This window comes from Meriones unguiculatus, chromosome 6, assembly GCF_030254825.1.
Source record: "Meriones unguiculatus strain TT.TT164.6M chromosome 6, Bangor_MerUng_6.1, whole genome shotgun sequence".
In the NCBI taxonomy this organism is placed as follows: Eukaryota; Metazoa; Chordata; class Mammalia; order Rodentia; family Muridae; genus Meriones; species Meriones unguiculatus.
The window spans coordinates 50916868-50988956 of record NC_083354.1 but is presented as its reverse complement, the minus strand read 5'-3'; the positions used below and the strand labels follow the sequence as shown (position 1 = coordinate 50988956).

Below are 72089 nucleotides of genomic sequence, written 5' to 3'. Positions count from 1 at the left end.
TTTCGTGTGGCTTTTGGGGATTTGAACTCAGGTCCTCATACTTACATGGCAAGAGCTTTTACTGTCAGAGCCATCTCCCACCCCGCCACCCTCCAAACAAGTTCAGAATATATCAAGATCAATTGCATTTGCCTACGATTGGATGAAAAGTCTTTACCAATTGAGGAAAACAACACAGAGCCTAGGGAAGACAAAACCATAGGGTGTTTTTGTTTCAAAGAGCAAGTGATGTAACCAGATTTGCCTTGGCTCTGTTTTTACATATTCATTGGATTTCATTGTTTAAAGTGATCATGTAAGATTTCTGGCCAAGCCTTGCAAAACGATGTCACGCTGGCCTCATTCCAAGGAAATTAATAATCTTACTTCTGCTGCTTTCTTTCCTCTTAAGCCGGGGCCTTCTAGGCAAGGCCACTGGTATTGCCCTCTCCATGAATGACAAGGTGTTTAGGGCCTCCGATATTTCTATGGTAGAGCATTCTGTCTTTCATTTAAAAATTGCCTCTTATGAGTATTATTCTCTGTTCTAAAAAGATTTTATTGTTTCACTTCTATTCTACACCCCTTCTGTGTTCAAGGTCGCTAGTTACTCTATTATTCCTGCAGACAATCTTTTCATGCTTTCCTTCCAGTCTGCCTCAGTTCAAGGACTGCCATTCTCAACATTCTCCCTAAGTCTCGCCATTTCTCCTCATGAAAACATCCTCCCTAGCGTCCCTTTCTTTACGGCTTCCACGTATTCAATTCCTCCTAATGCATGATTGTGTGGCGTGCAGGCAGCCCTTGTTTTATGGTGGGTTTTGTTTTGGGGGAAAAAGGTTTTTGCTTAGTATTTCCTTAGGATCAGCAACAATGAAAGTTTATTAACTGAATATTGGAGGACTTGCTGCTCTTGTCTCTTATCTAGCTCATAGGACTGGAATCCTAAGTTTCCAAGAGGTGAGAAGTAGGAGGAGATTTAACAAAAACAAGAAATGCTCAAACAACAGGGTTAGATGGAACTGGAGTTATGTGTGTGTGTGTGTTGGGGAGGAGTTCATAAAGCATAAGGATTTCTCCCTCCTATGCAAAATTCAAGATGGCCTGAGATCACACCTAAACCAAAGGCACCTGTGTTATTTTATTGAGAGACCCTCCCACGGCTGTTCACAGTAAGAAACAGTTAAGGACACTCTATCTTGCATTGCCCCTAACCAGAAGAAGTATTAATTAAAATCCCCATTTTACAAAACCCATGATCAGACAGCTAGTAAGGAATGGATCTATTTAATCCCAAGCCACTCATCCCTCTCCTCTGCCCCCTCATAGCACAGCCTGCGATGCTGATATATGTGCCAGGCTGGCCCTTCCTGTTGAAGTAATCACCAAAAGAGGAACTATTTTAATGAAATATGCTGAATCATGCTCTATAAAAGGAGTGCGGGGAGCTTGCGAGAGCCAGGCTGAAAATGCAGCAAGGCCCTCCGCAGACAGTCTCAAACTTACAATGGCTTTGCTTATAATTTCTTTTATTTAATTAACTTGCTATTTTAATCATACATACTTAAGGAGTATAGTGTAATCATTTGAAACATGTATATAATATGCAATGTTTAACTCATCAGATGCTTATGATTATTTTGACTTTAGGACAGTATTAAAAAAGATACACATTCAGCAGAAACTATACTTTGAATTTTTTGAATTTTTTGTTTGTTTTTGTTTTGAGACAGTATCTCATTATATAGTTCTGGCTGTCCTGGAACTCACTATGTAAACCAGGCTGGCCTCGAGCTCACAGAGATGAGCCTGCCTCTGCCTCCCGTGTGCTGGGATTAAGGGTGTGTGCCATTATTCTTGGCTGTACTTTGACTTTGACTGTTGTGGATGTAAACATGGTTTTGTTTTGATCCCAGGTGTAGGCTATGAGGCTGAGTCAGATTGCAAACTATTTGCTTCATGTGGGTTCTGAGAGGGACTCTTTGCCAGCTGCAGATAGTTTAAATCTGAGGGACTGTGGGGAGGGAATAAATGCCAGAGCCGAGAGAGAGATGAGAGAGAGAGAGAGAGAGAGAGAGAGAGAGAGAGAAAATGAAAGAGAGAATGAAAGAGAAAGAGAGAGAGAAAGAGAGAGAGAGAATGAAAGAGAGAATGAAAGAGAAAGAGAGAGAGAAAGAGAGAGAGAGAGAGAGAGAAAGAGAGGAGAGAGAGAAAGAGAGAGAGAAAGAGAGAGAGAAAGAGGAGAGAAAGAGAGAGAAAGAGAGAGAGAAAGAGAGAGAGAAAGAGAGAGAGAGAGAAAGAGAGAGAGAAAGAGAGAGAGAAAGAGAGAGAGAGAAAGAGAGAGAGAGAGAAAGAGAGAGAGAGAGAAAGAGAGAGAGAGAGAGAGAGAGAGAGAGAGAAAGAAGAGAGAGAGAAAGAGAGAGAGAGAGAAAGAGAGAGAGAGAGAAAGAGAGAGAGAGAGAAAGAGAGAGAGAGAGAAAGAGAGAGAGAGAGAAAGAGAGAGAGAGAGAAAGAGAGAGAGAGAAGAGAAAGAGAAAGAGGGCTCTGAAAAAGAAGAATGCTGCTGCTCCTTCCCCGCTGCTGCTCCTGGTTGCTGTTGATACAGTTTGACGAGAAGTTGGAGATATCCTGAAACAAAGATTGGACTTGTCCTAAGGAACCCAACAACCCTAACCAGTAGGCCCTAACCCAGTAGGAAGTAGCTGAAGAGAACCTGGCTCCCTCTCCCTGCTAACTTCCCTCCTCTCCTACCTGATATTGGGGTGTTGGAAAGGATTGAGGTGAAGAAGGGAAGAAATGTAAGTAAAATGGTTTTTAAAAAGTTACATTTGACGGTTTTTTTTTCTCTGATTACAGGCAGGAGCAATGAGCCACCATCCAGTCAGGCTACCATAGGGGCAGACAACCCCCAAAGCTATACATAGCATGTTTGGTGGTTAAATGCTGATGTAGTTTAAGTTGGGTGTGTCCAGTCCAGTTTTGACACGTGACCTCTTCAGCTTCTGATAAGTTTGCAGGATGTACCCATGGTAATCTGAGACGATATTGGTTGAAGATGGGGAGGCATCAGATGAACATGTAAAATGAGACATTAACCTCTTTTTGTGCTACATCCGTCATCATGATCATTATCATCACCCATCATCATCGTTAATTCTAGGGAATGCCTTGTCACCATGATACATATCTGTGCTACAAACACTTTCAGCTGTGGAAACCTGCAAAGCCACTTAGCTGCTCTGAGCCCAATTTTCTGTAGTTGTAAAATGAAGGAAAAATGGGCATGTATGGCATTCTAAACCTTGCAGCCTTCTTTCCTTATTTTAAAACTTAAAAAAAATGAGAGAAAAATATCTTGAAATCACAAAAACAAGAGGGCAGTGTCGACCTATTAGAAACTAGACAGCTCCATCTAAGTCAGAATCCAGATGAAAGTTGATGGAGAATTCAAAGCTCAAAGAACATTCTGGAAAGAGTTGAAAGCTAGAGGGGGGTGAGGGCCTATGGCAGATAAGAAGAGCAGTAAGGAGCTCTCTGAGAAGCCTGATACCTCAAGGATAAGGATGGACCGGCAATGGAAGAGCACCAGAGATTTTTCAGGCAGGGATCAGCAAGTGTGAAGACAGATCAGAAAGGCGTGTGCTGGTGGGTGGTTGGGTAAGCATCTCAAGCAGAGTAGGATCAGCACACTGAGGCTGGAGATGGTTAGAAGCGTCTGTGTCCCTGGAGGGCGTGTCCTGTCGTGAGGACATCAGGGGTGTAAGAACCACACCCTTTGGTGCAGGTGCCTTACCCTTTCTTATGTTCTGTTGCTCAGTGGATCTTCAACCTTCAGCCACACCTTTTGTCGCAGAAAAACTCAGTAGACATTGGGGACACTTTGAGAGATTTGTCAAATTCCTCACTCAGAGTTGAATTTGGGTATGCTTGGACTCTGAAAGAGAGGAGCCGGGCCATCACCTGCTTGGCAAGTGGGCAGTCATGAGTCGAATGGCTGTTGGACTGCTGTCAGGCCTTTGCTTGAGCACAATTGCCTTTCTTGTCACATCCACGCTGTGGCAGAAGGATGGTGGGTGGCTGTGGGCAGAATACTGTACTAGCAAAACTGCATAGAGAACCTGCGTTCTCTCTGACAGTGAAGTCTGATAACTCACTTATATCTGTAGTTTTGAGAGCTGAAGTGGGCTATTGAGAATCCATTTAAGGAGTAAGTATGGAGTAGCATTTTGAGTATGGACTGATAACAGTGCCTCACTTATCGGCAGTAAATTGCCTGCCGCAGGGCAGAACCGGATGGGAGGTCTAGTGGACAGTGATTTCCACGTTCTTCCTCGGGAAGTAAGGGCTTAGCTGCAGAGAGGTAGGGGCATTTGGAACACTCAAGAGTCTGAAGATTGGCTAGGAAATGGGGCTGGTCAATCTACTTCATTACTTTCAGGGATGCTCCCATGGTGTCCATAAAAGAGTAACTGGTCTCAACTCCAAGATGCTTGTGGGAAAACTCATTGGTGGACCAAGCCTGATTACCTGAGTGATGATCCCTGGGTTCTACACGGTGGAAGGAAAGAACCAGCTCCTGAGAGTTGTCCCCTGACCTCACACACTCACGTGCATGCATGCATGGATGCATACATGACAAATGCAGGAACTTTTTTAAAAGAAGAAAACAAACCCGTTAAATAGTGAATCACCTCTCTCACAAGGCTGAGAGCCATGGAAGAAGAAAAAAAAAATCAGGAGCATTCTTCTACAAAACCAGTGTTCTTCGGTATCTGGTGGGACTGCTATAATAAAAACACACCAAACCATGTAAATTAAACGACCAAAAGTTGTTCCTCCTAGAAGCCGAGAAGATCCAGTATCAGGAGCACACACGTCCATCGCAGTCAGACAGCTTCTCATTGTGAACTCTGTAGGACAGAGGGGAAGCAGTTTGGCAATCCGATCACTATCCAATACTGCTACATGGGACAGTCAGTTCTGACATATGAATTTGAGATTGAGAGAGACACAAACAGATCGTGGCAGACAGTGTTGCCACAAAAAAAAAAAAAAAAAAAAAAAAAAAAAAAAAAAAAGAAAGCACCAGAGAGGACGATAGAGAGTCCACTGTGAACAAGTAGACAAAAAAGATATCCTGACTTCATGTCATAGAATTACAGGGGCTCCTATTTGTAGAAGAGGCAATTGCCCAGATAAAGTACCCTGCCCCCAGTCCCACTGAGTAGGGCAATTATGGAGGGAGCAGGAATGGCTCTGAAGGAACACGGCTTCTTTCCTGTGCCCCACGGAATGTAGAATACATGAGCAGTAAAAGACTACAAGAGGAGGAAGAGGAGAGAGAGGAAGAAAGAGGGTGGAGACTGGCGAAGGACAGCAATTAATGATGTCAAGACCTTAGGTTTTATGGTGGAAAAGCATCAGACATGAATCCTATTAGGAGTGAGAAATTCTCTGTTGTTACATAGATATTAGGAGAAAAATTACTCCAATCAGATAGATCTGTCCCAGTGAAAGGAGAGACTTGGAGACTTAAGTATAATAGAAAAAAATTGTTATTTTTTAATTTTTGCTTAAGGTCAATCTATACTTTCTAAGTCTTGATGAACCACAGTTAAGGGAGGTAACCTAGGGCCTTGGCTGGGATTTCCTACACTCTAATTTGCTTTTCAGCCCTCTTTGGGTCTTTGTTTTTCGGTTTGACTGAGGACAAGGGGACTGAAAGCACAATTAAATCTCACAGGCTGCTAAACTGAGGCACCTTCTCCATGCAGAGTACAGATGGGCCTCTGGGCCATTATGTAATTTGAGTCCAAGGGATCACATGAAGCCCCTGTCCATGCCCCATGGAAGAAAACAATGAAATCTCTTGACTGTAGAAAACAGTAGTATGGCAGAACATGGTAAAAACAAAACAAAACAAAAACAACAACAACTGTGCAGAACACTACAGAAAGTGTGAGTTCGTTCTACTCCAAGCACCAGGGACCAAGGCACGATGATCAGACCTGTGACACAAAGGAGGCTCAATGGGACCTGGCACCCTGCTGGACTGGTAGAAAGTCTTAGCTCTGCTATCTGATTCCTCCAGCCTACATGGCCTCAGCCGCTGGGAAAGCAGGCTGCCTTTGCTTCCAGCTGCTCCCCTGTCCCACACTGCTTTCTCCTTCTCCCCCTCATTATTCTTATTGGCCAGCCTTGTTTGTGGCACAAGGACATGAAGAAGACATTCTTCCCATTCTCCAGTCATTGTCACTAATTGAAATGGGAAACAAGACAACGCTCCAGAAGAAAAGCTTATTATGGGCTGCCTTGTTGGAAGAAAATGAATCACCTAAGCAGATAGGTTTCCATGATCTCAGGCAAACCTCACTCTTTATTCTATACAAGCCCGTGTAATTGTTCAAGAAATGTTCATCTGCTTCATAATGGAACAGCTACAATGGAAGTGTTGTGAAATCACTGAAAAGTTTATTCAAGGCTTGTTCCTGAAAGCCTAGTCATAATGCGTGGGCTTCGGGGAGTTAATAGAATTGGCTCTCATTGAAATTTCGTGGATAACAAATTTCCCTAACAGGCATCCTTTTAAATATGCTTGTTGATGGAAGTCTGAATTGGCATTTGGCAGATGCAGAGCACTAACAAAAGAGGTGAATTCCCAGCTCTGCTGTTCGTGGCTCCCTTGTTGCTGTGTCCTTAGAGTATAGAACACTAGAAACACCCAGGGTCCCCAGGACACCAGCTCCTTTGTAAACAGGGGATGTTGAACTCTGCACTCAAAGTACAAAATGCACAGAGAGAACACCATCCCACGAAGCCCAAAGAAAAACACCGAGAAAAAAAAATGGGTGGGCAAAACATTCCAATAAAGGACAAGCCATCCTGGGATGAAATTCCTTCCAATAAACTATTTGGGGATGAGAAATCAAAACCAACCAAGGAAGGCTGGGGATGTAGCTCCACGACAGAGTACTTGTTTAGCACGGACATAGCTTGTACCCAGCACTGAAAAAAAAATAACCAAAAACAAAAAACAAAAAACAATATGACCAATGTCTGGATTCCGTATGTACACACACACACACACACACACACACACACGGAGAAGTTTCTGCCCTTGAGAAGTCTTCTTAGCTATCATTCATTTATCTGTTCACTGAAGAAATACATGTGTTCAGCCTACAGCCATTGAAAAGTGCTGATGATCTCAAGATATAAAAATAGAGGAAATACATGTGAGTTTAGGGCATGTGCAGAAGATGGAGGAAAGTTCCCGAGTTTGGGGAACTGATTTGGCATTGGTGCTCGCCTCTGTGCACCTTCTGTGTCTCCTTTGAGTCTTACTTAGACCTCCTTTTCTAGATGGTTCTTGCTTTTTTTTTTTTAACATTCTCAGGTACCAAAGTACAAGGAGCCATTGTAACCTGATTATCCCTTCCTCTTCCCATTATGAAGAAATGTGTGGTGAATTCCACACTACGTTTTCTTAGCCGTCTGCCCACTGGCTGGAGAGGTCTGTGTCTCCTGGAAGCTTCCATGACTGCTTTTATTAATACAGTAGATGTGATGCCCCTGCCACCACATTCTATCTACCTGAATGTTCCTTCCTTGGAGGCTGTGCTGCCATGCTGATGAAGCTACATGCAGGTAATCAGGTTGGCATCCCTGGTTGAGCCCAGTTTTCCAGCCATCCCTTCCTAGGAACAAGGTAAATAGACAAACCAGTCTTGAGTTTTCCATAACATCCCATGGCAGACGAGTATTAAAAAATGACTTTGGTTTAGCATACAAAGCCAGTAGGTCACCCAGCTGAGCCCTGCAGGAAATTTGAATCCAAAAATCCATGAACTATGATCATCTGATTTCATTCACAGCACAGGGCCATTTTGTGGACCCTGATGTAGCAAAAGGGTCATATAGTCATGACTCTTCTACCTAATACAAAAGGAAATAATTTCCCCCTTTCAGAGGCACACCCTTGGGTCAAAAGGGAGTTGTCTACACAATTCTCTCTCTCTCTTTTTCTCTCTCTGTGTGTGTTTGTCCGTGCGTGCACGCTTATTGTGAGAGATACAAGTTTCACTAGCAAACTTCATTTTCTGTCCTCAATGGGGTTTTTTTCCTTTTTCTTTCAGTGGCGACTATAGAAACGATTTCAAGGCAAGGCCTCGTCTATTGCCTTTGTTTTTATCTCCTTGTTTCACTGGTGCCTTCACCCCACATTCTATGCCAGCATTTTTTGAGGGGGTCGACATTGTTCCTCCTTCCTGGGCCTGGCAGAACGCTTGGAGGGTCAGTTGGAAATGAAGCTTCTATTATCTGCGATCTGCCTCACCCCCTAAGCTGGTCTGTCCTTACACTAAGGCTCAGCCAAGCATGAAGGAAACTAATTGTCCCCACTCTCTGCTCTGTTGCACACCAACCCCACTGCTGGTGCTTCCCTGAGCTCCCCACCCATCATAGAAAAACCTCCTCTAAGCTGCTGAACAGAGGGGCATGTTCCCAGGGACTGCCCTGTCCAGCGTGTGCGGTGGGGGCAGCCTGTGACTAGAATCTGTCCCAGAGCTTCTCAGGGAGCTGCCAATGCCAGGGAAGGGGAGGAGGGAGGGAAGGAGAGAGGGAGAGGAAGCCGCTGGCTGCGTGTTCCCCATAATTGCAATGGGCATAGGAAAGGAGACTAGATTAATTTGCCTGATGAATTATGCATCACTTCCGCATGCCGCCCTCCCAGCTCTATAGCTTTATCATTTGCATTGCTTGAATCCAGCCACCTCGCCTTGAAAGCTCTTGTCCAACGAGGACCAGGGAAGCCTTTGGCTCAATGGTTAAGACCATTTAACAGAGTGCTCCAGGGAAGTGTATAGGATTACAGGAATGTGAGCTGTATTAAATAAAAACAAACAGGCACCAAGCAAGAGTGATTCATCAGAAACAAGCCCAAGAGCTATACTATGAAGGGAAACTCAGATGTCCTTTGTAGTTTAGGTCCAAATCAAGGTAAATACAGTAGCAGCAATTACTTTGTGAGCTGTGTTTTAACTGACACCACAAGAAGGAACTCTATCATTAAATGTACAAGCAACAGGAAGGCCATTGTAGCAAGAATGGCTGGTGGTTTTCATGGCCTGTGGGCTGGTGGGCAGGTTTGATTCTCCCAAATATTTTTTCTGGCCCCTTCAAGTATATGTTTATCCAGAGGCCTTTTGCAAAGTGGCTCTGGAAATCTGGTCTTTCAGTGGGGCCTCATGTGTCCTAAATGACCTTGTAGCCTTACTTTCCAGATTAGTATGTTAAAAAACAACAACAACAACAACAAAACCCACCTCTTTCTGAGTATCTGAAAGGCAGTATTTCTTGCAGAAGGTTGACCTTGAAGAACTGAGGGGGATTAGGGGAAATAGATCCTGTCTCAAAAACAAAACACAAGGACCTGAGTGGAGCCCAATTTTTTGCTTTTATTGGCAGAGCTTGGGGTGAGGAGTAAAATTAATAAGAGAAACAAATACAGTTAATGAAATAAGAGTAGTCTTTAACTTAAAACTTTTTTTTTTTTTGGAAACAGCTGTATTTCCATTTGTGTCATGCCATTCATCCATTTATAAGCATATAATTCAGTGTTTTAGTACAGTCATAAAGTTTTAACAATTTACACTAAAGTTTTAGAATCCTGTCATCATCTCAGTAAAAGAAACCTTGTAGTCTTTAGCTACGATCCCAGAGCTCTCCTTTCGCCGAACGCCAGGCAATCGCCAATTTGTTTCCTGTCTCTCTATATTTGCTAATTCTGATGCTGTGGATAAATAAAACCGCAGAAGACTGGCTTTTGTGCCTGACTCCTGTCATTTAGCACAATGTTTTCAAGCTGCGCCATAATTCAGCCTGAAGCCATACGTCATTCTTTTTCACAGAGAAGTAAATATGTTCCCATTGTCCAAATATACCCAGTCAATGGCTGATGGCATGACTTGATGATTTTGCCATCATTTTTATTCTGGGTTTCCACATTGTCTGTCTCTGTAGGAAGGAATCTCACATCAAGTTGGCAAGAAAAGTTTCTGGGAATGTCCTGGGCTATCCGTAGGCTAGCATAAAACTCTAAAAAAGTGTGTGTGTGTGTGTGTGGGGGGGGGGGGGTGTTCATAGCAAATAGTGAAGCCTTAAGATATTTCTTACAGTGTTCAGGGGGAGCTTTACAACATCAGTCCTCTTTCAAAGCACAAAATTTAATAAGCGTTTTGTATTTGGACCAGTCTTTTCAAAACAAAAAGGATTCTATTCAACAGAGCCAAGCTAAGCGTCTATTCTGTTAGAGCAACTGACCTCAAGGAGTTTAAAGTCTAAGGAAAAACAAAACAAAACAAAACAAAACAAAAACAAAAGCCCAGCAATCATAGATGAACCATGAAACAAGTGACAAGGGCTGGAAGAGATAATCCACAAGAATACAAAAAATGGCCCATCACGTGAACAGTCAGAAAACTGGGAGCATAAATTATCTGGGTACCAGAAGCTTCGGGTGGGTATTAGCTTGTTTCTGTCTCACCAAAACCTATAAACTGGGGTTCAAACCACTATTTCAACCACACCTCTTTTCTTGCAGGAGACAGCCATAGGTACTCATCGGGGGATGTCTGTGCCCCTAGTGGGCCTTTTCTTGTATGCATGTAAAGTGAGCTCTTGGGATTGGCACTGTAACTTCTCATAAAAAGAAGAAGAGAATGGGAAGTCGCCAGAGTTTCACTTTGCACTCTGATCTTGAAAGGTCATCTAATCCCTCTCAAAAAAGATTTTTTAAAAATGGGAAAAATACAACCTATCTAAAACATTGTGTAAGAAAAAAACAAAACAAAACAAAACAAGCAGACAAGACAATATCTACAAAATGCCTTGCAATTAGCAGGCAATGGGTGAGTGAGAGTTACTGGCCCCACTAATGTCAGCAACTTCTAGGAAACGAGAATAGGAATGGCCTGGCTAACTAGAGAGTGGCTTATTTACTGAGCACTTACTATGTGCTGAAGGACATGAGTGAATGAAAGACGAAAAGAGCCCTGTTGGTTCTTACAACGTGATGAGGAGTCCAGCCTGGCCTATATGAAGTGAACAGTGGCCAGGATACGACATCATCCCCCTAGCTGAAAGTGGCTACCTTCACTTGCTACTCCCAGTAGCTGGTGGTTTGTCCTTCTTTCAAGGTTCTTCACACACTCTCCTTTGGATAGCAAGTATTAGGTTGGGTTTTATCTTCTCCACCAGATTGTGATGTCCTTGAGTATGGGGACTGTGTTCTTTCATATTTAAAATCTAGCCTTATCAGAGAGTTCCCTGTGAAACCGCACTGCTTCTCTGGTTATCTTTTCTTTTCCTTTCTCTTTGGGGTTATTTGTGATTTGACAGAGTTTCATTTCTGAAAGCCTCTTGAGCCATATTCCTTTCAGGGCACAGCACAGTAGCCACCACTAGATTTCCTCAGAACATTCAGATTTTTCAACTTCCTAAGGTTCGGGGTGTTGCTCTGTTCCTGTGGTTGGCGTGATGGGCCACCTGCTCATCTCTGTTGACCCTGTCTCTCACGCTGATTAGCAAACTCGAAAAACTGGTTATACTCACAGTTTTCTTTACTTTTGGGACAAAATAATTCTAAGAGAGGTAGGTCACCCGCCCTCTCTTCAGTAGGATAGGCCTCCCACAGCAGATGGCTGACGTCCCCCACTGTTTCCATTCCTCTCAGGCATGGGACTCTTGGTGTGAGAGAGAGCCCTGCTTAGTCCTGCATAGCCAACCCCAGACTGTAGGTCAAGCTGAGACTCCACTCCCTCCAGAGAGCGAGAGGTTGTTTAACAAGGAGTCACCTTAGCCTGGAATAAGCGGATGAACTGGGAGAGATGTGTATACGAGTGTATCTGAGAAGATACTGTATTGAAAGTGCCCTGGAGGGAGGTGGCTTATAGGAGTGACAGAGAACAGCTCAGTGCTCACGAAGGGCAGAATCCAGTGCAAGTGCTTCAGAGACCTCAGCCGTGGGATGGAGTAGGGAAGAGCCTTCCTCAGGGCCATCAGACTGTTAACCCCCCTCAGCGACTCCAGCTTCTGAGAATATAGGATTGTTTAAGGTTCAGATTTTAGGAGAGGGGTCAAGATTCTACCTTTCAACCTACCATCCTTACATAGCACAGAATTGCACCCAGCCGCCCTCCCCTTTGCCTGGGGGCATTTGTAGAGATGGGAGATTAGTTGTGATATGGGCAGATATCCTCGTTGGTGACCACCAAGTTTCAAACTGACCAGCAGCCATCGAGCGAGGCAGGAAAAATTTAACTCAGGTTCCTTAGAGTGTACCAGTCTTTTATGTAGGGAAAGTTGCAAGATCAAAGGGGGAAAAATCACCAACCTGTAATTCTCTGGTATCTATGAAGCTGTCTTCTTTTACATGCTTACCTAGCATTTTAAGTCCTGTTATTTAACAGGCTGGAAATTCATGGGACCAAGTATTTATTGCAATATGCAAATTTTATGTACTTAACCTGTGCAGCTGGGAATAGGTATTTTCTTAAAGTGTTGTGCAATCCTCAAGGAAAAGACTCTAAATCATCTCCCTCTCAAGGATTCTACTTCAACAAAGGGATTCGGGAAGGACTCCAGCAAAAGGTACAGAGGACCAGGAATATAGAGCAGGGCAAGATACGCTTTCGTTTACATTTCTCAGTGTTTGCTAGCTGAGTCTTTCCTCTACACAAAGCCTATGGCATGGGTGCAGGACGCCGAGGTGATCCAGATGGATAGGTTGTGCAGTTAAACTAGCAGAATCACTCGCTGGGCTAGAGTGGCAAATGAGTGAGCACATAGGATCACCTAGTGATGTGACTTCGTAGAGCAGAGAGAGCCTTGTTCAAGGCTAAGAAGAGATGCACAAGGAAAGGCATCTTGTGAAAAGAGTCAGGGAAATGTGTTCAAGGAATTGTGTGCACGAAGGCTCGGAGTCAGAAGAGAGCACACACTCAGGGAACTTTATGAGTCTCAGGTTACTGACGCAGAGACAGCCAGAAGGGAAGATGAGCTATGAGCAAACGCAAGAACTGCTCTGGCCCTTTACCCCCAGTGTATCAGCAATCACTGAGGGCTTTATGTGGAGATGGCATGAGGAGGTGTCAGCCTAACAGCTCTGAAGAGCAGGTATGTACCATCTCAACAGAACAAGACTCCTAAAGACCAAGTTGACCCTTTTCAGATATTCTTGGGGCTTAGTGCTTGCCTCTTTGAAATCTAGGAGAGGCTTTCTGGAGGCTGCTGGAGATCCTGGGACAGGAGAACTTTCCCTGTGGAAAGGGACTGTAGTTAAACCCAGGGCAGTGCTACCAGAAGGGCTTAAGAAACACCTCACAGCTACCATAAGTGTTCTGGATGCAAACAACTGTGCCGAAATGCAGTTGAGGGCTACCCCTTTAAGTGCCTCTGTAAGGTGCATTACTGGCCTTGGTCCCACTTGGGGACAGAGGTGCACACCAGCACTGTGCCAGGCCAGGAGCATTGTGTTTGAAGCCAAGGACAGGCTTGGGCTTCTGGCACCATCTAAAAGCCCAGCATGGGCTCTCAGAGCCACCTCATTCTTGAAATATTGTTATTTGCTTGGTTGCCTCAGAGACCCATCAGATGGTTTTCCCAGTTCGGTTCCGACCGATTTCTCCAAAGCGAGTGGTTCTTTCTCCAAAGCGGCCAGGTTGAATTGTTTCATTACTCATTCAATGCTCACTTAGCACACATGGTAAAGACCCATGGGGGAACTCTGAGGGCACAGAAAGTGAATCAGGTGTAAGTCTAGACTCCATGTAGTCCACAGTCATGGAGGAGATATCAGACATGTTAATTCAGCATGTATGCATATATGTATGTGTAAGATCTGGTGTATGTCTGGGGCCATGTGGGTTTCCCAAGGCACAGTGATCAGTGCTTATCTTCAGGGAGCTCGTGTGAAAAAGAAGGGGTGTATCAACTGCTGAGTGTGCTATTTTTTTAGTTAACTTCATATTGATTCTTTGGGAATTTTACATCACACACCCTAATCCCGCTCATCTCTCTGTCCCTTAGTACCTGCCTGTCACCCTTGCAACCTCCCCCTCCCAAAAAGAAAAAAAATCTTGTGGAAGCTGTAGTGTGTCATGGTGCGTCTCACAGTGTAGTCTTGCAAATGTTCATTGTAATGAGCCGTTGGTGTGGTTCAAGGCCTCTGGCTTCTGCTGCACTATCAATACTGTATCCTCACTGGGACTCTCTCAGATATCCTGTTGTTGCCCTGTGTCATGGAGATCCTGCAGCTTTGGATCTGTAGGACTAGCTTCTTGACATGCTCTGGCAGTTCTTAGATGGGGTAGATGTTAGGGTGGGGCAACTCAAAGCCCTGGATTCGGGCCTGGATAGTAACTGGGCTGGTCAGCCCACCAACTCTCCCATACCCAAAGACAGAGAGACACACACAGAGACACACAGAAAGAGACAGAAAGACACACATAGAGAAGGACAGAGATTCAGAGTTGGAGCTGATCCTCCAGGGCCTTGTGCACTGGATGTGAGAGGGTTGAGGAAGGAGCCATTTCTTGCTGTGACAGTGAATAAGACTAGAACGCAAATCTTCAAGGTAGTGTAATGAAAGGGTGATGATAGAAAAATGAGAGATGGGGTCAGAAAAGGCTTCTGCGTAGAAGAAACAGTCATGCGTTGGCTGAAGCTAGCTGGCAGAAACGCCTTCCAGGTAGAGGAGACGGACCACAAGTAAAGAACAACTCATGTTAAATGTCCTGTCGTATGATGAGGTCACACACACAACACCAGAAAGCAAGTCTCTGAATCTGTGTGTATGAATGTGGTTCAATCTCAAAAAGTAACCCTCGTTTAAAAGGCAAGTGGCAGCCAGCGAGATGGCTGAGCAGGGGAAGGAGCTAAGGAACTCACAGACCTACAACACCGGGACCCACATGGTGGGAACTAAAAACTGATTCCTGAAGATTGTCTTCTGAATACAAGCGTCTTCTGAACATGCATCTGTACACAAGCACACACACAGACACACATATACACACACACACTGAATAAATGCAAGAGAAAATGTAAAGGTAAGTGATAGAATTACATGTCTTCATGTACAATTATGTGTTACATATTTCATATATATGTATGCATGTTGATATGAATGTATATATATATGTGGAGATAAACCAAAAGGGAAACACACGAAATTCATCACAGTGGCTACCTCTGGGGAGGAGGGATTGAAAGAATGTGGAGCCTCAAGCTTTACCTGCAGTGTTTCAGATTCTCCAAAGAAGACTAGGTACCTGTCTCAGTTCCGGGAGAAACTGATCTATGCTGTGGACAGACATATATCTATGGGATACACTGTTTGGGGGAGAGGGAGAGGTCAGCTGTGAGGAGTGTAGGAATGTTTCTGAAGGCAGCAGCCTCTGGATAAGGCTAGGCCAGATCTAGCCTGGCAGGGCTGGAATGGGGAGAGGACAGGGACTGGAAGAAGAAAGTACAAAATGGATAAAGAAAAAAAAAAAACAAGATTTTTCCTGGAGTTGGTGTATGAAAGGGGACACTGGGAGTTAAGGAAAAAGGATGGGTTAGGTTTTGGGCACTGGGGTAGAATTTGTTTTGGTGTGGTTCTGTGGCAGGCAAGTGCTCTACTATGGGGCTATTTCCATACCCTAGTTTAGAGGCTCTGGGAGCTTTGAAGCAATTGAGGGGCTCACCATGGCTGAGGGCAAAAGGAAAAACAGACGTTCAGAGCTGAGCCAAAAGGCCACCAAAGTGGCCTAGAGACTGCACATAGCATATACCAGTGTAGACCCTGTGGACCGGATAAAGAAGGCTGGGGTAGAATGCCATGCTGAGTAGGTTTTACAGTTCAAACTTCAAACACCTATCCGGCTTCACAAAAAGGCTCTTATCTATGACTCCAAACCTCACACAAGCAAGAAGAATAGAACGCTGTTTCAATGACACTCTCCAGAAAAGCCCCACTTTCCTTGGGAGAAAAAAAAAAAACTTTATTAATTTAAATAGCACAGCTTTCTGCTAACACTAAGAGATTATGGTATTCCAGTGGGACTTCCTTTGCTTAACATGAAAATAAACCTGACAGAAGGATTACAAAACCGAACATGGACCTGTACAAGAAACGCTAATTACCTCCCATTCTTTCTTCTCACGCACTAAAACAACTATTTAGACAAACAAAGCAGTGAGGTGGAAGAGGGGCCCGAGTGGAAGGGTATATGGCTCAGCTAGTCCCTGAGGCTTTGAGAGGTCTGACATACAGCTCATTTGACACCTGAGAGGTGGGAGGGGCCCTTCAAGCAGCCATACTGGCTTGGGTTACCTCAGGTGTCACTTTGTGTCAGACAGCTTTGGACTGAACCTGTAATCCTGCAGAGCTGTCTTGGAACCTCATCCTGTCTGTGGTAGACAAAGAGGCTAATTGCCTCTTTGGGGGCCTGGGTTCCTTCCCTCCTTGATGAACATCCAGGTAAATGTGACCACAGGTGAGGCCTAACATACCCAGGACCCAGGCAGAATCCATGCCTGGTGCCAAACACCTGTGGGTGTGAGACTTCCCGAATGAGAAGCAGATCTGGGCAAGAAGTGGGTGGGGGAGGGAGAGAAGGAGAGAAAGAAGGGTAGGAGGATGGTCTGAGAGGTGATTTGGGGACTGGAACTCATATGCTGGGTTCTGAATAAAGCTGTGTACCCAAATAGAAACTAGCTCAAACCGGGCCGTTCCCGTAGAATGGCTTCATATCCAATACCGTATACGGATTCATGTTTGGATTTTAGTGTCACAGTTAATGGCTATTCACCACACACTTTCCACCAGATAATTATTCTCTTTATCAAGTCTTGGGATAGCTCTAAGGAGGCAGAAATTTTAAAGAAAAAGTCAAGAAGACAGGGCATGGTGTCACAGTCCTGGATCCTACACATAAGAAGCAGAGGCAGGATGATTGCTCATGAGTTCAGGGCTAGCCTGGTCTACATGGTAAGTTCTAAGCACCGCTAGGGCTACATAATGAAACTCTGTTTTAAAACACCCAAACCCAAACCAAACCAAACACAAACCATGGCAACCGAAATAAAAAGCCTTAAGAGAGGACTAGTGAGGCCCACCTGCTTCCCAAAGCAGTCGGTCTGGTACGTGAATAGTCACCTCAGATGCCTGTACCCATACAGACACACCCTGCCTATTCTGGCATGACTCATGCATCCTGAACACTTTCTACTCTCTCCCCTCTAGTCAGCAAATGGCTATAATCGCCCCAGCCTATTGGTTAGGGTCCCAAGTATATGAAGATGAGCCCTGAGTCTCGTAGTTCCCTGAGTCCAGAAAACAGCAAAGGGTTCAGAGACCTGGAGGTTGAAAAACAAGCAGCAGTGCAGAATGAATAACGGAGAGCTGACCAGAACCCCATAGACCTGTCAAAAAAACCACAGGGCCCTGGAAAGAGCTACTGAAGAGCAGGCAGAGCACGCTTGGCTTGCATAGGCCTCAGGGTAGCTGTAGTCCCCCTCACAAGGAACAGCAAGCCCTCCCTCCTAATACAGTGGGCATTCACAGAGTCCTTTGAGCTGGGCAACCAAGCCAAATGCTCCCTCGGACAGAGGGGGGCCTCCGAACAAAGATTAAAAACAAGTCAGCTGAACTTATGTAATGCAGCTGCAGCCTAGGGTAAGAACCAAAACCTTTTTTTTTTTTTTAAATCCTGTGTTTAACACCACAAACACAAATGTCTGAAACATATTACAACAGCATTAGACATGGGAAAAAGCATAAAACTACAACCCACCACAGTAGAAGAAAGGTCTGTCGAGGGTTACAGTACAGAAATGGCACAGGTCAACAGAATTAGGTGAAAGACAAGAAGGTTGTCATGATTCAGCACTATGTCCAAGAAGACAGAAGCAGACACGAGCATGATAAAGAACCGACTGAATTCTAGAGATGAAACTAGAGACGTGAGATTCGAAGCAGAAAAGACAGTACAGGGGGAATAAAAGTTAATGAACTTGAAGACAGCAGTAGGAAGCGTCCAAAATCAAACACACAGGGTGAAAACATTAGACCCACAGAAAAAACTCAGACACAGAATATTGAACAGTTAAAATCTACCATGTGCACACACTGATGTAGTATACATATCTGCAAATTTTCAGGGGGAAAAGGTGCATAGAGAGGGTCAAAAAATAGTTGGATGGGGAGGCTGAGCAAGCCTGACAATGAGTTTTTTTTTTAATCCCCAGGACCCCCATAAAATCCAGACGCAGCCGCATGCATTTGGATAGAGGCAGAGACAAGAGAATCATAAAACAAAAACAAACACACACACACAAAAACAACCTCGGGTCAGCTGGCCTGGTGTACACAACAATGAATAAACAAAATCCTGTCTCAAACAAGATGGCTGGTGAGGACTGACACCTGAGGCTATCCTTTGAGCTCCATAAACATGCCCTGCTAACAGTGCGGACACACAAGTTGCTAATACTAATATACACACAGGTGCCCACAGTAGTACACACACATTAGTATGCACACACACACACACACACACACACACACACACACACATACACTCAGAAATAACACCTGGACTCTTTTGACTATGGAAGAATCTAAAAGAACCCAGCTCAAGGCGTTTCTAAACGTTGCTGAAGTGCCACCACGAGGGAGGTCCTGAGCTCTCAAAAACTTAGGCTTAAATTCCGGCCTTCAGTTAGCAGCCAGCCCACGTGACTTACGTGGCTCCCTTAAGCTCTCTAAGCTTCGTGTTTCCTCACCTGCAAGGTGAAGATAAAAATTGCACAGAACTGTTTTCTGTGTTTTGGCTCTTGATATGCAGATGCGGGCAACACGTTAAATATTCACCTGTGAGGCTGGGCGAACTTAATGACGGGACATCTGTAGTACGAGCACTGTAAGGCTGACAGAAGACAGCAACGCCTCTGAGAATTGGTATGAAAACACTCCAGAGGTACCGCTATGTGAAGAAGCAGGTCAAAGCACATTTATGTATGTATGTATGTATGTATGTATGTATATACATACACACACACACACACACACACACACATATATATATATATATACACACACACACACATATATATCTTGTTTGGATTGGCACATTTCTATGCAGATACACACAGAGGATTCTTACTCAAAGCCTCTGGAGAGGAATGAAGTCGTGAGAGGCAGCAAGAGGACACTTTATCTTGTAAACCACCATACTTTTATTTTTTGCAAGATTGTGACATCAAGTTAAAAAAGAAGAAAACAGAAGCAATATTGTTGTGGGAGAGAGCCCCAGCCCCCTGTGCTGGTGGTGGAGAAATGAGAAGCGTAAAGATTGTGTCAGCCGGTTACAGTGTAAATCTGAACACATCGCTCCTTGCTTAAAGTCCCTTTGTGGCTTTCTATGATCTGGGAACGAAAAACATTCCGATGTGAAGCGAGCAGATGATCCAGCCTGACCTGGTTTTCTTCAGTCTGCTTCCCATCACACACATCTGAGGTGCCCCTCTGTCCCATGCTCGCTGGGAAGCTTTAATTCATAATTCTGAACTTGAGTTATCAAGTGCATTTATTTCCTGTTCTCTCCAGCCCTGAAGAGTTAACCCCTCAGTCCCAGATGTTTCCAACCCACATAGTCTTCTAACATAGAATTTGTTAAGCATATAGTGCCACTGTATGTTCATGATGAATCCTAGAGAAAGAAGTATGCGATGGCCACTTATTGGGGTCTCAGGGCCTCGGGAAGGTCCTTCTCTATGGCAAATGCAGAAACGTGTTTGTTGGCTACATGAATGAATGCGTACAGCTATCAGAAAAAGCATTCATACGGAGAAAGTTGTTGAGCTGGAAATCTGGTTGATTCTTCTATGAGAATAAAGACGATTATGGAGAATAAAGAATAAAGAGAAGAAAAACGATTTCTTCTACGAGAATAAAGAAAGCTGCGGAGCCTTTGGTCAGGATTTTTGACGTGGGAGTTGTAATTGTTTGCTGGGCTACATGAAAAGGCTCAGCAGAGGATCTCCTCCGTCACAGTTCTGGGACCCGGGCACTGCCTGCCATGGCACTGGTTGCATCCTTTTGAATCCTCTCCTCGACTTACTCTTGGTCACTTTCTTGCCATGCCCTCACTTGGCTTTTCCTTGAGTATCTCTTTTTTTTTTTTTTCTTCATTTATCTTTTTTTCGTGTTCATATTCCCTCCTAGATAAGAGACTGGTTAGATTCTATTAGTGCCCACCAGAAAGGGTACATTTTAACTTGGTCACCCCTTTCAAGGGCTTGATCACCACCTCATGGACAGTCACGTTCTGAGGCACTGGAGAGTAAGATTTCAGTCTTTAAATTGTGAACCATTATCCATGCTAAGAAGTACCAAGAACATTTTCTCAAGAAAATAGTCGTGTCATCTGGAGTCCTAATATTGATGGAAAGTGTTCCAAGTGATAAAGGGAGGAAACATATGGGGAACTCTCTCTCTCTCTCTCTCTCTCTCTCTCTCTCTCTCTCTCTCTCTCTCTCTCTTTGTCCCCTCCCCCAACACAAACACACGAAGTAAACCCACACAGGTAGAAACTCGACGAGGGAAGACACTGTTTAACAATCTTCTATGCTGAGATATAAGTTAGTGAGGATATCATCTTACATGTATTTAAGAAGCAGGTTTGTGTTTGATTGTTGGATGACAACGTCCATTGACCACTCAGTACCTCTCTCTCCCCCTTTCTTTTTTGAATTTATTTTATGTGTCCCTAAATGTATGTATGTGCACTGCCTGATGCCATAGAGGCCAGTAGAGGGCATTCTGTTCCATGAAACTGAAGTTATAGGCAGTTATAAACCATCATATGGATGCTGGGAACCCGACCATGGCTCTGTGAGAGCTGCGACTGCTCTTAACCACTGAGCCATCTCTCCAGCACTCTCCAGCTCTTTTTAGTTCTCAAGTTTCTTCCCTCTGTATTGCTCTGTCTCCAGATATCAAGGCAGGGAGATAAAAAATACTATTCAAGTCTAGTTTTCTCCCCAGTGAAATGGAAGTGATGGAGAAGCCCTCTGAATACGAGGAAGGAAAATGCCAGACTTCAATGACATTGACAGTGAGTAGCCAGGCCAACTTCTTGTGACCCTTGGTGCATCGATGGGGAAAGCTCTAGCTCCTACAGCCGTACCTAGGAAAGGGGGTGGCTTGCAGACTTTGTATGTCTTTGTTCTTGTGGCACATAGGCCAGCCCTGCCAGGGCTCCTTTTTCTATCAGTTCTTCTGGCTTGGTTACTGTGGTCTTTGGAGGCATGCACCTCTGCCTATCGGAAGAGGTACACCCTTGCTTGTTCCTATTCAGAGCCATAACGTGGACTGGGGCGGGCTCTCAGGTGCCCATCACACTTAATCTATCTGTGTTCAGAATCTGCTCTTTGAAAGGAATATTGGAAGAGCTGGGCTAGTGTGTGCAGTGCCCTGGGCTGCTTTATTATACAGTCCACACTGTTTTCCCATCCTGCCTTTTTTTTTCTTTTTTTCATTGAACTGGTTACTCAGTCATACTAAACATGGAATAAAGTAAAATAAATAAATATATAAAACTTAGAGTGCACTGGGTCTTTTCTCTGTCAAGCTGGCTCAAATGTTCTCCAAGTTTATCGGAGAGCTTGGTTGCCCTGGTGAAAATAGCCTTGTGCAGTGAAACAGAAAATAAGATGTCATGGCAAACTAAACATCTTCACTTTCTGGACTAATATCTAAGCTGACTGGAGCATAGAGAAGGACCTGGGGCACAGCCAAGGGGAGGAAGCCTGGCTACCCTGTCCCGTGTTTTAGACCTTCCTGGGCATCAGGTGAGCAGATGGGTGAGGATCACTGACACCCAGCTTCTGCCGAAGGTTCTGGCTACTTCTAGCTAGCTTAACCCTGCACTCCAGCATCTTTTTCCTGCGTTGTGAAAGTGAAGATGTTTAGTTTGCCGTGACACCTTATTTTCTGTTCTACTGCACAGTGTTATTGTAACCAAGGTCGCTCTCTCCCTGCCCGATAAACTCACTTGGACTTGATAGCTCTGCAAGTGACTCCTATTAAAACGAATGGATATTGAAATCTGTGTGCAGCATTTGTGTATGTGTGTGTGTGTAAAAGAGGGTGAGAATTAGAGGGAGTGGGGAGGAGAGGCAACTATTAGCCCTATAGTCATGTACTAGCTTATTTAATCTTTACAATTCCTAGTTATAATGGGGGAAACAACGGTGTTAATCTCTGAGGGGGTTGTTGTGGTTTGAATACAAACCTGGATCACATCTAGCATCTCATAAACTAAATGAAATGAGTGCCAGGCAAAAAAATGCCCACTATCATCTATAGAAAAGGAAAGGAGGAGAAGAATAGCAGAGAAGACAAAGATTTCAAAACTAAAGGACACATTGCAGAAAAATGAGATTGGTGTTTCTTTTCAGAGACTGTCTCTATGAAGCCATATTTGCAATCCCTTTAATAAATCACAGCAAACAGCTGCAGAAAGTGTTCGCAAGGAAGCTTGAGGAGTGTGGGATTGCAGTGTGCATTGTGGTGTTTTCTTGCACACTGGTTTCTTAGTTGTTTTCCTTCCCAGCAACTAGAACTCACACCTCCTGACAGAGACCTCTCCCCAGACTATCTGGAACCCACTTTGTCTGTGGCCATAGGCAGCCATAGGGAGGGGGAATTCTATCCCAGAGGGCATAGTACTTACCCCATGGCTAGTGGGAGACATCCTGGCTTCTCCTTTTCTTCCTGGCCCTCCATCCATACACCTTTATTGGTTTTTCATTGATCACACATTGAAATTAATCATGTTAGCATAAATTCATATTAGAGTCTGCTTCTTAAGACTTTGGTCTGAGACAAGGCTATCCCTATTATGTAATTAGTTTTTCTTTTTTCTTTTTTTGTCTAAAGTTTTTAAAATTAGTTATTTTGTAGAAACTACTGTAGAAATGTTGAAATCCATACATTTTATTTAATACATAGTGTAATTAAATTACTAAGAATTTGCAAACACACACGCACAAAAAAACCCTAAGCCCAAAACATTGTAAGAATATCACTGTTGACAAAAAAAAAAAAGTTACAAAGAGAAAATAAAACAGCAAAACAATGGAGTCATAATAGGACTTAGCTTGTGAGGGAATTTACAGGAATTTCTAGGGATATGAGAAGTTGGGCAGAAAGCACCTTTTGGTCTAGTCTTTTCCTTTGGGCAAAAGTACCATGGGTAAGTACCACTCTTTGCTTTCAAGGCAACAAGGAGGTTATTTGAGCAAGGAATTAAAAATCCCTATAGGCAGCATAAAAAATTTAGAACCCTGGGGCTGAGGAAAGAGGACAGATTCCCTAATGGCCATCATAACTAGAGAGAGAGAGAGAGAGAGAGAGAGAGAGAGAGAGAGAGAGGGACAGAGAGAGGCAGAGAGAGAAAGAGAGAAAGAGAATGAATGTGTGAGAATAATAAGAGAACACCTGAAAGCAAGTGGCTTACAAAAGACAACAGGCATGTCTCCCCAAGTGGCCACCGCAGGAGGCTGTTAGGTGGCGAACTCAGAAATAGTTGAGTAATGAAAGAAAAGCCATAGAGAAAGGCTAGAGAAGGGTCAAGGAAGAATTTCCTGGGATCTCGTTTCTCTTGTCATCTTCCTCGGTGGGTTGAGGGTGGTACTGGACATCTTATCCATTCCGTCTGGAAGTTGACAGTGATGTAAAGGAGCTGAGTCTCTCTCCTTTGGGGATGTTTGAATTCTTTTTGAACCATTTCATATGACTTCAGTCTGGGGTGTGGGGATGGGGTAGTAATTATTGTTGAAACAATCATGGCTTGGATATGATTACTGTCTGTGGGGTTGAGGAACTAATTTTTACTAAAACAATCATGGGTTGTTGGAGAGTAGGAGAGCTCCTTTTGAGGAAGTCAAATTTTCTTTCAGAATCACCAATAATTTCTTTTGGGTGCTGAGTGTCAGGTTTCAGAAATGAAACCCCCAAAGCCTCCACTCCTTCCTTTCTCCCAGCAACAAAATTCTAGACACTAGAAACTCACCACCCTTCCAACCTACTCCCCAGTGTTCCTGCATTACAAAAAGGAAGACCTAAAGGAAGCAGACGACTTTGTGCATTCAAGTGATTGAAGCCTGGAATTGGGAAGGGGGTTAACAGTGCAGTGGGGACAGAGAAAAGGAAATGCCAAAAAGAGAGGGGAGAAAGGACATCTTAGCCAATCACATGGGCTCAGAAACTCCTCAATGTGGAGAACGTTTGGGAGATCACCACGAAGAGTGACCTTGAGAGACTGTCTGGGGAAGCACAATGTATGTCCTCTGGTTGTGTCAAAAGCAGTCTGGTATTCGGGTATTGTGTCCTGCCAATTAGGCTGTGACACACCCACAGGAATCAACAGGGAGAATTTTAAAAGAGGCCTGAGGAGGCAAAACAAAGCATGATTAAGGACAGGATCCAGTTAAACAGTGGGTGAACTTGACAGATGCTCTGAGCTGGGAACACCCAGGAGCAAATACCCATCTTACATTGTTTGCGGAATACAAAATTGGTCTTCTCTCTCCCGTGAGTGTGGCCATAAATGCCACAGGGAGACATATTGCTGTCATTAATATGTGACAACAGCTTCATCTTTCCATTAAACAGTTTCCAGAGTTTTGGATGTGAGTTTGCCTCCGTTCTTGCTGAAGGAGCCTTGGCAACCTTTTCAAACATATTCTTGGACCACTGCAGCTGTAGAACTGGAGACTTTCTCGAGCTGAGAGCCACAGCATCTGTTTTCTTAGGAGAACATCTTCTGCTTTCTCTGTCCTGATTTGACCTAGCACCAGGGTCTTTGGAATTCTGGGAGCAAAAGGATATTCTAAGAAGCAGCTTTAACGGAAGCCATAGTGCTGGTCTCCAGGCCACATGACACTTGAATACACAAGAAAATGCTATTTAAAACAAAGCCTTCCAAGATACGGAAAGCTAGAAGTAGGTGACTATGTGCAATAAATTATGCTAAGCATGGGAAACTCACATTAATTAATCTGAAGTACATTTGGTTAAATAATTACTTATGGTAGCCTGCAAAAACCGTCTACAGTCCTACATTCCTACCGTAGATGCATCCTTGCAGTGAGGTGCTGCCGTTCCTCCCAGTAAGAGGCATTGACCCCACACTCTCTGGGCCTGAGTTCGCCTGTGACTTAAGCTGAACTGAGAGAAGGCTGCAGAGAAGCCCGTAGACAGGCCCAGGAGCCAAGTAACACCATAGCTTCTCCTTTACCTTCTGTAGCTCTGCTAGGCTGTTGGGCAAACAAGACTGACCTAGTCTGCAGAGAATGGAGACATGTCCCAGTTTCTCCAGCCAAGAAGCAAGCCTAAAGTGGAGCCGCCTTGCTAAGTGGAGCCAGCTGCAGATACATGCATAAATACAGCCAGAACCAGAATTGGACAGCGGAGCCCAGTATAAACTGACAACCAACAGAATCATGAGCTTAGTAGTTGTTGTAATCCCCAGTGTTTGGTGCCGTTTATTATTTAGTAGAAGAATCAGATCCAGTACTGTTTATGAAAATGCATGTGCTATCACAAAATGCACACTCATTACTTGAAAGAAACAGCATAGTCAGTGTTTTCCATTTAACCAACAACACACACTACAAATATACATACACAAACATGTGCGCATACATACACATGCTCACATATATATACATATACATACATACACATTGTCTTAGTCGGGATTTTATTGCCGTGATAAGATGTCATGACCAAAAGAACTGGAAGAAGAAAGGTTTGTTTCATCTTACCGCCCTCAGGTCACAATCCACCGCTGAGAGAAGTCAGGGCAGGAACCTGGAGACAAAACTGCAGCACAGACCTAAGGGTGCTGCTTACTGGCTTACTCCCATTGGCTTGTTCAGTTTGCTTTTTTCTACATCCTAGGACCTCCTGCCCAAGGATGACACTCCCCACAGTGAGCTGGGCTCTTCACATCATCTATTTATTTATTTGTTTGTTTGAGACAGGGTTTCTCTGTGTAGCCTTGGCTGTGCTTGACTCACTTTGTAGATCAGGCTGGCCTTGAACTCACAGAGATCTGCCTGCCTCTGCCTCCCTGAGTGCTGGGATTAAAGGTGTGCACCACTGCACCCAGCTCCCACATCAATTATTAATCAAGAAAACACCCAACAGACTTGCCACAGGTCAAACTTATGGAGGCATTTGCTCAATTAAAATCCCTCTTCCTATTATACATATGTTTGGGCCCAGTTGACATAAAACAACACACATGCATACACACACACACACACATATACACACATATGCACACATATACATGCATGGACACACACACACACAGATTCACAAATACACACACACACACATGTTTAAAGACACCAAGGCCTGGAGGGAATGTAGTTCAGTGGTGGAGCACTGTCTTAAACATGCTTAAAACTCAGCTCAATCCTAAGCATAAGCATAAGAATAAGAAAGAATAGAGGGAGAAGGGGGAAGAAGAAGAGGAGAAAAAGAAGGAGAAGGAAAGAGAAGAGGAAAGAAAAGAAAGAGATATTTGTTCCTATCTGTTGAACAGTTATGATCATTTGTGCCTTGGTTTCATTCCCTGGAGAGCGACACTAGCAATCCTCAGTTTTCACAGTTGGTTTGAGGAAGAAATTTCTTAATATGTGGATCTTGAAGATTAGTGCCTGGCTACCCAAGCTACAGCGGATACTGTCCACCCATGCACACACTGGTGGCACTAACTGGACTTAGTGGACTTTACAAAGAGCATAGGAGCTTGGGCGGGGGGACAGCAGTGGTCAGGGATGAGGGAGAAAATGGAGGAGAGTGATTGGAATTAGATTTGATCAAAATATAGTACATACATGTAAGTTCTCAATAACATATCTAGTCATTAGACTGGATTGCATTTGACCTCTAAGAGCTTTCTAATGACAGAACATGATTTTCCTAACCACCAGTTCTTAACCACCACAAGAGCCCTCAAGAGACATGCTTGCTAAACATCTTAAATGGAAAAGGGAGGGTGAGTGTTAGGTTTTCCAAAGGGAAAGGAGAGGCTTGAGGAAGTAAGCAAGCCGGGTGAGGGGTAGGGAGCCGCCCACTGTGGTGTGGGGTTGCTTGGGAAACCAGTACCACTGTAGCCTTAGGTCATGCTTTGTGTCAAGACTGGGATAAGAGAACTAACATGGCCTGCTTTCTGGGCATGGGAACCTGGCAGCAGGAAACCTGAGGTGGCTATGACACAGAGACAGGATGAGAAGCCATCTTCCTCAGGCATTCCAGCCTTGCTGGGGTCTGGAACACGGGGCTGGGTGGACTGGGAGTCCTCTAAGATGCATTCCTACACTTTGCAAGGCTGAGTCCCACAACTGTCTTCTGATAAGTTCATGAGTCCTGCTGGCTGGTCCCTGTGCTGTCAAAGCCTCCACTGGGATCTTTAGAATCATATCTGAGAAGGCTCTTGATAAACATTGATTTTCAGTAAGCAGTGACTAAATCCAGTTCACACCACACACACCTTAATCAGTGCGATGAGCTCATGAGACAGACTCTAACACAGAATAAAAGAACTGACAAGGCAAAAAGGTTAGATACATACAACGATGTTTTTGTTTTCAGGTACATCTTGCTGTACAACCCAAGCTAGCCTAGAACCCACACCCCTCCTTTTTCCAAACCTAGAGTTCTGGGATCACAGGCATGTGCTACTATGCCTGGCCACAGAGGAAAAGTCTGAATGCAGATTTCCCCCAAGAGAAGCAAAGGAAAATCTTGGTTTTTCTCAAGCCATACTCCTTAGAGAAAAACTCCCCAGGAGAGAAGCAAAGAAAGACACAAATGCAGATTGCTGAAAGTTCCCTAAGACAGTCACCCGAGGAAGGGTTATGTCCGGCTGCATCCTCCATCATTTAATGAGGCTCTTAATCTCTTCAAGGGTCTGTCACAATTCTCTCCCCTTGTGTATGTGTGTACACACACTTACTAGTGAATGTACAAGAAAGTATCTGATTATTGTAATGACGTAACTTATTACACACTCCAGTGATCTCTGCATCCGCACCAGGGGAAAAGACAAACAAACAAACAAACAAACAAACAAAAAACAAAATCCACCAAAGCTTCTGGGAAGGGCCAGGCCAGGCCAGGCCAGAGCAGAGGTTGGCTCATATCCTTATCCCAGGTGCTGGGATGCTGTTTCTTTCTGGTCCTACGTCTGTTTTATTATTCATGGTACCTGGCCGATCGCACAGATAGGGTTAGGAGGGTCAGTGCTGCATTAATATGCTGAGTTGGGAGATGGCATGGGCTGGAGATGGAACTGGTCACACCAGAGTGACTCTGGCTGAGGGGCTTGATTTGATATTAATATTAATTTGATGCTCCTTCACATCTTCAAGAAATTTGTCCTACCCAGATAGGGGAAAGCCTGAGTGTTATCCCCATGCAAAGCAACGATGTTAGGTTGGATTTTATGGTGAACTGTAGGAATTGGCAGCGAGAAACTCAGGACTTTCTATAGTCTATAGGGACGCTCTCATGGATATTTCAGAAGGCATGTCTATAACCTTCAGCAGGAGTTACGTAAGTTCCACGCTCCTACCCACATGCATCTGCCTTGTCAGAGCATAGGAGTCAATACCAGGAAGGAGAAAGTTATCGCTTCTACCATTTAACCTTCAAGACAGCGCTCCTCTACCTGGTTGCCACGGGAGTCACCAGGAGGACCCTGGAATGCTGTGAGGGTCTGAGACTTTGCCCGAGTTTACGGAATCGGTTTCTATTAAGAACAGGAATGCTCAGAAACGTCCCACGTAGAGTTACTCTCCTTTGGACCCTGATGGGTTGCCCACGCAGTGGACAGCCCCACACCCATGTGAGGAAGGGCGACATGACTTGGACTCGGTGGTTATCAATCACAACACAAAAAAGGAGGACGTGAGGTTGGAAGGGAGATTGGGGGAAGCTGGAGGGAGGTAGTGGCAGATGGGTATGATCAAAGCCTGACACTTTCAAAATTTAGGATTTCAACCAACCAGGATGATCTGCTGTTGAAATCTCTTGGAATGAAAGCACATGGCTGAAGACTCAAACCTGAGTATGTCTAGCATCTCCCCCTTCCTTCTCGAAGTTGCAGCAAGGGGCCTTGTCTGAGCAGGCATGAAACAGAGGAGTCGCAAGTGCTGTCTACTCCACACACCACTAATTCTCTCACTTCAGAGTCTGCTAGTGACACCCCTGTGGCCAACGGAAACAGAGAGCGCCAAGCCCCACCCACTGCTTCTGAATAGGGAGGGCTTGCAGTGGAGGGAGGGATCTGTGTCTGGTTTCCCAGTGATTCTAAGTCTGGCAGTCCGGGAAGGGTTAGTAAACACAGTCAGAGGAGCCTATCTAGTGCCCTCTGGGCTCATGTGGCTTTCCTAGTTGGTGGCCCAGCTGTTGAGCTCAGAGCAGCAGTTCCCGATACTGTGATGTCTAGTGGTCACAAGTTGTCAGTGTTTCCACGGCAGCCCAGGGTCAGGTATTTGTCTGCTTGCTCTTCATTTCACATCACAAGAGGAAATGGAAGTGGCAGGAATCTGTGAATCCAATCAATCATAAACATGAATCTGCTTCCTCAAATAAACCAACATCTTGCCTGAAGCTGCACCAGAGTGTAAACTGCCCAAGGAAGAGCTGGATCCTTCATGTCTCCATCGTGCAGCCTGGGGGTGAGGGGGACACTCAAAATCACGCTGCTCCTGTGTGTACTCTTGACAAAAATCTATCTGTGTCCATAGTACTTGTACTTAGGTCTGTTGAGAAAAAAGACAGAGGACCTCAGTTGGCACCTGTAGCCCATACCTCTTCCATCTGTGCTGCCAATGTCTGATTGTCCTCTCCTTCTAGAAATTCCCAGGCTTCTACCTCTCCCGACCTCCAACAGTTACCACACATCATATGTCACACATCATATGTTGCATTCTGGTCAATGGGCTGTCCGTTAAGAGATATGACATAGCTTCTAGACGGAGTTAGTAAAGAGCTGAGGGAACTCAGGGTGTCATGATGAGTATGATGGACCCTTGATTCCTCCCGATGAGGGGATTGGATTTCGGGGTCACTACAGTACAGGTTTTGGGAGGACCCATATAGGAGAGCAGTCTTGGAGAGTTGCCTGGACTCCATGACTAAGAGTTTGCTGTGTTCTTCTTGATCCTGGCAGTTAGGTTCAATGAAGGATCTGAAGTATTCAGCTCTGGATTTTAGATTCAACACAGAAACACTTGGTTGTCCGAGGTCCAACCAAGGATACTTTGCCTGGTCCATGAAAAACAGAAAGCCGGGTAATGTCAGCATGTGTCATGGATGATGGTTGTTACATTAGCGGGTGAACAGCTTGTGTTGCTTCTGCCCCTGGACATCTGCATTTTACATTCTATCCTGTCATTAGGGGTATAGGAAAGTAGGGGAAAGAAGGCATAGGAAGAGAGATCTTCTGTGGATTAAAGGGGCTTAAGGTATCAGCAGTCTTCACGTATCAGATATTTAGGTATTTTGGTACCAGAGACAGATGTGGCACCTCTGGAATTTGATCAGTGGTTTGCACATGCTTCGGTGTTTGTGCTGGGGACTGAATTGAGGAACTAGCGCGTCAGAGTAAAACGTTAAACAACTGAGTTGCCTGATGGAACCAAATGAACAGTTGCTTTGAATTCAAACTTCTTTCCTTGGCAAGACGTAAAAATCAACACATCTTTCTTTCCTCCCTTTCCCAGTCTTTTTAGCTAGGTGGGGTACAGGGATCATTGCTGAGGTCACCCATATGTTGTCGGGAGAGATAAAGTGATACATTTAAGGTCACACAACTAGCAAGTGGCAGAGCCGGGATCCCACCTGTGTCTGTTCCCTGCATACGCTGCTTTCTAGTGTCCTATGCTGGAAGACTCCACTCATCTCCAGAAGGGACCTAGCAAACAGTCCAGCACGTGCCAACGCACCTGAGGGCTGGAGCTGCTGATCTGAGTGTAAGACCTCAGGAGCTACTCCTCACCCACTTCCTGATCCCCACCCCATCTTCATCCTTAACCCAGAATCCACCAGGACAAGAAGTTCCTCCTGCGATCTGTGCCTGACTGCCAAGATGCCGGAAGGGAGGCTCCCGTGCCCAGCACACTGGAATAGTTAGAAGCACAAGGTCATGTCGGCCACTGGTCTGGTGTTCTGACCACCCCGGGTGCTGTCTTACCCTAAAAGCCACCTCATCTCATTTCCTTGATTTCTCACACAAACAATACCATCTTGCACATGTGCCATGCTATGGAGAAGGCTGGGGAAGGCTGTCCTGAAATAGTCCACATGCTGAGAGGAGTAGAAAAAAAGAGGCTGTGATCTGAGGAGAAAGGAGATAGAATCTACGCTTAACGGAGATAAAGTTTTGTGAATTGCATAGAACAAATGGCAGATGCTTGTGCGCTGTAAGTGAATGAAGAGACCTCATTTCCAATTTTCCTGCAGCATCTATGAAATTAACAGGGCCTTGGGTTGCTTCCATTCTCACACTCACAGGCCTCCGATGTTCTGTTTTAATGGCTGCGTCCGGTTCTCCCTGTGTGTGTGCTGCAGTTAGCACATCTGGGCCCTTATGGATGCCGCAAGCCTTTTCTTTTGCTCCGGTAAATAAATTTTCAGCGGGCAGCCCCACATGGTCCCCTTTCCTTTCTTCTTGAGCACATTTCTGCTTATCGCTGGAGGATACATTCCTAGAATTGCTGGGTCAGGGTGTATTCTCTTTTAAAATGTCCACGGTTTGCTAAACTTAGAGCCTTAAAATGTACACAGTCAACCTTACTAATCTTTTCCCATGATGCTTTGTGGTGGTGCTGCGCTCACATAAGCCTCTACCAACCCTCCACCGACCAGCCAATCAACAAAGAACAGTGCAAAAATACTTCCCTTTTGGGCTTCTATGGTTTTATTTTCAAATCGTCATTCCATCTGGCATTCATCTTAATACAAGAACGAAAAGGGATCCAGTTTTTTTTTTCCCAAGTGGCTTCATTGTTTATTGAACACTCCTTTTTTTTTTTTTTTCCTTGCTTATTTGAAACATACAGACTCATGAATGAAACCCTTACACGTACTGGGTCTTGTGTGTGTGTATATATATATATATATAAATTTTCTGCTCTAATCTGATTCAAGGTTTTTAAAATTTTTATTTTATTTTTATTAATTACAGTTTATTCACTTTGTATAGCAGCTGTAGCCCCCTCCCTCATCCCCTTCTCAATCCCACTTTCCCTCCCTCTTCTTCTGATCCTCCTCCCCTTCCATCTGATCCTAGTCTACCAGGTCTCGTCAGGAGTGCCTGCATTGTCTTCCTCTGTGGACTAGTAAGGCTGCTCCCCCCTCAGGTAGAGATGATCAAAGAACCAGACACTGAGTTCATGTCAGAGACAGTCCCTGTGCCTATCATTGGGGAACCTTCTTGGACACTGATCTGCCATGGGCTACTTCTGTGCAGGGGTTCTAGGTTATCTCCATGCATGGTCCTTGGTTGGAGTATCAGTCTCAAAAAAGACCCCTGTGCCTAGATATTTTGGTTCTGTTGCTCTCCTTGTGGAGCTCCTGTCCCCTCCAGGTCTTTCTATTTCCCCTTTCTTTCATAAGATTCTCTGCACGCTGCCCAAAGTTTGGCTATGAGTCTCAGCATATGTTTTGATACCCTGCTGGGTTGAGTCTTTCAGAGGCCCTCTGTGGTAGGCTCCTGTCCTGTTCCCTGTTTTCTCCCTCTTCCAATGTCTGTCCCATTTGCCTTTCTGAATGAAGATTGAGCATCCTACCCAGGGTCCTCCTTCTTGCTTAGCTTCCTTAGGTGTACAGATTTTTATATGATTATGTTATATTATATGTATCCACTTATGATTATGTTATATTATATATATCCACTTATAAGTGAGAAACATCGAATGACAGAGAAACACTTAAAGAAATGATCAACATCTTTAGTCATCAGGGAAATGCAAATCAAAATGACCCTGAGACCCATCAGAATGGCTAAGATCAAAAACTCAAGTGACAACACATGCTGGAGAGGATGTGGAGAAAGAGGAACCCTACTCCAATGTTGGTGGGAATGTAAACTTGTACAATCACTTTGGAAATCAATCTGGTGCTTTCTCAGACAATTAGGAATAGTGCTACCTCAAGATCCAGCTATACAATTCCCTAGGCATATATCCAAAAGACGCTCAAGTAAAAAAACATGGACATTTGCTCAACTATGTTTGCAGCAGCTTTATTTGTAATAACCAGAAGCTAGAAACAACCCAGATGTCCCTCAGTTGAGGAATAGATACAGAAATTGTGGTACTTTTACACAATGGAATACTACTCAGCAATTAAAAATGAGGAAATCATGAAATTTGCAGGCAAATGGTGGGATCTAGAAAAGATCATCCTGAGTGAGGTATCCCAGAAGGAGAAAGACACACATGGTATATACTGATACAAGTTTAAATGACAATAGTCTGATAAAATCTTCAGATGTATGATGGGTGAATAACCCTCAGTTTTTCCGCAAGTAAACTTAATATTTTTTGTAAGTAAACTTCAGGATGATTTTGTTGAATAAAAATGGCATAAGCATTTTGGTAGGAATGACACTAAATGTAAAATCTTTTTAGGAAGGGTCAACTTTATTAATTAATTTTCCCCACTAAATATGAAGGTGTTTCTATTTATTAAGCATTTTTGTTTATTTCTTTAGAAACACATAATGAGTTTTCCTCATCTTTGTCTTTTACATTAATTTTAAAGTTTGAGAAGGAGAAACAAAAATGATTTGGATTCTAATACTTAATAGAATATTTTCATTTTTATTATCTTTTTTAGCTGGTTATTATTTGAGTGCAAGCAAATTGCTTTTAATTTTATCACTGAAACTATTTCTCTTACTAATGTCTCCTAGTATTACTACCACCTTTCCGTTGATTTACTTGAGTCTTTCACATATACAATCATGAAACCAAAAAGCAATACTATCTCATCTATTGCAAAAAAAAAAAAAATCTAGTGTTTTGACATTAAACAGAATATTGGATTTTGAAGTGTGTGTTTATGCGTACACCTATACATCAGAATTCACATATATACACACATTTGCATATGTACATGCTAACATGTTTGCACATTAATCAAGTTAAAGGCATTTCCATCAGTTCTTATCCTATGAGTAATCACTATTGCAATTCATATTGCGTTTTACCCAATGCTTTCTTTACATCCATCAAGATGATCATATTTCTTTTTGTCGTTCATCTCACTAATTGCAGTGAATTGTATGAGGAGATTTTTTTTTATTCTTTATTCCTATCATTCCTGAAATAATTCTTATCATGCCTTGATCATTAAGGGTTATTTTATTCTACTGACTCTTGTTTTATTTAGGACTTATCAATCATTCATAGAATGATTCATTTATATATTTTTGGACTGCATTTAGTAGATGTTAATGGATATTTTTCTAGGGCTTATGAAAATGATTTTGGAGGCATAGCCCATCGGGAAATAAAAGTTCACGCTGAGGTGAAGAAAATAGGTATATTTTGGGTTAGAAGTAACATGTTTGGAAAACAGGAGCCTGTCCCCTGGCAATGGGCAGAGACACCTTGCTGGTGGTGTTGTTCTTATGTCAATCAGGGGCAGAGCAGACGGCAGTCCTCTGTTCATCCTGGCTTGATGCCTCGCTTGGTGGCCAAAGTTGTTGTTTTTTTTTTTTTTTTACCTAGAACACATAAAAATCAAGTCAAATCAAATCAAGGCAGTATAGTGAGGGAGGAGGAAGAGAGACAGAGACCTGAGTTCTACCATGCCACACAGTGCCGACAGGGAAAAGGCCCACAGGGTCTGACCTCCACTTCACGGCATGGGCATAGATGCCAAGAGCTCTGCCTACCACAGCATGTACAAAGGAGGACAGACAGAGAGGCCCGCAGACCTGCCATGCCCTCCATCACACAGCACAGGAAGGCCATAGGCACCTGCTTGCCTGAGGATGTTACCCAGGGGCCTGCCAGCCACGTGGCCAGCCTGGAGCAGGAGCCACCACAGTGTGCATGTATGTGGTGGACAGAGGTGAGAGACGGACAAGTGGAGCAGCTTGAGTGTTGTGAAGAGGGGTGGAACTGGAGGGTGGAGAGGAGCAGCCAGTGGTCAGCCCAGCTACCTGGGGCCATGGAGAAGTCCCAACCTGAGCTGTTGCTGAGGGGTTGGCGTTGATGTCTGTGGCTCATTTTACCATTACAGAATATGGCCAGGGACCACATGGGTGTCTAGGGGCTGTGCAGAACTGGCTCCACCTCCCACAGAGCTAGCCCCACCTCTCTCTGGAGGAAAGTGGGCTCCCTACCTCTCCCAGGCAGCGGATCTAGCCCTGGTGACAGCTGCAGTTGGTAAGCCAACTCTGAGGTGTGAAGGTGGGAGAGTTGACCCCTCGGGCAGTAGGGTGGCATGGGCACAGGGGTGATTCCTCCTGTCCCCGTCAACCACTACCTCCAGCAGTCGGGAGAGCTGACCCCAGGGTCATGATAGAGGGAGAGCTGTCCGTGTCCCTCACCAGTTGCATCACTTTGAGAGGAGCTATACCCCACCTGGGTAGCACAGTTGGGCTGGCCCTCCTCGAAGGGGGAGCTGGTGAGCCAGCCCCAAGGTCGAGAGCGGGAAAGAGCTGGCCCTGTCACTCACTTGACATGAGATGGCATGGGTGTGGGGGGTGATGCCCTCTCCTTGTCACCCCTCACCCCCTGCCTAGTTGGTAGAGCTGGCCTAAGGGCACGAGAGCAGGAGAGCTATCCCTGCCCACTCATGGCCTGTAGCACTTGGAAGAGCAGGCCCTGCACCTTGCTTGGACAACACAGTGGAGCTGGCCTTTATGGTGACAGCATGGGTGAGCCAGTCCCGAGAGTGGGAGAGTGGGAGAGCTGGCCCAGCCCCTCATAGGCTGCAGCACTTGGGAGAGTGGGCCCAGAGTGTTGACTGGGCAGCACAGTGGAGCTGGCCCTAGCCCCGAGGGCATGAGAGCAGGAGAGCTGACCCTGCCTCCTGCCAATGACCTGGCTGGAACAGTGCTGGAGAGTTCTCACTGCTGGTGTAGGTCAGGGAGAGCCAGTGGGCTGACCAGCACAGCTATCACCCAGGCCCAGATCCAGGGCTCTGAGTTGGCCTACTTCAAAATCTATCTACAAATGGTTGCCCTGCTGACCCAAAGCTGCAGGATCTCCATGACACAGGAGGAGTCCTGATGAGGCTCCAATGTTGATGGTGTCACAGAAGCCAGAGATCTTGAACCAGACCAATTGATTCATTGCGATGAGCATTCGCAAGTGAAGATGAGTTGACAGAAGGATGGACTGCGGGACACACCACAGCTTCCACGACGAGATGTTTCCTATGCTTTTTCTTGGTTTTGTTTGTTGTTTGTGTTTATGTGTGTAGTTTTGGGGGGAGGTTCTAAGTGCAAAGGGCAGATATGAGGGGACAGGGAAATGAGTGGGACTGGGGTGCATGGTGCGAAACTCACAAAGAACCAATAAAAAGTTAAAAAAGAAAACGGGAACCTGATGTAGAGGTGTGTGTGTGTGAATGAGGGAGAGAGAGAGAGAGAGAGAGAGAGAGAGAGAGAGAGAGAGAGAGAGACATGGGGTGGGGTTGTATTCCTTGCTACAGACTTGAGTGTTGAATCAGCTGAGCTGAGGTCTCCACTTGAAGTTGAGGACACTCACGCTCTTCTGTCTTTCTATCAGTAAAATAAACTCAAGCCTGAATTTCCTCGGTTACTTATGAATTATAATAGGTTCCACCTGTGCTCAATATTAACAAATCTCAAGAAAATCCTTAAAGATTTGTCATTAAGCCCAATAAACTGTTACAAAAGTATTATGCAATGTCTTTTGTTGCTTAAATGGTTTTGAAGGGATTGTAAAGTTTCTTCTAATACGACAGTTTACCATCAGGCACTGGCTAGAGTGATAATACCTTCTTGGCGTGAGGTTTGACTTGATGGTGAATACAGAATTAATGTTAGAAGCAACCCTCTCCACGTTGTCACTTGTGATGTCAGCTTTGTGTCAGACCTGCTTCTCTTGTTACTCTTTCGACCTGGGCGAAGTGGCTGCTGAGTTGGTCGTGGGCACATTTTCTCACTGTTGGTGTGTGCTTCTACCCACAGGAACTAGATCCGATCTGTGTTTCCGTTTTTATGGGCTGTTATGAACATGAACCACAGCTGGATGACATGTCCGGTAAGTGAAGACATCATTGCCTGCATGGTAGGACCCTCACGCTCTTCTGTTACGGACCTGGGAGGAACTTATCTGACAAGCCAACCTCTGACAAATATATCCAGTGGAGGTGTCAGTGTCAGTTTGTGAATTGAAAGGTATGGCATTTCTTTCTTTCTCTCTGCGTGTGCACACCTGTGGGCACCTGTTCACCTGAGTATGTGTGCATACATGTGCACATGTTTGCAGATGCATGTGGAGGCCAAAGGATAGCTTTAAGCATCACATCCCAGGAGCCATCCACCAAGTCTGGAACTTACCTGCTCCACCTGGCTGGCTTGCTACTGAGCCTCAGGGATCTTCCTCTTCCTGCTTCCCCAGTGCTAGGACTAAAAGTACATTTTGCCAGACCTTTTTGTGTGGGTTCTATGAATTAAACTCAGACCCTCATGCCTGCTTGGAAAGCACTTGAATACTGAAACAGCTCCCAAGACTGTTAAGAAGATTCGTTTCTTTATGAGTTAAATACAGATGATAAATAATTTGTATTGCATTTACCAACAAAGGTAATCCACGAAATGCTTCTAGGATTCCGTTATTAGTAATACACGATCCTGACTTCCTCATTTGAGGACACTCAGGGGACCTAGTGAGCTATGCAGATGTCCAAGACAAAGCAGCCTAGAGGCTGCACTGGAAGGAAGCTGGGCCAGAGGTCCCATCGCAGGACCGTGAGCCCAATTATGCTGGATGAGCAGCCTGTGAAAATCTGGGTGGATGGCCATGGCACGCAGAAACTGCATCCTATTAGGGCCCTGGTTGTGGTGTGAGGCTCACCAAGCTGTTGTCCAATGCCTGTTAAAACTGTAGTTGCACCTGATCCCCTCTTCCTTTTGAAAACTTGAGTTTGTTGGCATCCTGTATAAATATGATATGGCGAGTAAAACGGGTGTCTCATGATAATTGCTACTCCGGAAAGTATGTAGATTCATTTATTTTTTTTAAACAATTATTAGCAGTGCAATGATCAGAGGACCCCAAATGGCAAAGATAGCTTGAGAAAGGAGGTTTGTCTGGGTCACTGTTCTATTGCTATGGAAAGACACCATGACCAAGACAACTCTCATAAAAGAAAACCTCTAATTGGAGGCTTGCGTCCAGTTTCAGCCCTATCATCACCGTAGTGGGGAGCATGGCATCACAGAGGCAGGCACGGTGCAGAGGTGGTAGCTGAGGGCTCTACCTCTGATCCATAGGCAGAGAGAGCAAGAGACTGGGCATAGCCTGGACTTTTGAAACCTCAAAGCCACACCTCCTAATCTTCCTAATCTTTCAAACGGTTTCACTCCCTGGTTACCAAGCATTCAAATATATGAGCCCATCGGGGCTGTTCTTACTCAGAGTACCACAAGATATTACCTGATGGTTATCAGGCTGGACTTTAGAACTAATTGCCCTACATTTGATGCCAGGATCTGCCACTACCTACCTATAAAGTCAGGGGAAGGTTATGTAGCCTCTCCAATCCTCAGTTTTCTCCTCTACAAGATGAAAGCAATAACACTGTCAGATTTCAGTGAAACATCCACACAAAGCTCTTAGAATGAGCATCATTAGTCCAAATCCACTAGTTTTCAGGCAGTGTTAGGGTGACCTAGAGACAGCATTGGCCAGAAAATCAGGTGGCTACCCTCAGGTGAGGACCAGAGAACTCTCATCTGTGGTGCATGGGTGAAAGGGTCAGGAAAGCTGATATCCTTTGCTCAGGGAATCACTGCTTCCTCTTAGTTTTGAAATAACTTTTCACACAGCCAGTTTTTATCTAGTTATTTGTTAACACCTGAGTACCGTGCTTTCCAAACACAGAGCAGAGAAGAAATTTAGGGATGACTTGGGCTCTTTGCAAAACAACAAGCGATTCTGGTATTTTCCGTTTGAACTAACGCTGTGTGCTTGTTTTTGCGTGAATAAGAGCACACTAGCTGGGGAGCTTCAGTATGGATGAGTGGTGCCAGATGTTAGATATTAAGGGGAATGTGAGGGAAAACCTCTCAGAGTCAAGAGTATTCTACTCCTGAGCTGAGTTTCTTAAATATTAATGGTGAAACTGCCATCTTTAATTCTCACGAGTCTGGACACAAGGATCCTACAAGGGTAATGTTTGAAACATGCATTTGTGAGGCTCTTATAAGTTCTCTGTGACTGTGATTTACATTGCTTATGTTGTGTTCTGGCTGTGATAAAGTATGCATGATAAAAACTTGATGTTTTCACAGTTTTAAAGTGTGTGGTCCAGTGGGGACACGGCACAAGTGCAGCAGTGCTGTGCAAACTCACAGCTCCAGTTCCATAACGTTCCCACCACCCTGAAAGGAAGCCCTAAGCCAACTGAGCCCTGTACCCATTCCCGTCACCCAGCAACCTTCTGTCTGCCTCTATGAATTTTCCTATAGCAGTTCACACAGGTGGAATGGTATGTTCCTGATGTTTTTGTGTTTATGTGTGTGTTAGTTGATGTGTGGGCACATGCATGTGTGTGTAGGGGTCAGGGGTCAACCTTGGGTGGCATTCCCTAGGAGACATCCACCTTGTGTTTTTGAGATGCAGTCTCTCAATGGTCTGGAGCTTGCTGTGTATTCCAGGCAGGCTGGCCAGAGAGCCCAGGGCCATGCCTGTCTCCCTGTCCCTGGTACTAGTATTTCAAAAGAACACCACTGCTTCCAGTTTTTTTTTTAATCTGACTCAGTTCCTTATAAACATATGGCAAGCACTTTTTTGATTGAGCCATCTCTTCAGCTCCAATGGTATAGTTTTGAAAGCATGAATAACTCAACATTCTTGATTAAAGACAGATGATTGAAGATGGAGAATTGCATGCTCCCCTTCCAAAGATGCCACTAAGCAGGATCTGAACCCATAAAGACAATGAGACTGATAGAGAAGATGTCTGTCACCAGAAGGTTGGACACATTCTTAGATGTTGGAAATAAAAAAAGATAAAGAAGTCACAGCCTGGAGTTTGTAAGCTAAGATCCCTCCACTTAAAAGGTTAGGCATGAAGCTGAAGACCGGGAATTTGCTAAAAAATGGGCTCAGACTAGCCAAACCCAGCCCTTCACTGACTACCTTATCTGAAGAATGTCAGACAGCACACATCTACCACATCTGTCTAGATGACACAGGTCATCTAGACACTGAGGGAGGTCCCCAAAACTCTGCCTGGTCATTCAAGCACAGTCTGTCAGGTTTTAAGCCTATTCCCACTGACCTCCACTTTCAGTCATCTGTAGCCACAGAAGTATGGACCAGACCTCACCAAGAGTTTGACAAAGGTTCCGCGAGGAGTGATGGAGCAACTCAGACAGAGAGAAGACAGAGAACTCTAAACAAGAGAAGTGACTCAGGGAGTGAGAAAAATGAAGCCACGACCTGAAACAAACAAGCATCCCTAATTGGTTTTGTAATTGTCATCCCCAAAGTACTAGGAGAGGATAACCTTGTATAAAGGGGACTTAAGAAAGCAAGGGTGAACTCTTGAGTGATTTTTAAAGATATTATTACCAAAATTAAAAAGAAAAAAAATCAACAGATGCTAAATGATCAAATAGTCATAGTTCCTGGAAAAAAGAGGAAAAAGATGGTGAGACGGAAAATAAGAAACAGAGAGTCTAACCTAGGCAGCCAACATCTGCCTCCTGGTTGTTCTGAAAAGGAACCTGGCTCCCCATTGTTCTGAGAAGAAAGGAGAGAAAGTTATTTCATAAATTCAAGGAAATGGTTGGGGATGGAAGGACAGGTACAGATATTTCTGTTGAAAGCTGACCGAAAGAACATCAAATTGTAGGTCCTGAAAGGGCTCAAGACTCTGTTTCCATGAAAAAATCAGAAGCCCAGTGACGAAGGAAGATCTTCCAAGCCTCCAAAAGAGAAGGAGTCAGGACCAGCTCATACCTCACAGCAGCCCTGTACTCTGGGAGGCAGTGAAGGCTTTTAAGGCTGAGAAAGACAAGGTCTTTAGCCCCCCAGATCAAAGAGGTCAAATGTGAGGAGAGGGCGCTGGCAAGTGCTTGCTTGCACCCTTATTTGCCTTCTTTGACATTCTTAGACAAAAGCTTCACTGAAAGTATGCATGAGTCTTTTGTAACCATCTTGACTACATGTAATGGTGGGTTTGTGACATTTTTATCCGTGTGTACAATGTGTTTTGATCAATACCCGCTACCTCTACCCCCTCTTGTCTTCCTCCCGCTTCTGCTGACCTCCTTCCTCTTCCCAGCTAATTTCCCTTCTACTCCCAGGCTTTGTGGGATGGATGCTGCTCCTCTGAGTTTAATTAAGGTTGCTTACGTGAGCGTGGATGAGGGATGAGTTGTAGGAGTATGGGCAACTTACCGGTGGCTACACCACCAAAGAAATGCCTTCCCTTCCTCCAGCAACCGTTAACCACCTAGAAACGCTTAGAAAGAGGTGAGCCCTTAAGAGCTCCTTCTGACTGCATGACAGGGTGTTGACGGGCCCAAGGTTGTGCGGATCACAGAGAACTCAGGAGACCAGATCTCATCGTTGCAAAATCGCAAGAGGTTTATTTTAACCGTTGGCGCAATGGGGTCAACCCTGCCGGTCAGCAAAGAGTGGCACTGGGTTTTTAAAAGACAAAGCATGGGAATTTTGAGTTTGCAGTCTTGGCAATTCAGGATTGGATGAGGAAGCTATAAAGTAAAATAATTGGTTAGTCTTAGGTGTTCAAGCTTGGCCAGTCCTGCCAAGTGTGGATGCAGCTGTAATTAAAGGTGGGGGTGGTTAGCTCATCCTTGAAGATTGGTGCTGCTGGCTGTTGGCTGGAGGTCAGAGTCTACTCAGAAGAAGGATTGAGGCCATCTGGGTTGGTTGTTAAGAAACACTATCTTGAAGACAAGGGTCTGGTCATTCTTTTGCTAAGTGAAGGTCATTGCTTGCTCACTTTTTTATATCTGTCCTCACAGATAGGGTCACATTCCTCTGTTCTCTGGAAAAATACTAAGAGGCTTTAGCTTAACCTGGACCTAAAACTCAAAACTATAGGCTTTAAAAGGCATATAGGTTACAAAGTTAGTCTGATCCTTTCAATGCATGTGCCAGGACAGCTGGACTCTGAGATTCTGGGCATTCTCCTGTCTCCACCTTCTGTCTCACCACAGGAGTGCTAGCTTTATAGATTCATGTACCTGGGTTTAAGTAGATTTGGAGGGATCTGAACTCAGGTCCTCACACTTGCACCACAAGTTCTTTACCTACTGAACCATGTTCCCATCCCCCAGATCATATTCTTTCTGTCCCTTCTCCTGCGGTGTCCCTGAGCCTTGGAGTGAATGATTTAGATGGCTGGTCACTTAATGTCAGAACTTTGACCAGCTCTGAGCTTCTGCAGTGACTGTCACCCAGGGCAGGAACAAGCTTCTGGTCAAAGCCGACAGCAGCACAGATCTATGTGTAAAAATGAAAATATTTAGAAAGCATTTTTAGATTATGTCCATTTAGCCAGACAATGATAGCAGGTCTCTCTTAGGACCTGCGGACTCCCCATCTGTGAGTATTTGACCGGGTTTACCGTGCGGGATGGGAGGTCTTTCCTGTGGGTTGGTCTCAGATCCAAGCAGATGGTTGTTTACTCACGGAAGTCTCTTCTCCCTGCCCCCTGTTTTTCTTCAGGGTTTCTTTGTGTAACAGGCCTGGAAGTTCCGGAACTCATTTTGGAGACCAGGTTGGCCTGGAACTCATAGAGATCTCCGCCTCTGCCTCCTGAGTACTGAGATTAAAGGCATGTGCCACCGTGCTCAGCTCCGTAAGTCATTAAAGACGAGGCCTGGGTGTGCTGGCAAGAGAAGGACAGCAGGAGTGGGGGAAGGCAGTCAGACACCATATCAAACGAAACACTGTCCAAGAGAGAGAAAGTAGTCATGTGTACTGCTTCAGCTTGCAGAGGCCTCATTTACTGTGTCACAATGATGTAAACTACCGATTATTGATTTAACAAAGATGGTGAAATAACTATATTAGGAGGATGTGGACAGGTGAGGAGGGGACAGGCTGAGAGAGTTAAGTATTCATTCATCTTAACACTGTAATCGATAGATAATGTCGACAGTGGATAAATCAGGAAATAATAGTAGAAGCAAATTATCTGGCAATGTAGAAGCAACCAGAAGAAAAAACCTGAAAGATGTTAAAAGTGCTGGCATCAGGGGAATGGGCATGGGGGGTGGGAAGGGCAGGATAAAGGGCCATTGTTTCCTTTCTGATAAAATGTAATTTAAAAAAAAAAACATGTGCATGTATTGCACTGATAAAAAGAATAAAGCCAATAACAAAAAAACAACTCTGGCTGAGGCATGAAAGAAACAGTATGTAAATGACATTCAGGAGCCAATTTATTTATGATTAAGACACCTAGGCTACATAACTGCAGACAATTTTTTTTTTTTAAATTCAAATCCTCTGACAAATGAAAAATGGCTTCCTTAGAAAAGACGACTGGGTAGCCAGCGGAATGAACTCTTTTCCATTTGCAGGAGAAAATTCATTGCTCATTACGAGAGTCCCTACAGGCTGTCTCTATCAACCTACAACCCAAGTTGTTAAACTTAAAATTTAACAGTTTTAAAACTTTACAAAGACCATGAAAAGCTTTTATAACGCTGTAAATTCCAACCTGGGTGGAGGCTTGGAGTCCATACAAATTCTGCTTTCCTTCAACTTGAAGTAACCCAGCATGTAAATCCTGAGGAATCAAGACGAGTTCTAAAAGTGAAATACTTTTCCCTCTGTAGGAGCCGCCGAGCACACAGAAGCCAGTGAGAAAGGAACTCTAAATTCCACCCAGCATTCGAGCACACACATCCGGGTATGTCACCCAGAGGGCTGGCCTGTCCAGAAAATTTTGGAACCAAGTAAGACAAAATACATGCTGCTGTCTCTCTGCCAGAGGGAGCCATTCTTATCTTCAAGATGTGGTGGACATCAGAAGGGATGTGGGCCCCGCAGGGCTGCCATGGGAAAGCCACACAGCCGGTGTGACTCTTGCAGCGGAAACGTCCTGTTTTCATTTCTAGAGAGTGGACGTTCAGATCAGGGCAGGGGAGCTCCGTCTCCTGCCCCAAGGCTTTTCTGCTTGTGTGTTGCATATGTTGATCCCAACATCTCCATTTTTCTGTAGAGAGGATCCCCAGGCAATGTTCTTAAGGGTCTGGTCTCCACTACAGGTGTGTGTGTGTGTGTACGTGTGTGCGTGTGTGCGTGTGTGTATATTTACAAGAATCTGGGGGGAAAGAGAAAACGGTTTAATCCATTATGCAATATATGGACAAAGAGCGTTCCTGCAGTAAATTATTTTTCACTCTACTAGGGACCAAATGACTAAAGGCCCTGCTTCAGATCCTGTTGAACAATGGTTCCAAACCTGTGGGTTGCAGTTATCCTGAATATCAGATTCATTCATTCATTCCTATCAGAGTCATTGCAATTCATAACAGTAGCAAAACTGCGGTTATAAAGTAGCAACAAAATAATTTTATGGTTGGGGGTCACCGGGACATGAGGAACGGTGTTAAAGCGTGGCAGCCTTAGGAAGGTTGGGGGCCACTGCCTTAAAATCTGGAAGCTTCTGTAAGGTGATGTCCTGAAAGCTGAACCTCTTGAAAACCAGCTGTCGGTGCCATTTGGCACCCCAGGCTGCCAAAGGGGAGAGAGCTGCCCCAGAGGCACGATGCACGGTGGTTCTCTCACAATGGCCTCCTCAGGGAGACCTGATTTCCCAGGTCTCGGAGAGAAGACTGGGGCAGTGCCCCGAGACACAGGGAGGCCTGAGTAGAATTTTCCACAGAAAAAACTGTCCAAGCTGCTTTTCGGCCCCAGAATAGCAGGAGGGATCCCCAGTTCTCTGGCAGATGGTGGTTGAACAGGACTTGCTGGGCTCTAGCTTGGCAAGCAGTTGTTTTGCTTCGTGGCTGAGCTGTATTTAAGTAGTTTTAATCATTTGAAAATGGAATATTTGTTCAACCAAAATGAAGACTAGCTTGAGTGGAAGACTCAGGGTGGGAAGGTAAGTAGAAAAGAGACCCTCAACCCTGTCTCTCATAGACAAAGCCCAGGAAATTTTCTTTTTCTTTTCCTTTTCTTTCTTTCTTTCTTTCTTTCTTTCTTTCTTTCTTTCTTTCTTTCTTTCTTTCTTCCTTCCTTCCTTCCTTCCTTCCTTCCTTCCTTCCTTCCTTTCTTTCTTTCTTTCTTTTTTTTTTGTACAGGAAAGCCAACAATTTCTCAAACTGAAAATATCATAAATTAGCAATGCAGAGGTGTTATTCAGAAGTATTTTTGGGGTAAATCCCAAACTAACTGGCTAACCCAGGAGAAGGAAGTGCCGGGAGGAAGGGATGAATAAGGAAGTTGTTACTTTATTTTAGGTTTTCAACCACATACCTTAAAGCAGTGGCTCTCAACCTTCCTGGGGCTGCCACCCCATAACACAGTTTCTCTGTTGTGGTGACTCCCCCAACTGTAGAAGTAGTCCATCGCCACTTCATAACTGTAAATTTGCTAATGATTGTAATGTAAATATCTGGCATGCAGAATATCTGATCTGTGACACACATACACACAAAGGAGCTGTGGCCCACAGGTTGAGAACCACCGCTTTAGAGGATAACTAATATTTTCTGTTTGGGGCATTGTGTGGATTTGATGGAAAACAAATGAAACAGGTAAGGCGAAAATGAGAAGAAGATAAATCATACCATCCCAACTTCCTGAGCTGCAAGATGACCGAGACAGCAGCCTTGGATACTATCCACAGTTGGATGGAAACCCCAGAAAGAGTAGCACCCGTACCCGCTAACACTTGAGAAAGTTCCCTCAACGAGCATCCCTTGAGTGTTTCCCACAAGCCACACTACAAGATACTGAGTTTGAGAGCAGATGAGAGGAAGAAGCCATTCTTACAGAGATGGCATCTTGAAAGAAATAAAACTTGAGCTTAGACTCAAGAAATGGAGGGCTGAGTTGTGGGAGGGGAAGAGGTAACAGAAGGGTCAAACGCCCTCCCCGCCATGTGAGGTAAAGGCCCCTGGTATTTGAGTAACAGTCAGGAGGAGGCAAATGTACCTGCATTATGACAAATACAGGGAGGGAACCTTGGAGGCTGAAGCCAAATCCTACCCTGCGTTGTATAAGGAATTAGACTTTAATTTAAATTTGATGGGAAGTCAGTGACAGAGAAGTTGGTTTGTTTGTTGTGTGTATGCTTTAGGATAGGGTCACCTGTGTGCGCCAAGTTGACCTTGAACTTGTGATCCCCTCGCCTCTGCCTCTCAGCTCTTAAGATTGTAGCTCTGCGCCTCTATGCCCAGCTCAGCATAGTGGCTTTGAGATCTGATTTTTACTCTTAAAAGGAGTCAGTGTATTGAACCCATGTAGTAAGGGGAAAGGATGGAAGGAGGAGACAGGAGTAGAACAGAAAGTATACTTTAAAGACTCACCAAATTTTAGACAGGATGAGATGGACTGACAGATGGATGGGTGGACGGATGGACAGACTGACTGACTGGCTGGCTGGCTGGCTGACAGATAGGTGGTAGATAGCGTCAGAATACAGATTTGGGCTGGGGATCTTAATCTGAGAAGAGTTGCAAGGCAAAGGTAGGAGGCCAGCAGGGCAATTTCAGAGCAAGATGGGGAGAAAGAAGAAAAAACACTCCCTCCGTACCTGGTCTCCCCAAATTCCTAGGCCCGCTTTAACATATATGAATGGACTCAGGTTGGGGCGGCTGAGGTACCAGGGTGATTATGCGGGGAATAAAGACTTGCCAAATTGCTTTAAACTCAGCCCATCTCCATCCTGGCTTTCACCACACTTGACATGAGCGTGTAACGGAGCTTGTAAATAACTGTGCTTGGAGGCCGAGCTGGGAATTACGCCCCTCCAGACAGCTATTCAGAGCCAGAGAGAATAGGGCCCACTTGCTGTAATGCTATGCATTAAAAAGCACTTAGGCTGCGAAAACCAGCATTACAATTGCACATCAACATTGCTGTCATGCTCCCAGGGGGGCTCTGGAGTCCAAGTGGGACTCTCAGAGTCTGCAGAGGGGAGAGAAGCCATCTCAGGCAGTCTCTCCTCCTCAGCCCACCCAGCAACACCACCTCTCCCCTGTAGAGAAGCCCCGCCATAAATGGGGAGAAAAAAAAATGAGCTTATTTTAAAGCCAAGATTAAACTGGGTCCATAGTGTGCCAGGAAGATGGGCCTTCAAAAGAAAAGAAATGAACTGAAGCCATGATGGCACACCCATCCAAAGGTGGCAGGAAGGGGTGGTCCAGGTGTCCTGAGAGTTAAGAGGTGCTCCAGGTTTGGTGCACCCCACATAACAAGCTTTAAGCGAACGAATGAATTAATGAATGAGTGAATGAGCCACACGCTTTCATCCGGGTCTAGCCTCAACAATTCTTTATTCTTTCATATTCTTAGACTAACAAACTGCTAGTCTAAGTTTCCACAAAGTACTTTAGGGGTTACCTCAGAGCAGTTGGCCCTCACCCATGAATTCGGGCAACACAGGACATCTATTTCTTCTTAGTAACTCAGTTCTTAGTGGGACCCCCAAGTCTTGAAAGATCCATGACCCAGCAAGAGGAAGGGAGTCAAGACTGAATAGCTATTTGGAACATCTCCGCTGGGCCCCGGAGCAGGGAAGTGATTGTATCTGGCTGAGGTGGGTGGCAGGAATGCTGCCTTACTGCGGGGCCAGCTCTTCTGCACTATGCTTCCGTTCTCGTGCATATGAGGAAACCTGAGTACTGTTGGCTTCCCAAGCATAACCGGGTCAACCCTTAAGGACATGGTACTTCAGGTTCAATGTATGCAGACCTTCTCATGGGAGAGAGTGAGCAAGCAACAGAACCCACAACATCCACCTCAGTTTCCCAAGCAGTTGTGCTAGGCTCTAACTAAAAGGCGCATCCCTAGGCTCTGTTGAGCTTCAGCAATGTGACTGTTCTTTAGCAAGTAGTTAAATCTGTTTTTAAAGTTAGCATTCAAAGCAATGGACTCATCATGTCATTTTCATACATGCCCGCCATTTTATCTTGTTTGTATTCATCCCCTACCCCGCTGCTCTCTCTCTTTTCCCTCCTACCCTCTTCTTGCTGCTGCCTGCTTCCACCCACATAGTTTCCTTTCCCTATTCTGCTTTCATTTAACAGGAATTCCATTACTTTCTTCTTTCCCCTCTCTCCTCCCTTAACGTTACTTCCCATATCACACACACACACACACACACACACACTTAACTCTACAGTCTACATACAAGACTCTTATTTCATTTGGCATAATGAGCTCCAGCTCATCCATTTTCCCCACAAAATGTTGAGTTTTATTTTTCTTCATGATGGAATAAAACTCCATCACGCACAAGTACCACATTTTCTTTATCTGTTCCTCTGCCGATGGGCATCTAGGCCAGTTCTGTTTCTTAGTTATAGTGGGTAGTGGAAAGTTGAGCTGGAAATGTCATAGCTGGTTCATATGGTAGTTCTACTTTTAGGGTCTTTTTTGGGGGGTGGGGAACCTCCACACTGATTTTTCAAAGTGGCTGAACCAACTTTTCTTCCCACTAGCCATGAATAATGCTTTCTCTTTCCTCAAATTCTCATCAATGTTTATTGGCATTTGATTTCTTTTAGATATTTTTTAATGTGTATGGATGTTTTGCTTGCATATATTTCTGTGGACCATGTATGCAAGTGGTGCTTAAAGAGGCCAGAAGTGGATATTGGATCTCCTGAAACTAGAATTACAGATGGTTGTGAGCTGCTATGTTGGTGTTGGGAATTGAACCTTGGTCCTTTGGAAGAGCAACCAGTGCTCTTAACCACTGAACCTAACATTTGATTTCTTGATGATAGACATTCTAACTATGATAAGATGGAATCTGAAACCAGTTTTGCTTTTTATTTCCCTGGCAGCTAGAATGTTGGATTTTCCCCCAAATGTCTATTGGCCATTTACAATTTCTGTTTTAGAAGTAATTGGCCTATTTATGGTTTGTAAAATTTGCTTTGGGTGTTTATGTTTTGGAGGTATTTTTATGCATTGTAGCTGTAAATCACCTGTCTAATGTGTGGTTGGCATTTTTTCACATTCTGTCATTGCCCTCTATCTCTTTCTCCTTATGGTTGCCATTGCTTAACAAAGCTTTTGATTTCATGTAATTCTACTTATCAATTCTTGATTATTTTCTTATACTTTTGGGTTTCCCTTCATCCTTCAGAAAGTCTTTGTCTATTTCTTTATCTTGAAGTGTTTTATCTGTTTTCCTCTGTGAGTTTCAAAGTTTCGGGTCTTAGTTTTAGGCCTTTGATTCATTGTGAGTTGATTTTTGTGCAGAGAGAGAGACAGAGAGACACAGAGAGAGGCTGAATTTATTCTTTTACAGGTAGCTATCAGCTGATCCAGCAGCATTTGTTGAGAGGTTTTCCTTTTTCTCCAGTGTGTTTCCATCAGTTGGGTTGGAAATAAATGAGGCTACCACTGTGTCACTCTATTTTCTGGCTCCTCTATTACATCCCAGTGACTTACTTTTTTTTTTTTCAAACAGGTGCTTATCTACAACTTATATATGAATTAAAAACAGAAGAATTAAAAAAATAGGCCTAGCCAGGTGCGATGGTGCATGCTTGCAATCCCAGCTCTCAGGGAGGCAGAGGCAGGCGGATTTCTGTGAGTTCAAGGCCAGTCTCATCTACAAAGCAAGTCTTACAACAACCGAGGCCACACAGAGAAACCCTGTCTCAAAACAAAACAAACAACAACAAAACAAACAAACAAACAAACAACCCAAGACTATGTCTTAGAGAAAAGGTCTGGTGTTAGCTGGAAAAATAATGTTAAGCTCAAGCAAAAATGGGCTGGTGAGATGGCTCAGTGGGTGAAAGTGTTTGCCACACAAGCCTGGTAACCTGAGTTTGATTCCTGGAATTCAGAAGAAAACAGACTAGACAGTTTTTCCCTAACCTGAGCATGCATGCCATGGTATATGCTTCTAAACACATATATTATGTACACACACAATGATAACAGATATAATTTTTTTTAGCAGCTCCTGTTCTGGGAGAAGATAGAAATTGACACCACCTGTTGGCAAGATCCCTCAAGACAAAACAGCACTTCAAAGTTATCTGCAATCTGACCATAAAAATGTCTAAAGTCAAAATGTTCTAGATGTTTCTGTAGCGTCTTAAAATGGTCTACATCTTTGGGTGCTGGTGATGCAAGTATATATTTACATAAATATTAACCTATTTAAGCAAGACACACATACTTCATAACTATCTGTACATTAAATCATAATTTTTAAAAAACCCTAGGCAATAAGTAAGTTGATTCTAGAAAAATTCAATTACATGAAACATCTCATTTTCCAGGTTTGCCATGTAATGAAGAATCATCTTGCTTCTCATACGTGTTAATTATAAAGTAGCTGCCATTGACAGAGCATTTCCAAGCCCCATACCCTGCGCTAATTGCTACCTAATTAACTCATTTAATCTTCACAAATGTCATGTTCTTAGTAAAACTGGGGTTCAGAGGAGCCAAAGCATAAGCTCCATGGCAACGAAAACCGCAGCTGGTTCGTCTTACCCAACATCATGTAAGAGTCAGGTTTGGGCCTTGATTTCAACTCTAAAGCCAAAACTCTTAACCGCTTCATGCCGTTCATCCTCAAAGAACACTGGAGTCTTCATGTCAGCTTAGAGGCACTGGAAGCCAACTTTAGGACTAACAAGGGATACAAGATTTTAAAGCCAAGCTGCTATTCAAAGGATTTTAATAAAATAAACACCCACACGCCTACCCCAGCTCCTATGAAACACCCCCATCAGTTTCATAGGAGCCCCACATCTCCCTCCACAGACCTCTAGAGGTAATCACACCTAAATTCTGTTTGCCCTTTGCCTTTCTGGACTGCCTTAAGACAGATCTGAATTTTTAAATCACTTGGTGACTTCTTTTTCCAGCTTTTGAGCGAAAGCAGCAGCTGGCTTGTTCGTTACTCTCACGACACTGGTTTAAACCTTACTGCAGCATCCAGTTCATAATTTCCCTCTTGGTTGGAATCTATCAGCCCAATTGAATGTTATGATTTAAGATTTTTTATCATTGCCCTTCAAAGTCTCATCACCTCTTTCTCTGTCCACTGCATTTACGCAGTAGGATGTTTTGTAAATATTTGAGTCACCGGAAGCTGGCAAAGGAGGGGTGATCTGTATGTTTGATGATTCCCTTGGTGTAAAATGTCCTATATGGATGGTTTGAAGGTATCGCCAAGGATGCCATTGGCCATGCAAGCCGGTACAAAGTAGGTCCAGTACAGTGCGGAAGTAGACAAGTCCACAGTCCTGGGGAAGCCCAGTTCAACATTTTCTCCCCGGCCTGGGCCCTGCTGTGGAGCAGAAAGCAGAAAGCAAAGGACAGAAGAGCCCATGCAGGTTACTATCTTGATGAGGAGGATACACCTGGACTGACTTCCTATTCCAATTGGAACAGTAACAGCTTCCCACTGTGGGTTAAGCAACACAAACGTTTCTCTGACCACATTGGAGGCCAAAGGTTTGAAGTGTGTTCTACATAACTAAAATCAAGGAGCTGGGAAACCATGTTTCCTTTGAGACTTTAAAAACAGACACTTTCATGGCCTTTGCTGGAGTCTGAAGCTTTGTTATTCTCCCTTCTTGGCTCATAGCTCCTTCTTCCATCTTCAAAGTCAGGACTGTCTATCTTCTCTCACTCTGCTGCCTTTTGCTTCTTTCCCATGGCCACCAGCTCTTCTTGCTCTAGCCCCCAGCGCCTCCTTCTTACAATAGCTGTGGTGACAATTAGGGTTTTCTGACCTAATCCAGGCTAGTCTCTCTATCTTAAAAACCCCTGAACTTTACCACATCTTCAAGGTTCCTTTTGCCATAGGTTTCAGAGTATGATCTGGGCATCACTGAGTGGGAGGGTAAGAATTACTCAGGTTCCCATAAGACAAAGAAAGTAGAGAGTGGATCTGGGCCATCAAATGGATATTGGGAGAATCTCCCCACTGCCTGAGAGCATTCTTCTAGATGTGCTCAGGGGTGTTTGAATAGACTTTAACGGGTTTCTATCTCTTTGAGCCCAACCCTCTTTCTCCTCCAGTGGGTCCTTTCCAAGAAATACTACCATCATCTATCCAATACAGTTGGGACCAAGGAAAGAACTTTGGGTCCCCCCCCATTGATAGCTAGCTGCCAAGTGCTGCTGCATTATCTCCTGAACATCTTGAGGCTCTAAGCCAATCCACCCTATTTCTTTTCTTTTCTTCAATTTTTCTTCTTATTCCAGAGTTTCATACAGCATTTAAAAGTTGGAGATTAAAAGAATGAGCACAAAGAAATAGTTTGTGTTCATTGATTGTTCTCATCTCCAACTTTTAATTACTCCTTAATTGAACTGGTTTATGAGCAAACATAAGCAGAGCTCACCTTTTAAACTCAGCCATAGTCTGATTTTTTTATAGCCTGGCTCCAGGTTTTTTTTTTTTTTTTTTCATTTTAAAACTTTTCTTTATTTTTGAGATCATAACATAATTGCATTTCTTCCTTCTCTCCTCTCCCTTCAAACCCTCCCAGCTATCTATCCCTCCTTGCTGCCTTTCAAACTCATGGCCTCTCTTTTCACTAATTGTTATTGCTTGCATACGTGCATATGCGTATACATACGCAGTCCCAAGTATAACTGAGAATTTCACTTGTATATCCTGCATTTTCATAATTTTCACCCTTCCAGTTTGCTCCGTTCTTGCCACCGTTTCAATACTCAAAGCTTCCTGCCTGCCTCCTACGTGACACCGTCTGTTGTGACTTCTCTTCTACCTCATTCCAATAGCAAACTTGCTGAGGCACGAAGCCAGTCATGTTCCACGTTTCCCTGATTTAAAACCTTCCAATGTGTTCTGCTCACTCCTTTCCAAGGCCGCTGGGGGCCAGCTTCCTGCCCACCTCTCTGGCCTCTTTTCAAACTATGTTCTTTCCAGAACCCTCTTCTCAAGCTCCTCCTATCTTCCTCCACTTCCTACGACTGACCTGTTCCCCCCCAGCACTGGAGAACCGGTTGCTGTGGTTTCGGAAGAGCCATCGCACGCGTCCTCAGAGGGCACTGAGTGGTGTCTGTGTGGCCGAGAGTTATTTTTCCTGCATCCGTTGACTCACAACATTCCAGGCACTTCTTCCCAGAGTTTCACTTCCAACTCACTTGCACGCTGCTTTGAATGAGAAGCTGCAGGTAAACCTAAGCTCGGGAACACAGTGTCCTGCTCCACCCCTGGTCCCCCACCAACAGGCACGCAGCACATGCTCAACAAACAACCAGGATGAAAAAGTAGCAGGGAGGAAGGCGATTCGGCTAAGGTCAAGCTTACATCAATGTCCTCCCCTGCAGTTTCTCCAGGGCTTTTGGAGCAAGTCTGTTGACTGGGCAAGTGTTGGTGTCACAAGGCAACAGCCTTGGCTTTCCCATGGTTTGGGTGACAGTCATATCACTAACCCAGTAAAAGCCAAACTTCAAAAGGAAAACACTTTCTCTGTCCTGTAATGTCCCAAAGATAAACTACACTGTCAAGAAGTGGAGATTATTTATTGATCTCAAGACCTCCCTTAACTTTCCTGTATCGGAACAGAAGTACATGTTTTGTTTTTGTCACTCAACATTTGATTTAACATTCAATAGGAGCAAGATCCAAAGAAACAGACACACCAAGCTGTAACAAGTAGTATTTTAAAAATTTTGTTCTAATATATTTCCCTTTAAGACTCAAGGGGGATTTTACAAACACATCTTCTAGATGCTTTCATTTCATACAGGCTTTGGCCCATGGTTGCTTTAAGAATTACAGGACTCTATCCAACACTGCCTCAGAGATCCTGGAGGACAGCTCTTAGCACTCTCTTACCCCCGAGCTGGCTGCCTTTTGATGGGAACAGGAGGGATCAAAGTTTTCCTCCTAGGAATTCTGCTTAGTGGTGGTATTTACTGAGCAGTTACTATGTGCCAGACCCTGTTGCAGCTCTTTACCCAGAGGCTATTCCACTGATCCTCTCAACGCTGCTCTTTCCTCTAGAGCAGAATAGTTACTGCTCTCCACATCACGCAGTGACTCAGCAGGAAGTCACACTCTGTCCCTTGTCTCCAGCTGGCTGTCGGCCTGCATTGCTCAGCTTTCCCCTGCAATCAATTATTATCTGAGGCAAGAAAAAAAAAAAGTCTCAAAAATTTGAGTTCAAGGTTTAAGCAGTCAAGTATAGGGATGGCTTATTTTAGCTGGAAGATAAAAGAAATGGAAAGGAAAGAGGAAAGTGGGGAGAAGATGAGAAAAGAGAAACTATGAAGATGAGAGAATGAGGACGTTTACCTGAAAAGTTGAGATGGAAATACCCAGAAATTTAGATGTGTCCCGTGCTGTTTGGGATGAAGGATTGACCTTTATGGATACTGGTGGAGGGGTAGGTAGTAAACGCGGGGTCAGTGAGAGTCCAACACAAAACCATCTGACCTTTTACTCCACTACCGCCTGAGAGCAGGAAGAGGCTCCTAAGCAGACGCCTACATGGCTCTTCACCCATAGAGCCTAGAGTCCTATCTGGGCACGTTTTGGCCTCAGCTCGGTCACTTGGCCACTGTGAAGTGGCACCGTACCTGGACAGTGAAGACTGTCAGCCTTGCAGGGGTTCCCTAAAACTAGAGGTATGCGCAGACTCACAAAGGCCTATAGGTAAGCCGTGAATGCTGGGTTCTGTGCTGTTAGGTCATAGGAATGTCAGGCCTCCATTTGATAAGCAGTTTTCCTAAAACCAGTCTGCTAATCACAGAACATGTATTTGAAAATAGTGAGTTTTTGTTTGAAAGGTGATGATGTTTTGCGTAAACATAATATATTCCAATATAGAAGTTGAAAGAAGGTGATGAAAACCAGAGTACCAGCATTATCAAGCAGCTCTGGTGCCTAGCTGTCCCGCTAAGTGCAGACAACTTTGAAGGTGGGTAATTCCCCATAAACATGGGGTTGGGTAGGACAAGGGGTGGAGGGGGAGAAGGGGCCATTGTTGGTATTAATAATGGCAATAGATTATTATTAGAAAAAGAAAGCTTTGTGCTCAGCTGAAGTTTCTGAGCGGATCAAGCTCCTGGTCATTTCAGGTTTGTCAAGCATCATTAGGCGATGAGTGAAACCGCTGTAGTATCCATAAAGCGCCATCAGTGGAATATAATCTGATCTTTCTTTGGTGACGAGGTGTCCAACGCTGTTTCAGGGTGGGCATCACACGTATTAACCAGAAGCCTAGTTCTGTTGGAGAAGAGTAAATACTTCATATTCTCCAGGCTATACTTCATAAAGACGCATATTTGCTTTGTGGTGGTGAGGTATGCCTTTAATCTCAGCACTCGGGAGGCAAAGGCAGGTGGATCTCTGTAAGTTTGAGGCCAGCCTGGTCTGCAGAGCGAGCTCCAGGACAGCCAGGGCTACAGTGAAACACTGTCTCAAACAAAACAAAATAAAAACAACAAGACTCATTTTTAACATATATTTTTAGGTCAGTTCTGGCTTGCAAATGCAAAATTTGGTTTGATGAATGTAATTTAGTGAGGGCATTGAAGAAGACCTTGCATCATCCCTATTTCCCATAAGCCCCATTATGTTTTTCTGGTGGTCCACCTACTTCCTGCAAGGTTTTAGTCCTCCACATGGAGCCAGCAATGACTTCTTTACCCCTAAGTTGCCACCACGTTCCGACTTGCCCTGTTGTTGAATGTGTCCATCACTACGGTGGAGCAGAATTAAAATCTGAGCACAGAACTAATGTCTGATACCTATTTATGCAGAAGTGATACGTTTTTGTGGACTGTCTGGATAGTTTTGCAAGCTTGTCCTGAGAAGAGCTGTTTACTTTCCAAAATAGTGTTTTACTAGTAGAGCATTCACAGCTAGAACACGCAGCTGAGGCAGGGCAATGGGTCTCGGCTGGCCACACGGCTTTCTTAGGGACAACCTTCATGCGTGACTACTTCTTTTTCACAAGTGACCGGGACAAGCTTCTGGACTTTACACTAAGGATCATCAAAGAGAAAGTTTGTAAACTGCTTGTAAAAAAAATAGTTTTATCATACAAAAATCAATGTTACTACCTCCAGAATTTTTGTGTCAATTCAAGTAGCCCCTCAATACTTTTGGATTTTCTTACATTAATAAATTCTGTATCCCCCCATCTCTAACTTTAAATCCAGGTTTCAATGGGAGACATTTATTTCTGCAACATTCAAAAAGGATGTTAGCTTTTGCAGTAGAAATGGATTATATAGAGAGCTATAATGGTATGTCTGGTGTTCGCCTTTCCAGTGAGCCATTTTTACCAAGGTTTATCAAGTCACAAAGACACCAGTTCTCACACCCTACACGATCACAACATTTTTGCTCTACTGGCAACATCCTTCCACTCACTTTCTTCCATTCACAGTTCATTGTATTAATCTTACTAACTTTCAAACTCTCTCTTTAGTCTTGGTTTATTTAAGAGCTCAGAGATATGATCAGTAGGCTCTATAATTTGTTTACTTCAGGCCTTTTTGGCATCTTCAGATACCTGGGGACCCGATCTGCCTGGAATTCAAAGGGCAGAAGAGACAAAAATCTCCTCCGTGCCTAGAGTTGGGAAAACGCAACGCCCCTTGGTGATGAAATCACAGCCTTCAGCATGACCACTAGGTGGCAGCGTTTCCCCGGGATGCTAATGACGCCTTACCCTTCCCTGGTCGGGTTGGGGCAGAGTCTGAGCATGAGAATTTTAAATATTGATAAAGCCCAAAAGACGTCAAGGCCCAAAATGAGGAGGACTTTGAAAGAAATTCGGGAACCTTGGGGAGTAGAAATCTGGGTCCGATTTCAAGAACTGGGTTTGCAGAAACACTAAAACTGTATACATTCAGGGCTGGTCACATCTAAAGAAGGGAAATTTTTGAGCCCTTTTGATTTTTAATTGTTTTTTTTTTTCAATGCCTTGTCTTCTTATCATTTACTAAGAAATCGAGCTTGAGATTAAGGATTTTTTTTTTTTTTTTAAAGAAAGTTTCAGGACAAACCCACCTAATGATTAGAAGATAAATTAAAAATAAAAGACTAAGTTAGAAAACACACACACACACACCTGAACAGATCTATTTTCCTTAAGTTTGAATATGCTTTTGTGTGCTGTTAGACGTCCCTGGAGAGGGACATTTTTGTCTGTGCTGTGTGTGTGTGTGTTTGTAAAAGCACTCTGAGCCAGAGCTCTTTAAAGTCTTCTCAGTACCCTTGGTTTCTGCACTTTCAGAATGAGGGAGAGAGAGAGAAGAGAGGGAGTTTTGTGCATGCGTGTGTGTGTGTGTGTGTGTGTGTGTGTGTGTGTGTGTGTGCGTGTTCTTTGTCTGAGGATAGCTCTTGGTTCTTTTGAATCCGCCTAGTCCCCTAGTGCTCCCACACCTGATACCTTCAGGTAGTTTCCATTAGTCTCATATCAGACGTCACTGGTTGTATTTCCCACAGTAGGAGGCCTGATTTTCTTTTGGGATCCTAAGCCCCCTGATTAAGAAGGATGGGTTACCGGAGAAAACTAGAATCATCTTATCATGCTTCGACAGCGCAGCTTAACTAGATGCTGTGACAGCACACGTCCGTAAGTCTGGGGCTGGGATCGAAAGTCAAAGGAAAACACCAAACAAGTTTTTTTTGTTTTGTTTTGTTTTTTTGTTTTTTTAAACAAACATGTAACATTAGACTAAACAAATTAAAGATAACAGCATTTATCCTTGACATAACCAACTAGGATACCACCCCCTCAAAAACAAAAAACAAAAAACACCAGAGAACAAATGTAAAGAACTCTAAAATATACCCAAGCTGTGGGTTATTGAGAACAGCGACGAGAACTGATGTGGAGAACGGTTGAAGGAGCGAGAGAGAGCCATGCGCAGAACACCCACTAAAGCCTTCTCAAATGAAATAATTTATCGGGTGCCCCCTAGCAAAAGAGGTCCGTGTACAAAGTCCTAGCAGTGTTACCTGCAATTCCGAAGAGATAGAAGTCAAACGCTTTAGTCATTCTTAATTAAAACTGTATCTAGCTGCTGGGGGAGACACTAAGAGCGAGGAGGAGCGCTGAGGGCCTCTCACTGTGTGGCTTGGGGGAAGCAGTGGTTTGTAGGGGGAGGGCCAGTCCCTGCGCTGCTGACCAGGGCTACTCCAGGCTCAGCTGCCCGGCTTCTCTCAAACGGGGGGCCCAATGTCCAGTGTCCAGGGGCGTCAGCAGACTTGGTGCAGTTGTCTCTGAGGCGAGGCCCGTGCTCCTCGTCTGTGTCCCTGTGGAAATGAGTGTCCGTGTGGGATCTTCATGGCTGTGTATGTGACCTCTGGGTGATGGACCACATAGTCTGCTCTGTGTCCTTGACTGGAGTCTGAAAGATCGGAACAAAGAGCCAGGGCTGCACGCTCTGCCCGCCCCCCCCCCCCCCCCGGCCTGGCACTTATTTGAATTAGTGGACGACTAGATGCTCTGCACGGTGAAAGGAATACTAGCTCTTCCCTTGCCAGATTCAAATGCAGGGATCACACAGGGTAACTCGGGTTTTCCTATGCCTGGCCCTTCCTCTCCCTGCCACTAACCAGCTCCTCAGCGCTTCCCTTTGCTATCTACGTAGACTGGTTGCTGCTTTTCCTATCAGTGCAAATCACACCAACAGAGGCAAACTGACTGAAATGTAAACCGCACCGTATGTTGCAAAGATGAACATTAAGGATTTATGGAGAAGAGTTTGGGCTTCTCTGGAGGATTTCTTTTGGCGGTAGGGGGGAGTAGAGCGGGGTGGGGCTAGGTTGGGATGGAGGAGGTCAGCTCTTCTCTCCCGGAACCTACCTAGCTGATAGTTAATTGCGTATTGATTTCGGTGCAGATACGGTTTAATGTAAGCCGATAAAGTTCCTGATTCTTAGCCACACGTTGCCAGAGTCAAATGAGTGTGGGAAGGTGAGAGGAGAGGGAGAAGGTGGCTCTGACTCAGCAGGATCCATCCCTTGGTGTCCCATTTCCACCTTGAGACACCACTTAACTCACTGGTGGAACTGGCGCCCCGAGGGAAGAAATGTTCTAGCTGGTTGTGGTTGCCAACCCACACCATCCAAAGAACCGTTTTTGTGAATTTCTTCTACAGGTCAGAATAAATATTATACATTACCCAAGGAAGATTAATTCTATCTTTGTAACCAATTTGGAAGAAGAGGGAATTGCTGGCAAGTTAATAGAATAATTCCAAATGCCACCCAGCTTCTATTTAGAGGCCCTCCCCTTCCCCTTTTAATGTAAGAGAGACTTACATTTTGAATTGCGCTTTTGATGCTGATCATGTTTAATATTTGCAGGCTCTGAGCTTGGGTAGAAAAGGGACGGCGTGCAGGCTGTGAATGCAGAGTTATTTCAATTAAAAGCCATCGAGTTCTCTGCCACTTACGCATGCACGCTTTGTTCACAAGAAAGGCCAGGAAGGAGGCCAGGGATGGAGGCAGAGGACACGTGGCTATGAGGCAGAGCCCTGGGGAGAAAACCTCCCAGGGCAGCTTGCCATTGCCATGTCATTCCTGAGAGAGCCAGGTCTCAGGGAGCAGCCAAACTCCCGTGGTTGGAGCCAGTGTCTAGAAAGGAAGAGAATTAAAAACAAAGCCAAACACAGGCGTCGCTTTCCTAGATTAACTTCCTTTCCTTTTAGGCAATGGTTTCATACATGAATGGGCTACATCCTGCCTCAGCAGCCAAAATAATTTTCATCTTATATTGTGCTGAGGGTCAATGAATTGGAACCCAAGCCTTCTGAGTTTAAAGAGCTAAGACAGCTGTGGGAGAGCCAGGACTGAGGGACTGTGTGGATCAGTAACTCACCCCTGTGCTGGGAGCATCTCAAAGCCAAGAATGTAATCATCCTTTAGAAGGTACTGGAAGAATCCAAAAGACCAATTTCTTATTAGCAAACTTGGGACATAAAAGTCATGAGCATTAATATATATATATATATAAAGAAAAAAGAAAGTTAAGGCTAAAAGGTAAAAATCCCCCAAACCACAACTCTGGAACCTAGACTCGGAATGCGTCTTTCTCTCCCAACTGGATGATTAGCAAATGCTGTGTGCGTGACCTCCATTCATGGACACTGCAGAGACACTCTGTCTCTCTGCCATCTCTTCCCATTGACAAATAAATAGGTAGAACCGTGCTTCAACCTCAGAGAAACACATGGGAGAGAGGGCTTCCTGCTGCATTCTCATCAATTGACTCTTTGTGTCTTAGGAATCATGTCTAGAATGGGTGGATGGATGGACTACCTTATCTAAATTAGGATGCTTCTTTCTTTCTTTCTTCCTTCCTTTCTTCCTTCTTTCCTTCCTTCCTTCCTTCCTTCTTTTCTTTCTTTCTTTTCTCTCTCTTTCTTTCTTTCAATTTCAGTTTATTTCCTTTACATCCTAAGAGTGCCCCCTCTCTCCTCTCTTCCTAGCCCCCTTCCCATCCTTTCCCCTTCCCCTCTCCCTTTCCCCCAATGAAAGGGGAGCTCCCTTCCCCCTGTATCAACCCTCTTATACATTGAGTCACATCAGGACTAAGCATAGAGGATTTTTTTTTTTATGTTACAACTTATGGAGAACACTAAGAGAGCAGACAAACCCAAATCTTCATCTCTAAACAAGTTATGTAAGTTAATATTTTTGTCAGTTGACATTTACATTTATTTATTCATTCATTCACATACTTATTATATGGGGGTTCAAGTGCCATAGCGCATTTATGGAGGTCAGAAAACACCTCAGGCCCTCAGGCCTGGTGGCAAGTGCCATTACCCACTGAGCCATTTTGCTGGCTCATGTCGACAAATTTTTAAGGCGTGAAAATGTTTTAAATTAATTTAAAATCCACAACTTTCCTCTTTCTGGAGTCATTCACTTTCTCACTCCCTCATGAAATCAAGGCATGAGTTTGATGTGTGCTGGCCAATGTGTGTATGTGTGTGTGCGTACATATATGCACACAGGAATATGTATGTGTTTATACATACTTTGGGGGAGTTTCATGGAATTAGGTAGGTTCCCTAATACCTCATAGCAAGTTCTCTTGCTTCAATTAGTTCTCCATATCCTTTTTGAGCTCTGCTCCCAGAAGTTAACAATCTTCTTCTGCAGGCTCTGAGCTTGGGTAGATACTGCTGTGCGAACACAGTATCCATGCGCTGTGTCACAGTCCATCTGTACCAGCCCCCACACCCGACATTGGAGAATTTCACTTTTAACGGTTGTGTTCACACAAGGCATGCTTATCCATGCTTCTGCGCACCACATAAGGGCTAATGGTGGGATTTACAGGCTTAGAAGGAAGCTTTGGGGCACAATCTCACTGCAAAACTGAAGAACTGTTGTAGGGACTGAACATTAAGATGCCACATCTCCTTTCTTGACGTGGCATAGTGTTTTATTTTTCCTAGTATTGTTCTAAGAAAAATTAAAGATTAAATGGTCAGGACCTCCACCTTTCACCCTGACACTGAAGTACTTGTTTTAAATACAGACAGAGGTGTATTTAACTACTAAGTTGAATCCCTGGGGCCCCCTACCTTTCCTAGAGAGCTTCCTGATTCAGCTCTGGAGTCATGGCCAGCCTACCCCACCTTCAGCTCATGAGGACAAGAACTGGAGGAGCAGGGAGTCAGGCACGTCTGTGTTTCCTTTTCCTTCTCAGTCAACATTTTCAGCTTAGTATGTTGACGAACGCAGGCATGAAGCCTAAGCAGAAAGGCCACAGCATAGTTTCTGGGTTGTCCGTGATTTTTGCCTGACACGCTCTCTCACCTGTACTTGAAAGTTTTTATTTCAGATGGAAATTGTGGCTTCTCAGTGGGACCCTTCTCCCCAGCTACTCATTGGAAGACTGGACATGCTTTTCTTGTATTTCCAAGGGACTTTTCAAGGGGTGTTCTGAGGGCTGAACATGACCAGGACAGAAATCATCAATGTCCCCCTCAAATGCGCTCTCCAGTAGGGTCTAGTTCAGAACTACAATCCCTATGAATTTCAAGGCGGTGAAAGGAGAACGTTTAGTCAAACACAGGGCCCTCCTTAGGGCACAGTTCCTTGACACTGCAGATGGCTAAAGGGCTGGCCCTTCTCCGCACACACGGGAGTTTCTTTGGCATGTCTGAGGGGGCATGCAGATCATCACCCTGTCATTGCCAACACGACTTCAGAATGACGAGCTGAGTCTGCACTCATACCAGCAGTACGGGAACGTCTCCCTTGACACACATTCTTACTCACTGACAATGATATTTAATTCAACTTTTGCCAAGCATGCTGGTTTGATTGTTCCAGCCCCCAGGGGCCAAACAGCTTTTCAGTTTGTCTGTTGTGGGAGTGCAGGATTCCTTCCTGTTCTCTGACCTGGCCCATTCGTCTGGTGGATTTTCTGTCTTTGGGCATCGGTTTGTAGGAGCTGGTTGGTTCATTTCTTAATACATTTTCAGTTCTCTTCATGTGTGAGGTGTATCTTGCCGGTGTCTTCTTTCAGGAGATCCCCCAGCTTTTAACTTTGTGAAGTTTGCTTTCAGTTCTGAAAAAAAAAAAAAATCAAAAAGTTAAACTTAGTGGCAGACAAGTTTATTCATCTTCCCATAAGTATGTGTGCATTTTTGTCTTCTCTGCCCTTAGATAACATATATAGAGTATATTTACTATACTTAATATATAATATTAATATTAATAATAGTAATATATATTAAGTATAGTAAATATACTCTTGTTTTCTTTCAAGCCTTAGATCCTTATGCCCTCTGGCATTTCTTTCTCTGTATGAGGTCTGGTAGGAATTTAGCTTTTCATTCATTTGCTATGGAAAATCACTTATGAAGCAGCCCCCTAGGCTGGTTCTCAGCTCCTGGAACTAGTTCACTAAACTAATTATCCCCCCACCCCCTTATTTATCAGTGCTTTTGAAGACTCACATTTTCTATTCACTGAAAACTCCAGAAACAAGAACATGAAAACAAACACATTTCCTTACTCTCTGGGATGAGTTAAGAGATTCTCCAACCTACAAAGCATGAAAACACAATGGCTTTGAAATGAAACTTGAGCTCTTCTTCCAGGCTTGTCATTTTCTGGCTGTTTGAACTTGTGCCATGTTTCCTAACCTCCGAGGGTAGGACTCTAATCTGTAAAATGGGGATAATAAGATCTACGACCTAAAGCTATTGAGAGGATTAACAGAGCTAAATGCCCAGCACAACCTAAACACTCAGCAAATATGACTTTTCTCTCCTATCCCTGGCCTTGAAAGGATCCATGTTTCCCAGTCATTCTCTTCACTTGTGGACTCTACAAAGGACAACTGGGGTTTGCTCAAATGCAAAGCAAAACGTATCTGGGGCTGAGTCACTTGCTTCTCTCAAACCCAAAGCATAGCGGAGGCTTCGGGGAAAGCAGGTGCTGAGAGTCTCCTGGAGGCTCAGCAGCCAGGCTCTTCTCTTCCTATTAATTAAACGACACAAACAGGTCATAATAAAGACCCAAGCCAATCAGGGCACCCTACCCCACAAATTACTCAAACTCGGAGCTTCATGACAAGTGTTAAAAGGATCAAAAGGGCCGAGAATCAATAGGATTAAGAGTTTGAAATTCTGAAGTCTTACCTACAGTGAGGCCTCTAACTCCCTGGCATTGCTCGGCCCAGTATCGTTTCCTCAGACAGGGAGAATTCTTTAGGCTAATACACCTTGAAACCTGGGCGTGAGGTGAGAACATGCTTGGAATTTGGTCACGTCCAGGTGGAAGTCTAAATTGAAGAGGCCATTCTGGAAGATCAAAGGCGGAAGTATGCATCAAGAATAAGAACATGACTAATCCTGCTGCAGACAAAAAAGGAAGCTAATGGATCTAATGACGTGAAAGGCGGAGGTCCACAGGAAGTATCCACCATCGGGAGCCCAATTTTGAAGACAGGTAATCTATAGCTATTCCACTGAGGCAGCTGCCAGAGCAGGTTGTGTTCTGGGCATCATCTGGTGGTATGGAAAGGCCTGGGAGGGAAAGCGGTGAAGGCAGATGCCACTCTCAGTGGCCGTGTTCCCCCAAGCCTCCTCCACGCTTTCTCAAGCACCACCATCAAGTGGTGGCCCATGCCTTTAATCTCAGCGCTCAGGGAGGCAGAGGCTGATGGTATCTGTGAGTTCGAGGCCAGCCTGGTCTACAAAGTGAGTCCAGGACAGCCACGGCTACACAGAGAGACGGCATCTCAGAAAACCAAACAACAACAACAAAACAAAAACAAACAAACAACAATCAACAAAGAGACATAATGCTATGAGAGAGGTTTGGAAAGCAGACCTGTGTTCAAATCCTGCCCTTAGGTATTGACATTACCACACATTCAAGTCAGTCAGTATTTGAGCTGTTTTTGTTTTTGTTTGGGGTGGGGGGGTTGTTTGTTTAATCTGTTCCTCCAGGAAAGGATGTCTTTACCTCAAATGTTTTTTTTCTTTTCTTTTTTTTCTTTATTTTTTCTTTCCTCTACTTTCTTTTCTTTTTTCTTTTTTTGAGAATAAATTCCCTAGAGGTCTCAACATAAAAGGAGCCCAATGAAGGTATCTATGAATGCTCAGGGACATGCTGATTGTCCTTGGATGTCTTTGAAAGGGGAGGGGTCCCTAATTTTGGCTTTTCCCACAGATGCTCTAAGCTTTCTGTGTCCTGGGTCTTCATTTCTACGGGAAGGTGGCCATTTACCCCACAGAGCTTCCTCTCTTCTGTGCCTTCACCAAACTCTCCTCATCCTAATTTCATCTCTGCTACCAGTGTGCACACAGGGTCATCTACATGAATAAGCCTCAAGCTACAGAGTGTCTCCCCAAAGCTGGGAAATGAGATGTTGAGCACACATATTCTAAATCACTGTCTCCTTTGGAAAATCTGATTCATTGGCTGAGGGAAGATCTGGGAGAATCTGTAAATAGCTCAGTGAAAGGGAGCTCGCCTAGCAGGCCTGAAGCCCTAGGTTCAAGTCCCATCAGACAAGAGGAGGAGGAGGAAGAGGAGAGGGAAGGTGAGGAGAAAACAGGAGTAGGTGGAGGGGCAGGTCTGGTTTGACTCTTACTATCAGTTTAGCTTTTTTAAAGCATCAGCTGGGAGTTTTATTCAAACTTCAGAGTCTGACCTCACTCTAGACCTACTGAGCCAAGAGCCGCCCTTTACAGTTTATACACAAGCTCCAGGACAGCCAGTTAAATTTGAATTCCAGAGAATGTGTTTGTTAGTGTAGGCAATCCCAGGAGTACACCTGTATGTTACCTGATAAGCCTGGCAACCACATCTTCTGACGATGTTTGTGTATCCTGGCATTTGAGGAGGTCTTGGACAGATGAGTCGATTTCAGACTTCACTGTTTCCGAATCACTCGGAAGCTCCCAGAAACCCAGATGGTTGGGCCCTGCCCTCAGGGCTTCTGGTTGAAGTTGTCTAGGGACGGGGGCGGGGGAGGACCTGAGATTGTTATTTCTAACAGGTTCATAGTTGTGAACAGTTCAGGTACACACACGGTCTGAGGCCCCGGCTCTAACATGATGACTAGATCCCCAGATCCACCATACCCTTCCACTGTCCCCGAATCTGGAACAAGATGAGGGCTCGAGTTTCTTCCAACATGCCCACACATGAACAAGAAGTCTCTGACTTGCAAGTCACAGCATCCTGACACCACTTATGACAAGGTCTGGGCAGACAGGTGTGGCTGCGCCCCGTGTAAAGAGCCGGGAATCCACCTGCTCTGTCTCCTGGTGAGCGGTTACAGCCCTGAGCGCCTACGGAGTTTGCATAGGAGGCTGGAAATAGATGAATTCAAAGCAGGAATCACCCTCTCGTCGGGCTGAGTGAGAATAGGGACAGGGCTTAAGATCATATTTAGGATGGGCACAAAGTGGGCAGAGAAGACAATGGGGTTGTTGCCGGTGGTGTGTGACTGGGGCAGGGGTGGCATCGGGCTGTGTGTGTGTGTGTGTGTGTGTGTGTGTGTGTTCGCACACGCAGGGCGGGGCAGGGGGTGGGCAGAGAATCGTCCACAGGAGGTCTGGCTGGCCCCACCTAATGTAATCAGCGGAAGTGACAGAGGAGCATAAGCTCTCAGAATCCTAGACCTAGATTCAAATCTCAGTTCTGTCTTGTGATTGCGCTCCAAGGTCTCAGGCCTTTTTCCCTCACGTAAGAAATAGGGGAACGGACTGCTTCCTCAGTAATAGGATGTGAAGGAGAATAGAGACACCGCATGCGCAGAATCCCTGAGCCTTTTTGAAGGCACTCAGGAACCAGCGACCGCCGAAGGCGCAAGAGGTTTAACTCCTGTTTCAGTGAATATTTTCACCTGCATTTAATTTCAGAAGCCAATAGGCTTAGAGAAAACTCATCCGTACTCTGTGGTGATAAAATTCTCTTATGAAGTATAGCTTGTGAGTAAGAAGTATATTTCCATCCCAAGGTTGAGTCCCTTACCGTCAGCTCCTCCTCCCATTCCTACTCGCTCCCAATGAATAAAGGGGCCACGGATGAGTCTGGACAAACACAGAACAAGGTGCTGTTTCTCCATCGGTATTCCTGAAAGATCAAGACTCAGCTGGACGTCAGGTCCATGCGAGATGGGCACCAGACGAGAGGCGAAGAGTGAGCGTTTAACAGCGTAACCCAAGGCTTCCTAAGTGAGTTTCTATGCTGTACTTTCCAGTATGTATCTTCTGTGCAACACTATTGTATCTCTGTGGTGTGTGTGTGTGTGCGCGCGCGCGCACAGCGCTTATGAGTTGTAACGTGTGGACGGAGTTACACGACCATTCCTCCAGCTAGGATGTGGAAGACTCCTATTGTATCAGTAATCTCTTGGTGCTACTCAACCACACTTCCCCCAGCCAAAGCAGCCTGCTCTCTAAGAATTACAGCTTCCTCCCGAGGACACTGTGCAATGAAAAAAGTCAGAGGCAGCGATAAAGCTGGTTTTGCCTTGTTTTAGGGGATGTTGTACCTATGAAGACTCAACAGAACAGTTGCCGCGCAAGATCTGCAATGACCACAACATTGAACATGCAAGGTAGGTGAAGGGAAAATTGACAAGCACGCACCCCAGCTGGAAAGCTACGGTCAATGGGTGCTGAGAGGGAGAACCAGTTTGTTTGTTTGTTTGTTTGTTTGTTTATTATTTGTTTGTTTGTTTTGGTCAGGGATGAGAGCTCAGTTCTAAGTGGTAAGCCCTAAATACAAGGACAACTCTAGATGACCCAGTAGGATACACACACACACACACACACACACACACACACCGAGATAATTACAGAAGAGTCCTAAGTGCAATAGGGAATGGTGATGAGGACACTGGAGAAGTTGGAGGAGGGAAAACGGTGTAAGTACAGAGCACTCACCTACGAAATCTTCAAATACAGCTTAAAAACAGCAAGAATTTTAAAGAACCACAAAAGCATGAAGTGATGTCATCAGAATATTTGTTTGTCAGCTTGGTCTTTGTTTCTACTACCATAGGCATGTTGTCTTACCCCTTCCCCACTCCTCACAGACTTACCCTTTCTGGGAGGTTTCTTGTATTGCTTCCAGGCTCCATCATCATCATCTCCCTCTGGTCCTTTTAGTGCCCCCGACATGACTTCTTTTTCTTTTCCAGGAAGCCAGTTCTTTGCATGAACTAAGCAGCCTGACCCAGGGCAAAGCAGAGCCATCTGAAGATGCAAAGATCTCCGTATCAACCAGGGCCTGTCGGGATGGTGACAGGATCTTTCATTAGCTTCCTTGGTCCTGAGCTTTCTCTGTGTACACTAGTGCCTACGCCGAAGAGCTAGAGCGAGTGTGGAAAGAGGATGACGGTGAAACGCCTGAAACAGAACAAGGAATCAGTACACAGGCCCTTGTTATCCTGAGTGTTAATGGCGCTCTCATTATTTAAAATTTACATTTGCTCATCTTTCATAAGAGCCAGTGGGCCATTCTGACAGAAGCCTCCAATGTGTTTAGGCACAAAACCAAAACCATTCACTAACAGAAAAATAGCCAAATAAGTAAGCTAAAAATTCCATGTTTTCGCCCAGTGCTCTGGCAGCTGAGCGACAGTAACTCACACGGGAGCAAGTACCAAGACCATGCTCTCCCATAGCCACCCTGTGTGACCTGGGTGGTAGCCTTATGGACCCCTGACCCTTCATTTTCTTCTAATCTGAGAATATGAGGCTGACCTCAAAGCTCTCAATGATTTGTTTCAGCTCTCAGCTTCTGAAACCCCAGGTATACAGACCACAACTTTAAAATATGGTAAGTTCTCACCAGCTCTCCCTTAGTCTATTTAGGTCGAAACTTGACTTGTTCAACCCTGATGGTGGAGACCAACCTTGCATCCTCTGTTAGTTATTCTGACTTGTGGGTGGAGCTATACAGAGATGGGGAGGGCTTACAGAAACGAATCAAGAAGGTGTAAACAATGAACAGACGGCCAAATTTAAAAACATACTGGATCTTCCTGATCAAATATAGAGAGAGGATAAAGGAGGGAAACCTGAATGCAGAGAGAGGGCCACTCTGTCGCACGTTGGCAAGAGTACGGGAGGATCATGACATGGCAGCCTTCTCACACGTGCCCGGCACCTGGATGAACAGCTGCGTGTTATCACACTTAATCCTCATAATGCATCTGAGGCTGAATGTTGGGATTGTCACTTTAATCCCCCTTCTAACTGACTGGTAAACTGACCCTGCGAGAAAGTGTGGTCAGGAGCCCACCGTCACACCAGCAGTGACTGGCAGAAATCTGGATGTAGCTAAGTTAAGCACAAATAACTTCCGAGTAGGCCTTACAGTCACTCCCATTACTAAAGGGAAGATGATTGTTTCTAAGGACCGGCCTCATTCTTCGTGAGCATCAGTGCCTCAATGTACCTGGACGTGAATCTCACTCCCTGAGAGTTGGATGAACAATATAGATGAAAGGAAATGACAACTCTGAGTTAGGAAGCTCAGAATCAGGGAAAGGGAGGGAGATTACAGAAGACAAGGAAAGGGTAAATTAAGGGGGGGTGGCCATATTTCAGAGTGACAACCAACAGTCGCCAGGATTTTGCAGTGGTCCTGGCTCTGGGAGAAAGGATTTGGAATCACAGGAAGGAGTGGTGAAGACAAGGTCAAGATGCCTAACTGAGGGGACAGGAGTAGACAAATGATGGTTTCTTCAGCCTCAGACTGAAGAAACTCATTGCCACAACCCACTCCTCACTTCCAGGGAGGCCAATGGTCTAAAACTGGAGATTCTTCTCATAATTAAAGGAAACAAAGTATGAGAGAGAGAGACAGAGACATAGACAGAGAGATACACAGAGAGAACACTAAAGGAGAGGAGAGATGAGAGGAGAAAAGAAAAGAGAAAGGAAGGGGATAGGAGGAGAGGGAAGGGAAAGGGAGAGGAGCAAAGGGGAGAGCCTTTGTGAAATGATGAGCAACCAAAGCCCCATGAATAGGGAAGAAAGGCTGTTAGTGCTCTATCACTCTAAAAAAAACCATAATGTCATTTTGAAGAGGTAGCTAGAACAGGTTCCGAGGTGACACCCTCATTTACCATAATATATAAGAAAGTTGTTCATGATTTCAAAGAGGTATTTTTAAAAGAATGAAAGGAAAGTCCTGTATGGGGGCACACACCTTTAATCCCAGTACTTGGGCAGGTCTCTGTGAGTTCATGGCCAACCTGGTCTACACACTGAATTCCAGGACAGCCAGGGCTGTTACAAAACAAAGCAAAATAGAGTGGAAGGAAATAGGCAATACAATGAAAACCATAGCTAACATTATTTGTATGGCATGGCATTTTTTAGGCATTACATCTTTTAAACCTCAAAGCAATCCAGTGAGGTTCTCTGGGCTACACTGAAGCATGGGGCCTTTTCTATTTCCACTATGCAGACGAGAAAAGTAAATGCAAGAGACATTAAGCTGCAAGAGTCGGAGCTGCTGCAGCTTTAGGATTCAGTCATAAGAGGGTTTGCCTCTTAACATGCCAAATTGGCCAAAATGCAAATCTGCTCTTTCAAAAGACTGAGAAAAATGAAGCCAACGCAAAGCAGCAGAGTCTCGGTGAATTAGTGGAGAAATTGTGTGTGACATAAGGAAAGAAAGGCAACAGATTCAGCTTTACAGTGGTGACATGTAGCAGCAAAACCCCAACCTGAAAGGGGAAAGACCTAGGTTTCACGCTCTCTTCGTACTGGTATTGTGGCTGTAGGCAAGCCATTCAACCCCTCAGAGTCCCCGAATCTCCTGGGAAGTGAATGTCTGTCGTTCTCATTCGCTCTCTATCGCTGTGATAAACGCCATAGCTAAAGCAACCCCAGGAGGAAGGGGCTATTTCACCTTTCAGGTCACAGTCCATCACGAAGGAACATCAGGGCAGGAAGCTGGAGCAGGATCTGAAGCTCAGGCCATGAACAGTGTTGCCCACTATCTTGCTCCCCCGGCTTGCTCAATCTGCTTTCTGATTCAACTGAGGCCCACCTGTTTAAGGCAGCATCACCCACAGTGGGCTGCAGCCCTCCAGAAATCAGTCATCAACAATCATCAATCAGGAAACCGCCCCCACAGATTTGCCACCATGTCAATCTGATGGAGACATTTTTCTCAAGTGAGGTTCCCTCTTCTCAGAGGATTTTAGCTTGTGTGGGCTTGACATGAGAACTAAGTAGCATATCCTCGGATGAGGGAGCTGTGTTGTGAGGAGGTGGAGTTAACGGGAGAGCAGGCTAACCCTGAGGCTATCACATTCACGCCCTTTGTAGGGCAACTTGGGAAGGATGGAGCTACAAAGTAGTTCTGGATGAGAAATTTGGCTGAAGTCAAAAACATAGCAAGAGGGTTTTCAGAATCAGCTAGGTCTCTAAGACAAGACAAGCCAGCACCAGAAGGAAGACAAGGACTGGATTTGTAGCATGTTTTTCTGTCCAGGAGCCCCGCTTGTTCCGATGGCCCCTCTTCCTCCTTCAACCTGAGGCTGTTTTACTGTGTGTTCAGAGACACGCTCATCAGGCGATGTGATTTGGGAGCAGCCACAGACCTTAAAAGGCTGCGGATGAAAAAGTCAGCTCCTGAAAGCCACAACATCTCTCCAATTAAGTGTCCACGGTCGGCTGGCTTTTGGGAGTGTGTGCAGAGCTTGGACAAATCTGATCGAGGAGATGGCATTGCTGGGCATCGGAGACTTGCTTGTGGACACTTTCCCTTTTTTTTTCCCCTGCTGATACATGCCCATCTGACCCCTTAACACAGCGGGCAGCTCCTGACTCTCAGCTCTTCCTTCCCTACATAGTTTCCTCTAGCTCCTACTCTTCCTCACACCCAGTTCCTTTCGAAATCTGTTAAAGTTTGCAAATGTAAACTGACAGGAGGGAAGAAACTCTTGTCCAAACAGGATGACATAGGTACTTGCCCAGCTCTGCCTGTGGTCAGGCTGTGTGGATGTGTTCAAGTCACCATCTGCTTTCATCTTCCCTCACTGTCCTCAGTGGCAAAGTGAGGATTATCTGAGAGAGCTGATAACCATGGCTATTGAAAGGGACATGCTAAATTTTCA

At 44.6% G+C, this 72089-nt stretch overlaps 1 pseudogene; it reads left to right on the top strand.

The window, feature by feature from the left end:
• The first annotated feature begins 34701 nt into the window (after positions 1 to 34701).
• Positions 34702 to 34857, top strand: LOC132654965 (small nucleolar RNA SNORA48; annotated as a pseudogene).
• Positions 34858 to 72089: the final 37232 nt, after the last annotated feature.